General features: G+C 47.1%; 18 protein-coding genes across 18 annotated transcripts in view; 7 read left to right on the plus strand and 11 right to left on the minus strand.

Annotated features, from left to right (window-relative positions):
* F5Y00DRAFT_253893 (uncharacterized protein) overlaps positions 1 to 522 on the plus strand; it is a gene marked incomplete at both ends in the record, with an annotated part of 1,584 nt that extends 1,062 nt beyond the window's left edge. Inside the window, one exon of the mRNA XM_048010110.1 lies at positions 1 to 522. This exon is cut by the window's left edge and continues 402 nt beyond it. Coding sequence (XP_047863434.1) covers positions 1 to 522 — 522 coding nt within the window.
* An 846-nt stretch (positions 523 to 1,368) lies between these two features.
* Positions 1,369 to 6,088, minus strand: F5Y00DRAFT_271061 (uncharacterized protein; the record flags this gene model as incomplete). The annotated part of the gene is made up of 2 exons (XM_048012725.1): positions 1,369 to 4,274; positions 4,375 to 6,088. The coding sequence occupies 2 exons, from the start codon at positions 6,086 to 6,088 to the stop codon at positions 1,369 to 1,371; spliced, it is 4,620 nt and encodes a 1,539-aa protein (XP_047863435.1).
* A 1,014-nt stretch (positions 6,089 to 7,102) lies between these two features.
* On the minus strand, positions 7,103 to 8,412 carry F5Y00DRAFT_115362 (ras-domain-containing protein). Its single transcript, XM_048003953.1, has 4 exons — positions 8,160 to 8,412; positions 7,967 to 8,081; positions 7,607 to 7,891; positions 7,103 to 7,547 (listed from the first exon to the last, which is right to left on the minus strand). The coding sequence occupies exons 1-4, from the start codon at positions 8,169 to 8,171 to the stop codon at positions 7,306 to 7,308; spliced, it is 654 nt and encodes a 217-aa protein (XP_047863436.1). The 5' UTR covers positions 8,172 to 8,412; the 3' UTR covers positions 7,103 to 7,305.
* A 3,173-nt stretch (positions 8,413 to 11,585) lies between these two features.
* Positions 11,586 to 13,308, minus strand: F5Y00DRAFT_240999 (Molybdopterin binding protein). The gene is made up of 7 exons (XM_048008315.1): positions 12,898 to 13,308; positions 12,826 to 12,834; positions 12,725 to 12,769; positions 12,568 to 12,662; positions 12,487 to 12,504; positions 12,142 to 12,434; positions 11,586 to 12,088 (listed from the first exon to the last, which is right to left on the minus strand). The coding sequence occupies exons 1-7, from the start codon at positions 12,979 to 12,981 to the stop codon at positions 11,748 to 11,750; spliced, it is 885 nt and encodes a 294-aa protein (XP_047863437.1). The 5' UTR covers positions 12,982 to 13,308; the 3' UTR covers positions 11,586 to 11,747.
* Positions 13,309 to 13,698: 390 nt separating this feature from the next.
* Positions 13,699 to 15,559, minus strand: F5Y00DRAFT_263420 (uncharacterized protein; the record flags this gene model as incomplete). Its single annotated transcript, XM_048011510.1, has 6 exons — positions 13,699 to 14,043; positions 14,120 to 14,487; positions 14,626 to 14,945; positions 14,995 to 15,011; positions 15,089 to 15,297; positions 15,406 to 15,559. 6 exons carry the CDS (start codon positions 15,557 to 15,559, stop codon positions 13,699 to 13,701), a joined length of 1,413 nt encoding a protein of 470 aa, XP_047863438.1.
* Positions 15,560 to 16,354: 795 nt separating this feature from the next.
* On the minus strand, positions 16,355 to 19,086 carry F5Y00DRAFT_241009 (methylenetetrahydrofolate reduct). Its single transcript, XM_048008316.1, has 3 exons — positions 18,908 to 19,086; positions 17,007 to 18,782; positions 16,355 to 16,950 (listed from the first exon to the last, which is right to left on the minus strand). Exons 2-3 carry the CDS (start codon positions 18,703 to 18,705, stop codon positions 16,817 to 16,819), a joined length of 1,833 nt encoding a protein of 610 aa, XP_047863439.1. The 5' UTR covers positions 18,706 to 18,782; positions 18,908 to 19,086; the 3' UTR covers positions 16,355 to 16,816.
* A 2,554-nt stretch (positions 19,087 to 21,640) lies between these two features.
* On the plus strand, positions 21,641 to 23,327 carry F5Y00DRAFT_241012 (uncharacterized protein). Its single transcript, XM_048008317.1, has 3 exons — positions 21,641 to 22,050; positions 22,116 to 22,632; positions 22,695 to 23,327. The coding sequence occupies exons 1-3, from the start codon at positions 22,039 to 22,041 to the stop codon at positions 23,030 to 23,032; spliced, it is 867 nt and encodes a 288-aa protein (XP_047863440.1). The 5' UTR covers positions 21,641 to 22,038; the 3' UTR covers positions 23,033 to 23,327.
* An 865-nt stretch (positions 23,328 to 24,192) lies between these two features.
* Positions 24,193 to 26,448, minus strand: F5Y00DRAFT_271068 (uncharacterized protein; the record flags this gene model as incomplete). Its single annotated transcript, XM_048012726.1, has 6 exons — positions 26,198 to 26,448; positions 25,744 to 26,122; positions 25,460 to 25,680; positions 25,179 to 25,394; positions 24,828 to 25,096; positions 24,193 to 24,767 (listed from the first exon to the last, which is right to left on the minus strand). The coding sequence occupies exons 1-6, from the start codon at positions 26,332 to 26,334 to the stop codon at positions 24,193 to 24,195; spliced, it is 1,797 nt and encodes a 598-aa protein (XP_047863441.1). The 5' UTR covers positions 26,335 to 26,448.
* Positions 26,449 to 26,696: 248 nt separating this feature from the next.
* On the minus strand, positions 26,697 to 28,253 carry F5Y00DRAFT_241017 (GroES-like protein). The gene has a single exon (XM_048008318.1). The coding sequence runs from the start codon at positions 27,839 to 27,841 to the stop codon at positions 26,825 to 26,827; it is 1,017 nt and encodes a 338-aa protein (XP_047863442.1). The 5' UTR covers positions 27,842 to 28,253; the 3' UTR covers positions 26,697 to 26,824.
* Positions 28,254 to 29,457: 1,204 nt separating this feature from the next.
* F5Y00DRAFT_241018 (uncharacterized protein) lies at positions 29,458 to 34,034 on the plus strand. Its single transcript, XM_048008319.1, has 3 exons — positions 29,458 to 31,661; positions 31,715 to 32,903; positions 32,986 to 34,034. The coding sequence occupies exons 1-3, from the start codon at positions 29,897 to 29,899 to the stop codon at positions 33,764 to 33,766; spliced, it is 3,735 nt and encodes a 1,244-aa protein (XP_047863443.1). The 5' UTR covers positions 29,458 to 29,896; the 3' UTR covers positions 33,767 to 34,034.
* A 192-nt stretch (positions 34,035 to 34,226) lies between these two features.
* On the minus strand, positions 34,227 to 38,481 carry F5Y00DRAFT_241019 (Arginase/deacetylase). The gene is made up of 2 exons (XM_048008320.1): positions 35,901 to 38,481; positions 34,227 to 35,846 (listed from the first exon to the last, which is right to left on the minus strand). The coding sequence occupies exons 1-2, from the start codon at positions 38,334 to 38,336 to the stop codon at positions 34,743 to 34,745; spliced, it is 3,540 nt and encodes a 1,179-aa protein (XP_047863444.1). The 5' UTR covers positions 38,337 to 38,481; the 3' UTR covers positions 34,227 to 34,742.
* A 2,099-nt stretch (positions 38,482 to 40,580) lies between these two features.
* F5Y00DRAFT_115581 (nucleotide-binding protein) lies at positions 40,581 to 42,335 on the plus strand. Its single transcript, XM_048003954.1, has one exon. It carries the CDS (start codon positions 40,763 to 40,765, stop codon positions 41,789 to 41,791), a length of 1,029 nt encoding a protein of 342 aa, XP_047863445.1. The 5' UTR covers positions 40,581 to 40,762; the 3' UTR covers positions 41,792 to 42,335.
* Positions 41,846 to 42,844, minus strand: F5Y00DRAFT_115587 (glia maturation factor beta). The gene is made up of 4 exons (XM_048003955.1): positions 42,549 to 42,844; positions 42,382 to 42,484; positions 42,165 to 42,298; positions 41,846 to 42,089 (listed from the first exon to the last, which is right to left on the minus strand). The coding sequence occupies exons 1-4, from the start codon at positions 42,549 to 42,551 to the stop codon at positions 41,901 to 41,903; spliced, it is 429 nt and encodes a 142-aa protein (XP_047863446.1). The 5' UTR covers positions 42,552 to 42,844; the 3' UTR covers positions 41,846 to 41,900.
* A 419-nt stretch (positions 42,845 to 43,263) lies between these two features.
* F5Y00DRAFT_115601 (uncharacterized protein) lies at positions 43,264 to 44,735 on the minus strand. Its single transcript, XM_048003956.1, has 2 exons — positions 43,615 to 44,735; positions 43,264 to 43,559 (listed from the first exon to the last, which is right to left on the minus strand). The coding sequence occupies exons 1-2, from the start codon at positions 44,163 to 44,165 to the stop codon at positions 43,370 to 43,372; spliced, it is 741 nt and encodes a 246-aa protein (XP_047863447.1). The 5' UTR covers positions 44,166 to 44,735; the 3' UTR covers positions 43,264 to 43,369.
* F5Y00DRAFT_115610 (Argonaute siRNA chaperone complex subunit Arb1-domain-containing protein) lies at positions 44,736 to 47,514 on the minus strand. The gene is made up of 4 exons (XM_048003957.1): positions 46,610 to 47,514; positions 46,542 to 46,559; positions 46,203 to 46,484; positions 44,736 to 46,144 (listed from the first exon to the last, which is right to left on the minus strand). The coding sequence occupies exons 1-4, from the start codon at positions 47,077 to 47,079 to the stop codon at positions 45,307 to 45,309; spliced, it is 1,608 nt and encodes a 535-aa protein (XP_047863448.1). The 5' UTR covers positions 47,080 to 47,514; the 3' UTR covers positions 44,736 to 45,306.
* Positions 47,515 to 49,649: 2,135 nt separating this feature from the next.
* F5Y00DRAFT_241027 (inositol polyphosphate multikinase) lies at positions 49,650 to 52,021 on the plus strand. Its single transcript, XM_048008321.1, has 2 exons — positions 49,650 to 50,388; positions 50,453 to 52,021. Exons 1-2 carry the CDS (start codon positions 50,288 to 50,290, stop codon positions 51,579 to 51,581), a joined length of 1,230 nt encoding a protein of 409 aa, XP_047863449.1. The 5' UTR covers positions 49,650 to 50,287; the 3' UTR covers positions 51,582 to 52,021.
* Positions 52,022 to 52,342: 321 nt separating this feature from the next.
* On the plus strand, positions 52,343 to 54,175 carry F5Y00DRAFT_115643 (Clp1-domain-containing protein). The gene is made up of 3 exons (XM_048003958.1): positions 52,343 to 52,464; positions 52,525 to 53,599; positions 53,657 to 54,175. The coding sequence occupies exons 1-3, from the start codon at positions 52,429 to 52,431 to the stop codon at positions 53,941 to 53,943; spliced, it is 1,398 nt and encodes a 465-aa protein (XP_047863450.1). The 5' UTR covers positions 52,343 to 52,428; the 3' UTR covers positions 53,944 to 54,175.
* Positions 54,176 to 57,000: 2,825 nt separating this feature from the next.
* On the plus strand, positions 57,001 to 59,019 carry F5Y00DRAFT_115660 (putative isomerase YbhE). Its single transcript, XM_048003959.1, has 4 exons — positions 57,001 to 57,675; positions 57,831 to 58,296; positions 58,375 to 58,482; positions 58,643 to 59,019. Exons 1-4 carry the CDS (start codon positions 57,101 to 57,103, stop codon positions 58,889 to 58,891), a joined length of 1,398 nt encoding a protein of 465 aa, XP_047863451.1. The 5' UTR covers positions 57,001 to 57,100; the 3' UTR covers positions 58,892 to 59,019.
* The last annotated feature ends 3,297 nt before the right edge of the window (positions 59,020 to 62,316 follow it).

Raw genomic sequence — 62,316 nt, forward strand, 5'->3', positions numbered from 1 at the left:
TACGAGGCGGCCTGGAAATCCTGGGCTATTGCGAGCCAGCAGCAATACTCGTTATTGAAAAACCTGGAAGATAATGCTATCTCACGTTACTTCTTCGGATCGCCGATGGAGTTCCCTAACCTTACGAACATGACAAACTCATCCACACCGATACTGAAGTACCAGGCACAAAATAAGGGAGGTCCTGGAGCAGAACAGCTGTACAATACCCAATACAAGCGCTATAACCTCAACTTCGTGGCGTTATGGGGCCACGACATCAAGAACTCGCTTCCGATCGCGGAAGACGACGAGCAAGACATCACGGTTACGATCCCGAAGCGAACGCGCCGACCGTTCATCATCGATACACGCGCCGTAGTCGGGCACCTGAGTTTTTACCCGCAGCACGACGGAGTAAAAACTACCGATCTACTAGATCGATGGCGAAGTTTTGCCAACGAGATGATATGTACACCACATAATCAAAAGAAGCCGTTCGATGTTCGGTGTCCGGGGTTTGAGGATGAGGACCATAAATAGAAAGATGTACAATGGGAAACGTATAATGATGAAACTTTTCTAATTCGTGGCGTATGATTTGTCTGTCAGTGAGGAGTTCCCATAATGTAATGTGTAAAGGACTCGAGATGAATGAATGCGGATGATTGTAATATCATACCTACGTGGAAGCAAATAGTCAGCAGTCATTTTTTCGTCATTGCGTTTGACTACCCCTATTCGATCCTGGGTCCGAACTAAAACCGAGGCCGTAATTGATGTAGTTTGTCAGTTGTAAATCAAAGATACTTTGTGTGCGTCTTGTCTTACTTACCTAGTCACCTTTAATGAAGCGTGCTATATATAAAGTTTCCGGTATCCATCAGCACGTGGGATATATTTATAAAATGGCTCTCCTAGGGACAGCTTTGTTGCTATATTTATAATGCCCACGCCACGTAGTTGTAAGCGTACGTTTTCTTTTATACTGCTTAAGTTCTTTGTACTGAGGGTAGGTTCAATATGGCGTAGCACAGTCCAAGATATCGGTTAAGGATCACTTACATTTCTAGACGGACGAATACTCAGCGAAGGGTTAAAAACGCCTACATGCTCTTAATAAATGATACTAACTAACTAATCATAATTATTATCTAAGATTTAAATTATCAGGTGGTCATCGTGATGCTAGGCCTACCTTTATGTCAACTCTTATACTCGTTCAGGTGGTCGTATACTCAACGATTTGCACGCCATGTAATCTCTACCACTTACTTACTCTTAGAAGCACGGGAGAATACATACCTTGACTTCACCGACCGTATCGCACCTACCTACCAGCATACGCCGGAGAAAGCTACGAGAGAAAGCGCATTATCTACGACTTACTTACTGCGTTCCACTAGGTCCCGCCACCGGCGAGGAATTTGATGAGCTCGTACCAGGAGGAAACACGCCGCACATGTATTTCAACCCATCCCAGTTGCCCACAGACGCGGGCTCCCCGGCAGGGTAGTAAACTACATCGTGGCACGCCTTGCAGACCCAGACCTTATTCTTACCCTCGCCGCCCTTAGGGCCCGTGAAATCGTAGGCGTCGATGCCTGGCCGCACTCTGCAGAACGGACAGACCGAAGTTCGTCCGTACGTCTGCTGGAGATATTCCTCCATCGCGCGAATATTCCGTTCCATATGGATGTGGTACTCCAGCCTGTGAGGAGTGCAGCACACGCGGCCGAGCATCTTGGTTATGCAAAAACATCCGCTTAGGTAGCCGAGTCGACCGACGAACCCGCCGACGTTGGACAACCCGAGACTCGCCGAGGGACAGGCCGGGTCTATACCGTTCGCGTTGGGACCCCGGGCATACACACGTTGCCCGGTCCGGTTGTATGTCGCGGCGAGAACGGCGGGGCCGTCGAGACATTCGGCACACGCGAATGCGCGGAGCTGTTCTACTTGCACTGTTATGCCATATGCAAAACGCCTACGGGACTCCATCTCGCAATCGAGACATACCGGGAGAGGCGCCGAGTGCCGTGTATCCTCGCAGACGAGTCTCGTAGGCCTTCTGCACGGCGCTCCGTCCCTGTGCATCAGACACTCCATTGTCTTCTCAGCTGTTAGTGCTCCGCCTGGGAACATCCGGTCAAAAGGCATATAGGCAAGCACGGGGCGCGCCGTCGGATTCGGATGTGGTGGTCGCGGTCGTACGAGTAACTCCCGGTTGATGATGCCCGATTCCTTAGTGGGACGTGGCTCAGGCTCATCTATGAGCACCGGGTCTGTACCTAGGTCGTAGAAGACGGGACGATTGGGGCCCGGAGAGGCTGGACGGCGGTTGGGCTCAGGCGTGATATATATCAGGGGCCAATTTCCCGGGTTCATCTGAGACACATGTTGTATAAGTAGGTTTGGGTAATTGAGGTTTACCGGAACCTGCTCTATATGGGCCTGCATAGCAGCTGTGTGCCGCCCTTCGAGGAATTGTTTCAACAAAGTAACCACGAGCGACTGTTCTGCAGGGATCCTAGCAAGCATTTCCATCCTCAATCGTCTTCTTATAGTCTGTAGATCGATTATTTGATAATAGTCTCTCACCAGACGCTGTGCGGCACGCCAAACAACGCCATACCCGGCAACATGGGATGGCTGGCCGAGCGCCGCGTACTCCTCTGCCGAGTCAACTACGCCAAGTCGCTCGTCGATCAACTGACCATCGGTGATGGCGTTGTGTGCTGCCACATCCTGCTGATCGTTATCCGCTGCTATGAGTCGTGTCCACAACTCGACCTGTTGCTGTCTATCTATTCCCGGCAGCGGCGGCAGCGGTAGCGCAAGCTCTGCCTGGCCGGGTATAGTAGGCTGCGCGGTCGACTCAGGCGGGATTGTAAACCCCCCAAAAGAAGTATCCGATTCTCTCAGCGCAAAAAACCGAGTCGTCTGTTGTGTCCCCCCGGGTGACGGAGAAGAAGAAGCTTGGCTTTGTGGTGAACCCCATAAACTACCATCTGATTCGAAATTCGCCAACTCGCCTGGGAAACCATTTGTATTAACATCATCAGGACTACTAGGAGCCGGCAGTTGTAACGCAAGCGGCGAAGCAGGTTGCGGATCCCACGTGGGCAATGAAGCCGGCTGGTTCACTGGCGAACCGAATAAACTAAAATACTCAGTGTCCCCTGAAGATGACGCGGGTGACGGGGCAGAGTGGTCTCCTGTCTGCTGTTGAGGATTATCAGGTTGCGGTTGAGGATCGCCTCCAGTCTGGGGCGACGGCTCGTCTACCATCGCATTATAATTTGTCCAGGCAGACATCATAACCTGATACTCCTCTTCGCTCATTTCATGTCCAGCAACAGCAGATTGCACTGGACTTGGGGGCTGTAGGGGTGGTCCAGGCATAGGCGGTGCGGGGACAGGAGATGATTGAAATATATTAGATGGCGATTGATATTCCGGTAGGTTTTGCTGATCGCCAGGAGATTGTTGAAATATATTAGATGGCGATTGGTATTCCGGTAGGTTTTGCTGATCGCCAGAGGGTTCTGGTACTGGCGAACCCCAATTAGGCGGCGAAAATGGTAAGTCAAATACCGACTCGTCGAAAGGATTCGGCTGAGCTGGATCAAGAGGGGATGACGGATATGGTGAAGGGTCATTCGATGGTGAAGGGACTGGGTTAAAACCAGGACTTTCTTGTACCGGGTTTGCAACATTCAATGGCGAATAAATCGGTATGCCTCCCTGTTGGGCAATAGGTGTATGTGGTGCCGGTGCCGGTGCCGGTGCTGGGGCAGCAAAGGGCGAACCCTGCTGACCTGGAACATCTGGAGCAACTGGAGCAACTGGAACGTTCGGCGGTAATGCTTGAGGAACATAAGGTACAATTGGGTAGTCCACTTGCTGCCCAGGAGGTGGTTGTGGTATCGTGAGCGGCCGCCTGTTTTCATCCACATAACCGAGACCAACTCCTGAAAGGCCGTTTGACGGCCGGTATTGGAGATGGTAGTCCATAGGCAGCGCAGGACGATTACCTCTTGAAGGGGGCAGGGTATAGACACCACCGTCTCCGAACCCGGTTCTCAAGTAATATAGGGGCTGGTCATCCCCCGGGACTCCTCGATGGAATGTCCCCCTAGCAGATATGTCCCGACATGCTACTCCAAAAATTACACAGCAGTCACATGGTCGTTTCCGATCGCACGGTCTACCGTTTCGATTGCACGCTTCGCAGTGAGAATAATGGGCCTGGTCCCGTAAAGTACCAGCGGTAAGGTGTACTGTAGGTGGGACTATAAAAATAAGAGTCAGTATATAACGACTTCCAAAGGATTCAGATAGGAAAAGGAGGAGATGAAGGTGGAAAAGGGGGGAATTGGAAATATAACTTACGAGCTGCTCCGTCTACTACACACTGCACTCCCCAACTGCTACATTGGTCACACCCTCTAGGAATCGAGGGATCAGCGTTACATCTCCGGCTATTTGCACGCGTGTGGCCTTGCGAAACCCTACTAGCGCACAGCATACATTGCTGGCCTCCGTCGGTTCGCCGTCCGGAAAGGTTAAGCCGCCTAGTGGTATTGTCAAACGTGGGCGTGGTCGGCTGAGACCCGGCGGGTGGCACGGGCCTGGTACGAATCTGCCCGGGGCTACGAACTCTCGGGCCTTCAATATTAAACGATCTCGCCTGATTGCTCTGTCGCTCCCTACTTGCCGCTGGCCGTCTTGAAAAATTACCAGCTAGATAACAGGTGACTGTGAAGTGAGTATGGTCGCTACCAAGAAGTTGATCGGGTCTTAAGCCCGGCCTATCTCCTTGAGACCCGTGGGTACACGGCTCACCAGCAGCCACACAGGTTGTACAAGGCGCGTAGGGGGCACCAGTTGGTCTATTTCGCCAGGAACAGCCCAAGATGTCCGTTCTCACGCATCGATCACAACTTAACGGCTCCGTGATGCCGTCAGGTCGCGGAGCTAGGCGTACATCACCCCAACGACAGGATCGATCACCCTTCTTGCAGTAAGTGCAACCAACTCCCGGAGACACTCCTGACCAAGCATCGCAAGGGTAGCCGGGACGATCTAAGCGACAGGCGTCGCATTCGGTAATCGGATTCCCAGCACGATCCACTTGAGGTGGACGAATGCCTGGCGGCCAGCCATTTACCCAATCAGCTGGCAACCTAGCTCGTATTTCAGGGGTAATGAACTCATCGTCCCTATTGACGTTTGATGGGCCAGCAATAGGGGGAGGGGCAGGATTATGAGTGAATTGTGGGGGATGATAATGAGCAGGAGCAGGAGCAGGAGGAGGGGGAGGAAAATAACCTGGGTCCGCTGCTGGGTTATAACTAGGGATGAGATCAGGAAAGAAATTAGAATTAGGAGCAGGAGCAGGAGTATAACCAGGTGTAGGACCCGATACAGGAGCGAACGAAGGGCCCGGTACGGGATCAGGCATTTGGTTAAAGCCTCCTTGAAAGCCTCCTGCGGGTGGCAGAGTATAACTACTTGCATCTGGTCTGTTGCGGTCGAATACAGTGCCCACAAGACCACCGAGATACGACGATTGAGACCCTCCAGGGACTACGGGAAAAGAGGAACCCTGGCCCACGAACGTTTGAGTCCATGGTTGCGAGTACGGCTGCGGCTGCGGCTGCGGCGGCTGCGGCGGCTGCGGTCGTGGTGGCGGTTGATAATTAGGGTCGTCGAGTAGACGCGGGTCGATGGGAATATCGTCGAATATACCATGGTCGAGTTTCACAGGGTGACCGAATAGGTGGTGCTGCTTTGGTTGCGGGTGAGCCAACGCCGCAGGGGTGGGAGCGCCGGTACATGGACGATTGACGGCCAGGCATTGCGCACACCCCTGAGGGACATTGCAAAAGAGGTTGAAAATCATACAATAATCGCAACGAGGGTTGGTAGGATGATACCTCCTACGCCACTCCCCGAGCTCTGAAAGACGGTGCTCAAGGAAATAATACCTCCAAACTGCATTGGGGCTGTATTGACGTGCCCGAGGATTGAACTGGTCCATAAATAGGGGGTCATTGTCATCCTCATCGTCATCATCTCTTCGACGGATTATTCCGCGACCCATTTTGAATGAATACTAGGTTTGCTTAAGAATAAGTCAATAAAATAAGATAGATATATCCTGATATATCAAGCTGTGAGAGTTTCGAAATTCTGTATGTATGTCTATTCGTTCTATCGAATGATCATGCTGAGATTTCTTTCTCACGACAGAGAGTAGAGCATGCTATTATATTAATGATCCAACGCCGGCAACAATGCAATTGATCGTTCTCATGTGCTGGACAATTTCACTATTGCCAAATAACATCGTTGAGAGGAGAGGAGGATATTCCCTTGCTCTTTGTCTAGCAACGAGGCGAACTGATTGTGTTTCTTAACAACATTGTTTCTTTAACAACGTAAACTATCACCACACAACCCCATTCTTACCTAGGTAACCTACCTATTAAGTCAGCGAAAGTGAAGTTACTTTAGCAATGACTTAGAGGAATGAATGGATGGCTCATAGTTACGCTTTGATTTTGCTTATTTTTATGCGACCCTCTTCTCTTGTGCTCAATCCTGTATGCCCTTGAAATTCGTTAAACACGGGTTATAGGTAATGGACGTTAGTGGCTTAGGATGCTGTATAATTCATTAAGTCGCCATGTTGCTAAAGGCAATATATCACAGGTATGCTGCTGCTTTAGGCTGGACTTAGGAGTAGACATGCACGGAGACGGGGTTTCTGAGACCAGATTATTCGAACTGACGCCTGAACTTGAAATGGGGGAATCTATGATGAAACCACTAAAAAAAAACGAAGATGAAAATAAGCGAAGAACATTACAAGTAGTGAAATGACCAGCAGGAGAGATCATCTTCCACATCATCTGCGATGATCTGGACCCGAGAAGGTCCACGCGAAGTATTCTGTACTCCTAAACGCGTCGTCCACAAATCCGCATAGACAGTGTTGTCTTCTCGGGTAACAGTAGATTAACCACTCGATTTGTCCCTTTATTCCCCTTTTCAGATGCTGATGATTTTGCTTGGTCCCATAATAAGTTGCAAGACCCCGACTCCCATTACCATGCAACAATTTTGCATCGATCGAACCGACATCGACATATACGTCCCGAATCTGCTAAGATCGTTCATAGTGCTCATGTCGGATGCGCATAGACACAAACGCATACGCACCCTACACACGTCCAGGTAGGTAGGTAAGCACCCACATCTTCTCATATGCGTTGCTCAATCAATGAACCGATTACTTTCGCACCGTCTTCAACCACCTCATAGGACTATGCACTTAGAGCAGCAACCAGCTTCGGCTTCGCCCTCGCTCACTTCCATCTTAGTACCCGGGCCATTCAAACCACCGTTACCGGCATTGTTCGTCGACAAGCCTTGCATGTTACGGTTGTAGTTGCGGATTTCTCGAACGAGATCGAAAAATGCCTTGTCGACATTTGTTCGGGATTTGGCGGATGTTTCAACAAAAGGGCATCCGAATTGCTTCGCCAGAGCCTCGCCATCTATGACATTGGTTAGCAAGACTACAATAGAAAATAGAAAATACTGTAGAGTTAAATACCTTGTCGGGGGACCTCGCGTTCACTCTCCAGATCGCACTTGTTGCCCACCACAACCATCGGGAAATAGTCTGCAGGATCCTTATCTTTAACTCGTAGAATCTGTTGTTGGAAAGTGCGAATCTCCTCAAAACTTTGATCCGAGGTAATCGAGTAGACTAGAAGGAATCCTTCACCGGTGCGCATGTACTGCTCCCTCATGGCCGAGTATTCCTCCTGGCCGGCTGTGTCGAGCACATCAAGTAGGGCGACTTCGTCATCAATAACGCACTGCTTGCGGTAGGAATCTAGCGATAGAAAGCATGTCAGTTCTAGAACGGTTCACAAAGAGCTGAAATAATAGTGTTCGGATTCCGACGAACCTTCGATAGTAGGATCATATTCGTCGACGAAATGACTCTGTATCAATTGAATGGTTAGGCAAGATTTGCCTACACCTCCTCCGCCAACTACAACCAGCTTGTACTCTCGTAAGAACTACACAAAAACGAAGAAGTTAGTAACAGTGATGGATACTCCCGATTGGAGAAAGGCGCGCGAAACGGGAGGACAAACTTTGGATGCCATTGTGAATTCGCCAATTGGCAACGATGCGTCGTTCTACTGATAAATGTTCGAACTGAGTCGGGCAGTAGAGGGAACCGACAGAAATTTGAGTCAAGGGGGTGTGCGGTTTTGATGCAGCACCGTACCAGTTAAGATTGTCTCAAATGGCCGGACAAAGGATTTTGTCGTCACGGATTCGGCGGGAGTTCTAAGGGTCGGGAATCAGAGAAAAGGCGATATTTGTGGAGAGGTAGAGGTATTGTAAGATTCTAAGATGATGGCCGTCGGCGATGAAATTCTGGTTGCTGGTTGAAAAGAAGTAAGAAAAATAGAGGCGAGAAGAGAGGCGGTTGCCGGTTTACGGCAGTATCTCGCGGGAAGGAGGGGAAGCGAAAGAAAGGGATTACAAAAGTAAAAAAAGGATCGGGACGGATCTTGGTGGTACAGGTAGAAAAAAGAGAAGATATCTCGTCGCGTGCATGTGTATGTGTCCGTGGATCACTTTAGAATGCAGTGACGGCGAAGAAGGGGGGAGTTGATTTCACTACGCGGTCACTTTTTGGAGGTAAAGAGAAGGAACGCATGGGGGCGCTTGATTGCTTTGGTTGCTTGGCCATAGCACTTGCAAAGGGGGTGGGTATTTTAGCTAGGTACCTTAGGTACCTAACCTACCTGGCATAAGCAGACATGGAAGACATGAAAGACAAGGAGAGAGAGAGGTACTTGAATATACTTACAAATGCGTGTATGCTTAAGCGTATTAAGTGTATATAGATGTTGCACGTAGGTACCTCTCCGGCGCACATACGATATCAGTGGGGCAGAGGAGGATCACGGACCAAATGAGATTGATTGGCTGATTGGACATTGGCTGTTAAAGTTTCTCATATGATTTCCAGCGCTTTGATTAACAGGCGCGGATCACCAGACTGCTAGATCAGTCAATTGGCAGGTGGATAACCTCTTTTAATTCCAAAAGTGGACTGCGCTAAGCCAAAGCAGGGAATGACCGCTGACGATGTACTGTAAGAAATGTACATATATCTCTTTACATAAGCATGATATATTGCCCGATATAGAATTGCTTGAGTTAGTGTAAATACCTATTTAATGCACCTGTCCGTCCGCCTTGAGATTTTCTATTAAAAGCGGGATTAGGTGAAGAGGGAAGTATGTACATATCTAGTAGTGACATATCAATTTAAGTACATACATGAGATTTGGTTGGATATAAAATGACCGATACCTTAGGTGCCTACCTACCCCAGGCACTTAGCTAGCGTATGTACCCTGCCGGACTACGTAAGATATAGCTATGGTTAAGCGCTACACATACGGGCTAGGTAATAAGATGAGATAAGGTCTACGATTCTTATTGATAGCTGAAAAAAAAAACATATTATTGAAGAGGCTTATTACTACGCATAGGTCAGTACCTACTTACCTTTACATGTAGTTAGTTATCATAAAGCTAAATCACTTAATATATGACTAGAATGGATGTATTTATGTAAAAGTACCTATGTAAGATGATTAACTAGATAGTCTGCGCTATCTTCCGTATGTTTTGCGTCAGCTTTGCTTCAAGTCGAACGATGCCACCTCGGTATGTACAATACTATGTAAACGAAGAAACACAAGCGGTGCCTTGGAACCTTTATTAATTCGGTAATTGCATGCCTTTCTTCGTTAGCATTGTTTTATATATGGTAGCCTCTCGCTCCAGCAAATACTCTATACATACCTACCTATAGCTTAAATAGACATAACCGTATTTAGTATAGATGTACTAAAACTCCCATGAAGAAAGGAGAACTACCTAACCAGGTAACCGCCCCCTAGACCTCTCCAGCGCCTCGGCGACCACTTACACGGCTTTAACGAGCATCTGAATGCGATGCTCCACCAACCTTAAAATTCGAAGTCACATCTTACATGTCAGGGGCCATATCATACACTACTAACAACTACTACGAGCACCTAAAATCCAACCCGCTCGCTCCATTCTACTCGCTATAACCTTTCTATCCTCCATCCCACATATTGGTTTGGTCCCTTTTCTTCGCGCACCTATCATGGCTCATATCAATCAATAAACCCGCACAGCTAAGATCGTCCGAGTCTCGATTAGGATTGTCGACGAGCGCCAACTGGATGGCTTCCACCTATATATGTACCTATATATGTAGGTGATGTGTAACCTACATACAGCTCCCACTTTGTGCGTTTGCAAAGGCCGGAATATTCATTCTCTGGGTCGATGTCATCGACCACATCACCATCCGTCCGCACATACATATCTGCATATACACACATACGCGAACCACTGCCATCCCGTTCCCCCATCCTATGTAGGTATGTGTGTAAAGCAGCAGCCCTAATTGCTTCTTCCAAGGCGACCACACACCGTTCTTGTCGCTCAATGGCAGCTTCGCGTGAAAGGAAGCTAGCCAGCCATTGATAGCCTCCAAAAAAATAAAAAAATAAAAAATAAATCAACCAGCCACCATCTCTGTTGAACCCCACTGGTAATGCTGGTAATGTAACCCTGAGCGGTGAACTGGCTTAGAACGTCGACCGCTAGCCCATCATATTCTTCGACGACGCGAGCAAGGCGAGCGCCAGCGCCAACCAGCTTCCCCATCGATCAGCATCCTACATCCTATGTATTGTACAGGCATCATGGGTCCTTACGTGGGCAATCGTCCCGACTCGCCCAACATTAGTATTGCGATATTCAAACAGCGCTGATTACCCTTATACATATTATCCGTCTCAGCTCGGTTTCTATAAATTTGATTGATTATTTCAAACACGTACATAACGATGAACAATAATTCCTGATCGAAAGACTCAAACGTATAGCGAAATAAAGGTAGGTATTTTCATTGCCCAGAGAACAAAGACCCTCTAAAATTTAATCCACAAGGACAATACGACACGGGTCTAGAATTGGAAATGAGTTTCATTTCCTTTCTCCTAATGAACAATTACACTTATTAGCCTTGATCTTAATAATACCCTAATCGATCCATCAACGCGACGCGATGCGATCGTGACAAGGTTATTTAGCATTAACCCCATCGGTCTATTTACATACTAAGTAGTGATAACTGTATCTACCCTCAGACGCGTGATTTTCATGATCCTTTTTCTACTCCAGAAACCAGAACCATTTTTAACTTTTCTAGAAGCCCACTAGTTATGTATCTCTCATGCATGTGCTGTCATGGGTAAGATGTTCTAACCAGAATGGTCGCCTTCTGAGCAAGGATTGGCAAATCAACCCCGCGAAGACGGGCAACTGTCCGCGGCCACGCCGAGAAGGGTTCCGAAAATAATATTTTACAGCTGAGCAACGCTTTGCGTAGGTCAATTCCGGTTCTAGTCGAATTCCGGAAGGAATCATATTATTCATGCAAGAAAAGAGGAACCTTACGACAGAAGATAATAGCATTTACAGATCGGCCGAATTAGCTGTACAATCATCGAAGATCTCCTTCTCACCTTCTCCATTTATGAAAGGACATGGAAGAATAGCGCCGAGCTGTCGGTAGGCCTCTATCAAGAAGTCGGACGACCTAACAATATCTGCCCCTAGTTGATATATGTCGAGTCTGCGACCTCTGGCTCATCATCCTCTCCCTCATTTTGAACTCGCTTTCCCTGGACTGCCTGTACAACCTCCGGTATTAAACCCTCGATATACTCCTTGTCCCTTCCGACAAGAGTAACTGTATTGTTCTTCTTTCCCCATTGAGGATAGCTTCCGACTTTCACATTCTTACGCCCGACTCTGGCTGCCAAATCGGTGAGGTAACCAGCAATAGCGCTTTCGCCCATCGGCGTAGAGATAATAGCTCTAAACATGCCTTTACCGGCGGGGTCTACCAGCCGGTTGGCTATAAACGGCTCGAGACCTTGTAAAAGGCTTTCGACTAGTAGTCATTAGTATTATTGTGCAGAAGTTCAAACTAATTTAGCAACTTACACAATCTTGGTACACCTGGAAGAATATGAACATTCCCATTTACCACGGAAATGGGAACCCAGAGATCGTCACGCGGAAATAAGGCTTGTTTTGCCAGGTCGCGTGATTCATCAATGGGTAAATGGACCATCCTAAGCCGGGCGGTTTTAGCTGGGGATTCTACATCCCAACTAAAGTTCGGATGAGACTTGCTCGGCTTGGTGAGCTTCTTCATCCGTTCATATGCCTCTTCGTGCAATATGAGTTTCAGGTCGAAGGCCTTGGCGATGGATTGGTAGGTGATGTCATCGTGTCTATTCCAGGTGAGCTTTTTGTAAAAGATCACGATAAGCTTTTTATACTTACGTCGGTCCTATGCCACCACTAAACGGGAGTTAGTTTCACTGTCTATATGGTAAGAAGCCATTTCTTTTTTGGTATAGGTACCTTGTTACGACGAGATCATAGCGGTCACTCATTCTCCGTACCGCTTCTACGATTTCATCCTCGTCGTCTTCAATGACCTCGACTCTTTTTAAGTTCTATAACGACATATGAACTTTAGCATGCATTCATCATAGGAGTTAACCGCTGGGGCTCTTACTATGCCTAGAGAAAAACACCACCTCGCCATATAAGCGGAATTTGTCTGATATTAGAGATTAGTCTTGGGGATATTTAACCATGGTCCGTATAGAATCTCACATCAGTGGTCTAATAGAGTTAGCTGGAAGCACAGCATATAAGGTAACTAGCCAGATGGGACAAGACCCGTACCTTTCCCCCAAGGACTTCATCGCCGATGACCAAACAAGCCGCCGTATGTATGGTTCTCTCATTCCGCTCATCTGCTGAAGCCATGATTCTCGATGCCAGACCGCTGGAAGTGGATGCGGATAGACGACTAAATGCAGGGTGAGGTCTTTAAAGATGACGAGCAAGCTGGCGATAATCACGAGATTATAAGAGAAATGGTTCTCAAGGTATTGGGTAATTCACTTCCTGCTTCCCGCCCCTGACTGCAAAATAAATAAGAAATAAAACGCAATCAGATTCCTCTTTAAGAAGACGGTAGGATATAGTAGAATAAAGTAGAAACAGTTGGTGAAGTTGAAGTAGTTACGACTTAGAGAACAAACGGGGTAGCCGGAGGGACAATCAGCCTCCATAGTAATAGTAAGGCAACAGTAACGCACCTACCGAACTAAGCAGCTACTTACCTAAAGCAACTACCTTAGGTAATGTAGAGCGAACACCTTAAGTAAGCGAACACACCCACTAAATCCGGAATATTCTCGGCCGACATTCGCTCGCAGGCTGAGGTCCCGCGGCATCTTTTACTAAGGTCACTAAAACAAACGACGATGATAGTATTAAATTTATTACACGGTGTATAAAGTAACCTTGGTCTATTCGGAAGCCCTGGGTATATAAAATTTGAAAATACTCCTTCTCATTAAGGAGATGCCCGGTGATAAATATCTAACCTAGTCTATTCTTAGCTCATTCCGTCACCGGACGGGTTGCCGATTAAAGATTAAATTCGATTCCTACCCCAGCACTATCCATCACTATCCATCACTTAGTCTTAGAGGCCAACTTGACAGGCGCCCCAAACTTTTCCTTGATCTCCTCCTCGGTGAAGCGTCGCGTGCAGCGCTTGAGCAAGGCGGCACGCTGCTCGATACTCATGGCGATCTGCTTCTCCCCAATCGGTACCATGCACCGCGCCAGATGCTCGTAATCGTGGAGCAACAATCGCAACGTAATCTCCAGGTAGTCTATGTTGTGAAAGACGAGCGCGTGTTCCGCGCTGTAAGTCTGTTTGTTGGCCAGGAAGTGCACGGGGTGTTCGCGCCAGTGCCGTAGAGGGTTTAGATGATGCGACGTGTGATACCCGTCGTTGAAGCAATATCTATTGCTCTACAAGTTTGACATCGTTAGTGGTAAGCAGCAAAACGTAAGCGACAGGTTATAGCCTAGCTAAAAAGGAACTTACAGGAACATCTATCAAGGTAATACTGGATCGATAGTCGGAGTCAGGCTCGTCGGCGTCCACGAGGGCGTGCTGACCCCAGTTACCCACCATGAGTCCTAAGCGAAGCAACAAGAATGGGAGCAAGAATACGAAGAACGCCGGACGACTATTCAGCCGGAATAGAGTTAGTAGCATAGAATAGCTAAATAACTCCCAAAACGCTGCCTTCAGTGCGAACGTAGGACGATCTTTCCGGAGGAAGTACAAGGGTAAGTCCAACCAGACCAAGAAATAGAAACGTCCAACGTAGTGGAGAAAATGCCAGATGTTGTCGCGCTGGTACCGGACAGTCGAGGAGAGGTCGTCAGGGCCGTTACCTTCAACGTGATCTAACAGCCAAGATATATAGAGTTAGCATTTGAACTCTGCCTTTATAAAAAGTTCGCTGTACATCCACCTAGCAGGTGCCGAGGATATGAGAAAATAGTAGAGCTCTTTGCTTACTATGAAAGTGTTAGCTGTTATACACGAAGGAACCTCGAGGATGACTTGGAAAACTGACCGGTGTTTAACATGATGGTAATAATAACTATTAAATGTGTGGCCCATCAAAGGGTCGGTAATATACGGGAATGTTATGTCGAACAGATGGACCCAAGACTGTTTACGTAGCACGCCTCCTGCGTGAATATGCTGGTGCATCATCAACGTATATGTGCCTACGTAGTAAAACTGCATAGCAGCGTGGATAATCCCATGCAGATAGGTAAAATGGTAGAAGAGCCATATTGCGCTAGGGACTGAAGTGGTGAAGTAGATGATTAGGTGAGTAACCATAATCACATCGCTATATTCTCGTTAGTAAACTCTTTACGAGGAGACTTTAGACTTATAACCAAACTATGACCACGCACTGCAAAAAATATGTTAGTATGTGTCGGGGATAATGATGGAAGGAACATAAGATGCGATATTGTTAACTATACATACCCTGGGATGTCTCGCAATGCCCTGAGCCCATTTGATATATGGTTTCAATATGTACTGGTATACCACGGGGTGCAGTCGTGATGATAAATCTCGAAAGTCCACGGAAGAGAATATGGTTGGCTCGAACTCTTTGTGTGCCGGATCGTTAAGCGCTCTCATGCGAGCTAGGTCGTGCTCATCCCTAGACGACGGGGCGCCATGTCCAAGGGCTATAATAAAAATCCCAGTCAACACGGAACCCGGATCCGGAGTAGCTTCTTGGGTAAGGTTCTACCCCAACTCCCTTACTCTGATTAACGGGATGGGACGGGACCTACCTCCATCAACGGCCTCTTGGCCGGGTGTCGAGACGGCGTCTTTGTTAGACGGGCCGGACCGATTTTCTTGGTATTGTTTGATGTCCTCGGCAAGGTTCCGCAAGAGTAAGACATCGTTCGGAGGCAGCTCCGGGCTGATAATAATCGTATCCATGATTAAACCTGCCCAAACAAAACGAATTATTAGGGGGAAATGTTTTCCGTCGTGAAAAACAATGAAAAAGGTAATTCTGAAGAGGAAAAGAAAAAAACTAGTAAGGAACAGCGTAGGACAGGGGGTGCATCATAAATGTACCTCGTACGTTTGCGGTCAAGGGCAATAGGGGGAAAAAAGAAAAGGAAGTGCAGAAATCCACACTTAGGCAATCAACATTATGTAGATTGATAGGTTAGAAAAAATAATGTCAGCTTTTACGTTATGTTTATTTACTTCCTTCCTTCTATAATTCAAAACATGATTCCATTATTGACATATACGGTATATACAGTTTGAATTGAGCTGCTTTCTTATTTTATTTTTTATTTAAGAGAGAACCCTTAACAGTTTGCTACTATGTAGTTAAGGAGTACCTAAGTTAAGTTATTTCATTTTAAACTAGTGCGAAATCCGCAGCGGAACTGGCATCCCACAAAATCCAGGTCCTAAGACGCTTTGAGCGTTGTACACAGGCACCTTGTTCAATGATAGTCGGCATTTGGTTCGCTTATAAAAGAACCTAAACTTATATGGGAGTAGCGCAGGGATAAGAGTTGAGAATCTAGATTCGGTATGTATCATCTAGGTAATACGACGTTGATTTGTTGAGCCGCACACCTTAACGCTTTGTTTTTCCATAACCGGACCCCTTATATGAGCGGGATAAATCGGAGATATCGGCAATAATCACTAGAGATAAACATCTTCATATAAGAGTTCCCCTGGATTTTAATTATCGAGCTTGGTAATAAATGCGTTTGAAAATTATTTAATTTATCGGCTTTATCTCGTCATCTCTAGTGGCAAATGCGCCTTGTCTTGTTACCGATGACATGCCTCTTTTCAGGCGTACGTACTACCTCAACTCGCTAGATGCCGCCCTAATAATTTCTCGGCTTACAGAAAATAAAAATAAATAATCGTACTCGAAATCATCACCTTCGTTGCTGGGGTATCGTTGAGATATGATGCAGCACAACCCGCGTTCAGCCTACCCCTTTTTCCCAGGTTGCCGTTAAGCCCCAAAACCTGTGCTCCGATTTTTTGTTGAAAAATCTGGACCCCGTTTCCAAACGCCTGGATATATGCTTGTTGAAATGGTAACTCCCTTTGCCCGCCTGCCGAATGCTTGTTGAAAAGTGCAATGACGCCGTTCCCTACCTAATATCAATGCTATGTTTATACCACAGCAATTGCTCCGTTTTCCTCAACAGCTTATACGCCGTTCGCCTCCTTATGAACCCCGTTATGTTCTCCGTTGACAGGTGCCACAGGCACATCGATATCTTTGACAGCCAACCCATCGAAAAGCTCGAATATGGTTCGTGACTGATGAAAGTCGTTGTTGACTGCGATGTGATCTGCATTAGTATTGCTCTCTTCCAAGGGTGACGGGGTAACTTACCGATATTAATCAAATACCACTCGTTCATAATCTTTTCGATCAAGATGCGACTAGGTGAGTTGGCCTCATGGCAATGGGCCCAATCTATGCCAAGTCTAAAGGCTTCATCTTTCCAAGCTAAGAAACTAGTACTCTCGACAATTGTGGGTTGGACGATTTCTTTCCCCGGGAAAACTCCCCATGTGACCGCATTGGGTCCTTCAGAGGGGGTATTTGTCGTGAGCTTCCCAGACTGAGTAACAGCGTAGTACGACAAATCTGGGTCGGCGTCAATCCTTCGAATAATCTCGGGAAATAAATCAGGAGAGACCAGCAACTCTAGATACGCCTTTTGGTAGACATATCCGTTCGGGGGGCCCCATCCGTATACCGGATGGGTAGACTTGACGCCGTCTACTGCCGGCTGGGAGTTGATAGTTAATAGGCCGCGCTGATTGAGCTTGATGAGATCATCTTTAATAGAGTTCGACTCGTCGGTTAGAGGTGCCTCGCTCCAAGGTAAAGAAGGGAGATCTCTTTCTATGTACCGCACGAAGAGGGAAGCAATATCTTTGACGGACTTGGGTTCACCCCATCTCTTACGGTTAGACTCGTTCGTGCCGGTCAGACCAATTCCATATGCATCCAATTCACCGAAAGCAGGAGAACGCGAGTCTCCCCATCTGCCGTTGGGGAATTCGTCCCAGTCCTGAGTTCTTGATACGTATGACTTATTGCGGTTACGCCAGAAAATAGGACGGACGTCTTCTTCGCGCCGCCCAAGTGCAAGGGACTGTCTCCATGGCAGAGCCTGTTTTCGAGGACGGGTTGTGCTTGGCATCCAATCCAGCTCTTCCAAGACCATACGGGTTGCCTGGGCCAGGTTCATAGTATAGAAATGGAGGTGAACAATGCCAGCGGACATGATCTTTCGGCAAAGCTCGGCAACTAACGTTTTCCCAACCTCCCTCACGGCAGAGTCGTCATTCTTGATCGGTTCGAGAGCTGTCATCCATTCTTCGGGTATCTTGCAATTCATATGGTTTGCCCGTCGAAGGAAGCTGGCGTAAGTTGCAATAGGCATAATACCAGGAATGATCGGAATGGTAATACCCCTTTCTCGTACTTTCTTTACCCATCGTATGAAATTTTCGGCGTCGTAGAACATCTGCGTGACAATGAAGGTAGCACCCGTGTCAACCTTCTCTTTTAGGTGGTCTAACAGCTGATCCTCATCTTTATTGTCGTCACAGCCCTCAGGATAGCCGGCAACACCAATGTCGAAGTGATTTCCGTACGTCTTTCGTATGTGAGCGACAAGATCCCTTGCATATCTAAACCCGCTATCAGTAGCTACCCACTGCTCCTTTTCGCGAGGAGGGTCGCCCCGTAGTGCCAGTATGTTAGTACAACCCGCCTTGTACGCCTTCCTTAACGCGTCGTTTATCTTGTCCTCGCCCATATCTGTGCAGGTCAGATGCATGCAGGTTTCGAGACCAAAGTAGGCCTGCGCCTGAACGACCATATCGCAGGTCAACTCAGCAATCCGCCCTCCTGCTCCCCATGTGATATCGATGAACTTGGGTCCAAAATCGTACATACGTTCCATACGATCGTATAGGTTCTGCACACCTTGGGCTGTCTTCGGGGGAAAGTATTCGAAAGAGAAGGACGGCTGGCCGGTCCTCTCGGCGTCTGCGAGCATCTCGTTGATATGCATTTTGGGCGGTAAGGTACAGGACGAATACTACTAATAAGGACGCGTAGAAATAAAAGTACAAATGTCACAAATGAAATCTACACGATAAAGTCAGAAAAGAACATGGTAGGTAGAGAGGAAGGGAGGAAAAAGGCTTAAAGAGTAAGGTTTTAGGTATGGCTATGCAGATCTGAGAGAAAATCTAGCTTGCCAGCTTGCTCACCTAGCAATCTTGCGTTGATAAACACATAGGAATGGCTCTCTAATTGAGAATTGAGAAGCCTATTCACTTATTTTTTAGGAAAAGAGAATAACTCCCTCCGATCAAACTTGAATATAACAAGTTCAATGCTTGTATTTGTATAGTTACTTGTATATAAGAGAGGAGGGAAAGAAGAGCCCAGAAATTCTACAAGAAATTAACGGATCGAATCCCTTAAACTTCGACGTAAGTCCAATTGGAAAGTCCCACCCACGCTCTCTCCCGCTATTCCGAGTCAGGAGCACAAATGATTGGCCCATCTGCTGGAGTCTAGTATATTTCAGCCACACTTGAATGCTTGTAGCGGTAAGCTACCTGGCTATCTACGTACTACTCCGTCCGATGTACTGTACTGCACCTAAATGCTCACCATGCATATGCGGCTTACCTTGGGTAGGAACAGCTCCTACACGTACTAACGTATTTACCTAGGTACCTACCAATTGTATCCGTGGTTATGGGAATAGGTACATAGCGTTAACGTGGGATGGTAGTATATAGAATAAGGTACCGTGCCTTACCCCAAGTAGCCTAGCGAAGAGGTATAGCTACGCGCATGTAATAAAGGATTAATTTATTCATTGTTGGACCCTGATGTCTGAGATACCTACCTAGGTACAGTAGACCTAATCCGCATAATCCGTCACCCTCCACAAAAATTGGAGCATGTCATCACGTCTTGCTGGGAAAGGCGTTGATAAAAATTAATCTATCTTCCCGCTATAAAAGAGGCTTTTGGGTTACAAGTACCTAGGTACTTTTAATTACCCCTCATGGCTGCCCCTCCACGTTGGAGTACCTGTCCTACTGTAACTTAACGGTTCAACTACATATGTATGCAACTCACCTCCGATCGGCAAGGCATGACCCCGCTTCACCGCCAGGCAATCAGGCTAGCTTACCTAAGGTATGTAGACTTTTCCGGTGGCTTAGTAGGAGCATCAGCTGACGGTAACGGGCATTATCAGGGGCTTTAGCACTAACGACTAACAGGGAATCATTCCTACAATAAGTCAATCCGGGGTATGCTTTTTAGAAGACATCACATATTTCATCTGCGTAACCCGAAATCTTTCGGTCGTAAGTATCAAGTTTTTCACATTCTCCATACGCAAGCCATACGCAAGCCAAAGACAACATGGGAAGCATAACGACCCAATGCCCAATACCAAACCCGAGCACCCTAGATAAGAAACTGTATGGCTCAGGTAGTAACGCATTAGAATCGGTAATATCGGATGGCCTCAAGTAAGGAAATTGTAAGCCTAGGACATCAAGGTCGCTTCGTTTAGATAAGTTCAACCTAGGAGGTAGGTACCCAGTTTCTATATACACGCTCTAACCCCCAGCCAGTATTATGAACTGTGAAAAGATAAAACACTAACATCCTAAAATACTTTATCTTCCTCAAATGTTTCTTAGTTTCAAGTCTTCAGTTGTTCTAGGGATTGTTGTCAGCCTCTTATAACAAGTGCGCAGCATAGAAACTAAGACTGTTACTCTCTTAAAAGGGTAGAAAGAGCAGTTAATATCTGGCCGAGAGATGGCTGTAACTAATACTAATATGAGGCTTTGAATAGACTCGAATGTAACTTGATTCGACCTAGTTTACGTCGATTGAAGTTGGCAAACAGTTGAGTTATAGTTTAGATATAGGGTAATTAGGCCATATTGAACGAATTACCTTAGGTATGATAACGGGTAGATACATGTAACTAAGGCGGGGTTAAATGGGGATCGGGTGGGCTAAAAAATATAGTAAATACTTAGAAAACCCCCGCGAGTTGATTATTTTAACTAAAGGAACTACGGAATTGATTCAAACTTGGTTATTATACTAGGTTAAGTTAATAAAATCACACTCGTGCTATCAGTGTAACCTTGGACTTAAGTTGTTAAGTCCATTAATTTAACAATGCTTAATAAGTACCTGACATCGCGAACCGGGAAGGTAATCTTAGTGCTCAGCCTTATGGGACCTTCTTACCATTCAGCCCATTTCTTCCCATGGCTGGCGTCAGCGTTCCGTATCTTCACGACATGTCACCCCATTAATGGAATGTAAATTCGCCCCCATGATAATAGGTAGCAAGGTGATCTCCCTCATATTCTGTTCGTTAACAGGACAAGATAATATATAACTAAGTTTGTGTACTTCGTATAACAGGTAGCTACGCAAAATATGAAGACAATAGTAGTTCTCAATTCTTTCAGAAGTGTTCGTGTTGATAACGTAGTAAATAGGTATTTTACCTAAAGAGGGATTCAACTAACCCATATAGCTATTTCAGTGCTTTTCAGCTAGTTAGTAGGTAAGTGGCTTGCCATTTCTCATATATTACGTGGTGCAATACCTATAAGCCATTAAGCCTTAAAACTGAGTCTATGAGCGGGATGGAATCGTAGTTCCTACTTTAACTGATTAGTGGGTAAGAGCTAGTAACGGAATGATGAATTTCTTAGACAGAGTAAGACGTATGAAGAGGAAGTATTGGATTATAATCGATGTAGTTAAATGACCCAATCTAACTTGTCTTACCCCGTTGCTCGTATATAGTATCAACTTGGACTAAGCATATAACGGGTAGTCAACCATAATAAAAAGTGACTGGTAAACTTATCTAGTTCTATAGACATGAGTAGAGTCGTAGGAAAGCATGTGTCTACTCATCTTTTAGAATTGGATTCCATATTCTAGAATCTATGTAATGTATTGCAGTTTTCCTCCGCTGAGTTGCATTCGGTCACGGAGACCCCGGTCTATTTTCATGCAACCCTCTGTCAGTCTCGGGTACAGCCCAAGCTTTTAAGGGGAGCTTATCCAATCTCGTTTTACGATTGGCTACGCTGTATGAACCAAAGATACTTATTACCTGGAAACGGGCAGGGATTAGTCCTATCCTTGATCCGTTTGTGATTCTGCAACTCATTCATATCTGACCTGTGTTCCCGTTGTTCCTGATATTGCTCTTCTGTCAGCACCGGCCATGATCTTCTTTCTTGATCGTGGTACTTAGAGATCGTGGCGCTCCGAGAGCTTGAGTTAACCTTGAATTTATTAATACGCATTGTTTGAACCTCCTTCGCTAAATATGCCTCCAAGAGTGAGTTACCTATCTCATTATATTAGCACCCTAACTCTCTTAACTAATATTTAACGGCATCGCAGTACGACGAGGCGCCCGAGCTGATACCTCAGAATTTTCCAGAGGTTCATCTCCCACCTGCGGCACCAGAAGTGGCCAGTACGTATGGACAACATACGCCAGCAACTCCAGTAAAGCCTGAAGAGTCAACCAACCTGTCGGCAGGATATACAGGTTTTGCGCCAGTTGAGCACCCGCCACCTTCGTCGTATACGTATGACTATCAAACTGGGTATGGTCCTACACTACCATCAGAGCACGGCAGAGCGCCGCAACGAATACTGGGATGCTCAGTGCTAGTGTTTATTCTATCTATTATCATTGCCCTTCTATCGACGGCCGTTATTGGGTTGGCGGCCGGAACTGGAGTCGAAGCGAGCCGAGCGAACGACGCAGAGGCGCGTTTGGCCGCGCTTAGTGCTTCGCCGGCGACCGTCACCGTAACAGCACCAGGGCCAACAGCGACTGACTCCAGCGCGATTGATAAAGGATGCTCTACAAATTCAGCGGGGGTGACGGGAACTACATACGAATCTCAATGTGAGTATAGTATTGACACGGGAACACCAATTCAGAACAACTACTAACTATCTGAACTCAAGTTTTTAATAATCCTACTTTTAAGATATACTGCAACAGCGACGCTCCAAATAATCCGCTCTCCTCTCTCTTCGTGGGTAATTTTGACGACTGCATTGACGCTTGCGCTTCTTACTCCTTCTACATACCTTCCGACTTCGCCAGCAATTCTACGTCTGGAAATGCTACCTGCGCCGGGGTCAGCTTTATTCCTGCCTGGACTAACCGTACAGTCGCATTCGACGGAGACGCGCCGGGCAATTGCTATCTTAAACCTGGGCCGCAAAATCAAACAGCGTTGAATAACCCCAACATAGGGGGCTCTGCTGTACATGCAGCGATTCTGGATACGCAATCCTAGTGACGATATATCAGCCTATCGATTTACAATTTACTATTATGCATTGGGTTTAGCATGAGGGAACAAGGCATGCATTTAACATGATACCATAGCGCAGGAGTTGGGTGTTCACATGGAAGTTTTCTGGTCTGAGGAATATATTTTGGCGTACTACCCTACGTGGCTTTGGGGGTGGAGTTCTACAGTTCTTGAGCTCAGGAGTTATTAGGGGTTTTGAATTATAATAGGTCCATAAGGTTTGATAGTAAAATTCGCCTCAGGTATAGAAGAAAAATCCTCTAAAATTTCGAAACGTCCCTGAACTTCTTCTGCAAGCTATCCTCCGTCACTGTAACCGTCTGATCAATTCTTCTGGGGTGGTGCTGACTGACGTCGAGCTGTAAGCTGATTCAGCGAGTAGGCTTGTTCTGTGCCGCTGAGCGACAGCTCAGGCGGCTACGTAGATAGATCAGCTACTGTCTCAGAACACTGTGCCTGAATACGCGGATTTGTTACATACGGTCCCGAAAAATATTAACTGAAGACTACCAATGACATTCCATACGTAACGAGTATCTAACAATGGGTAGGAGGAGGTAGTGAGGTATCACATATTCTATCTGGTACTACTTTTAAGATGGAGGCACGTTCGCCAGGGCCAGGAACCGCGCCACCATCTTGTCTTCAGAATTGCTAGGGCGCTGCCATGCGGATACAAGGGTAAGCCCCGCGACAAGGCCACCGGAAATCCAGCGGTTGATTCCCTACCAATCATGCGGTATTCTACACGTACAACATCTTTCGATTTCAAGAATAGCCTGCGTACCTCATAGGTGTGTTTTCCGAGAGAGAGTTCGTATTATCATCCGTATATGGCTCTAAGGTCCTGCGTTTCTAAATGTAGACATCATAGGGAAGCGAGATGGCCATGAACAACAACGTTGGGTACGAGAAAATGTATGCGATGACCCTATTAGTTAGGTACCTAGGTAATTTAGGTAAATATATTCTCTGGTTGTGCTTCCAGCTAAAGTTCTAAATGCCTTATCTGGAACCCCAACACTCAATCGCGATCCATTATAGTGTTTTTAGAATCGTTATATCGCTAGTTATGAGGGCAATGAATACAATGCAGGTACCTAACCGGATCAATTCATTTGTACAATCTCACGATCTCATTCCTAAAGATCGTCGAACACATTAAAGAACCATGAATCACTAGCATTGTCTATAGGCGTTGTAGGCCCACCACCCCGAACTCCATCAAACATATTATTTTCCTGGTTTGAAATGTTCGCTGCGTCCGCATTTTCCAGGTCATACTGCCAGACTTCTCTCAACTTCCGGAAAACCCCAAGGCCCCAGTTATACGATTCATCATCGCCGCCGTCGAGTGAAACCAAGGTGGAGGCGGCCTTCAAATACTCGAACAGCCCGATGATTTTATCACAAGTCGGAATGAGGTCAACAGTTCTCCGAACCGCCACCCGATCCCAGCTTGGATCTTGTAAAATGGTTAATGTATGTAAGCCTTTCATAACCGTGACAAGTCGAGGATAACTGGCGAATGACATGTTACCTAGGAGAGGTATAGGGGTAGAGAAGAACGTATCAAGGTACGCTTTAATTGACACAAGGCAGCGCTGGTAGATCTCAAATCGTCGCAAGTCCGGCTCGTTCCATGGTGTGGTCGGCTTGCTTATTTCGGATTCATTTATCAAAAGCTCCGTGAAGTGATAGAGCTCTAAGATCATATCTAAATAGCACATATTAGTGAGGAAATGGGTTAACATTGGTGACCATAAGTTTAACTTACGATCATTTCTGACCTCCGCGCTAAGGTTTTCCTGTTTGGTTATCTCGTGTAGCTGTGATCGAAGAGCAGACAAATAAAGTGGCGGAGGCCGGCGACCGTTGGCGTATAGAGAATCATCATATATCTGGTTTGCGATTAGTTGCATTTTTACCATTGCTGTGAGGCTTTCGTCTAGAGATGCTTTGCTGCTTTGAGCAAGGTTTGAAAGGTAGACGTCAAGGTAAGGGGACCAACGGAGCCCAGGTGCATGTTTGAAGATATTCGATATCCTAAGCAACTTGTTAGATAGGTATTGAATGGGCTAGATTGACGGTGGGGAGAAAAGAAAAGTTCGCGGGCTGATAAACTGACATAGAGGTAACAACAAAAGCACCTAACACTGCGCGTTGCTCCTCGTGGGGGCGCCTCTTAAGCAGAGTTGACACCCGCTGCTCACCAATATCACCAGCAGCACAGAACACAGTCGGGTCGGACGGTGGCCTATGGAGACCCAAGTCACAAACTAGAGTAACAATCAGTTGAGAGAATAATGTCCAGAAAGGTTTATCTCGTTTATGCAGATGTGACCTAGGTAACAGTAGCAAGTCAGATAGAAGGTTCGATATTTCAAAGTGTTGAATGGGGGTATTGACCATCCTACAAATATGAGGAGTCCCAGAAGAAGATCTATGCTCTTCTCCCTGTGCATAACCACCTTCAGAACTACAATGTTCTTTGCCTGCTCACTTAAGGCGGTTCGTTTCCTTGGTGACGTTGACGCCGTGCACATTATAGTTAGCCATAGAAATGGGTACATTTCCCGAAGCTGTTGGGCTCTCGCATATGGAGGAATATAGACCAATGGCAGAAAACCCTGTGTCCGGCGGTTAGTAATATAAGTAAATATTGTGGGTTGGGAACCAGGACCTTAACTCACTGCAGTTTCATCTCGGAATTTTCTTAGTAAATCTTCTGCCTCCGACGGGGACGTTTCGTCAAAATAAGAAATACTTGAACTTGAAGTTTTCGTAATGTCAAATGCGGTTATCCCTCCAAGAGATTGAGTAGCCGGCACTGAAGGCGCGATGGTGACCGATGGCACCTCTGTATTGGACTCAAGAGCTCCTTGCTGCCCATCGTGATTATCTACTTCATCTTCCGTGTGGGTTCCTCTGGTCTCTTTCTGTGATTTTAAACTTGACATAAGTTTATCAAGTTTTTCTTCGAGTCGGGCAGTTCTAGAAACGCCACGACGTTTTCCCACGCGACGCCCAGCCGATTCTGTTGGCGTGCAACTTTTCTTCAAGCGGTAGCACCTAGACAGTCTTAGTATTTAATGTTGAGGGCATAATTGGTCTTGAGAGGAACGGCAATAATATGTCTAGACCTACCGTTCACAGATGGTGCTGTCAGCCCGATATATACACTTGCATTTAACTCGAGAGCAGTTCGTGCAAGCTCTAATACCCGATGTAGAAGTTGACGTAGGCCGAGACCTGGGAACATTCGTGGATAATGCCGTCTCCATATTCTTAGACTCCGATATCTGTGAGTTTGTGTATGCGCAGGACAAACCATATGTGTGAAAGATGCCGTTTACGAACGGACCCGGGAAGAATTCGAAGTGTTGTCTTTAAGTTGCGGCTGACTGCGTGAGTAAGGAGATAAAAAGAAACTGTGCTCCGGCCGCCGGCTACGGGAGTAAAATTATCACCCGGTTCCGGTTACTCTTACGCTATGGGATGAATTTGATTGGGTCTGCTTAGTCTTCCATCGAACGCCTATCTGAGGACCCCAGTAGGTAGAAATGCTTACATCGAGACATTGTCTTTCTAATAAGACCCCCCCTTTAAAATCAGCACCACTATATATTCTTGGGACATAGAGATATGAAATAAATGCATATATTATACTGTCAGCTCTATACGATGACCACTGCTATGTAAGCAAAGCCTCTTATCTGTCATATCTCGCTTCATAAGTCGATTCTTCCTCCAATAGCTTGCATATTCTTGCCCTCATAATGTGATAACTATCTTCTTGGCCGAGACGCTACCGGACTTCCCCAGATCAATCGCAGCCTGAATATTTTCCAGACCATGGCCAAATACCAACGGCTTAGGTAGGCACCGAAACTTCTTCTGAACTAAAGCGACCGGGAGGTACTGGTCGTAGATGATAGATGCGACCTCGTTCTCCTTGAGTGTGCTGGCGAAGACCATCTTGGCCTGAACTCCCTCGGGGACATTAGTGGGCTCCATAGCACAAGCTACGAACTTGGCACCCCGAACCCTGCTGATTACTTCGAATACAATTTTCTCTGAGCCGAATTGTATGGCAAATGCACCCGCGCTCGTCTTGCCTTTGAATGCTTCAACCAAATCCTGTGTGCCGGTCGGGCTGTTGTAATCGAAGACACGTGCAGCACCAAGCCCTTTGCAGTAATCGAAGTTCTTAGGTGACGAAGTTGTGTACACCTCATAACCAGAAGCCACGGCGAGTTGGATGGCGTTTGTGCCAACGCTTGAGGCACCGGCCCAGATCAGTAATGTTTTGCCGTTTGGTTTCGGGTTAATGCTTGGGTAGTCTAGTGCGAGAAAGTCCTTCTGGTAAAGGCCACATGCCGCTGTAGACAGCCCTAGGGGAAGCACGGAAGCATCGGCGAAGTCCAAGTCAGCCGGGATAGGGGCTGCAATGTTTGCTTCGAGGGCGACGTAATTCTGGAAGCCGCCGGATCGAGCATCGAAACCGGCTGCAAAACCAAGAACGCGATCGCCGACCTTGAACTTGCTGACGTTCGGGCCGACTTCGACTACTGTTCCAGCGACGTCACTCCCTCCAATGTAGGGATATTGAAGCCAAGAGAATAGTTGCTCTCCCATAATCTGGATGTACCAATCCATAGGGTTGATAGCAGTAGCGGCCACTTTAACGATGATCTCTCCATCCCCAGCAGTTGGGTATGGTGTGGATTCGACCTTGAGGGGATGAGCCTTGGGCTCACTGAGTATAGCGGCTTTGTTAATAGGGGCCATCTTAAAGAAGTATGCTGTAATTGTGTAAGAATACCTGTAAGCCGATGATTTGGAATGTCCAAGTCACAATATTGGTTGCATCGATGCTCGAAATGAAGGGCATAGAGTCCTCATTAGAGACCTTTTATATAATCGGAATCTGCTTGATATCATCACAGCTTACACGGATGCGCGTACCCTTCGAACCGGCAAAAGAGACAGCCCGACGGGATATTATGGTGGCCGCCGGGACCGTTGGAGGTACTGCTACAAAGAGTCTTGATATGGAATACGTGCAAAGCCATACTGAGTTCCACCGGCCGTATATGTGTAACTCCGGCCGGCCCCTCATTTCCGGTCGACCTAATTATGTAGCTCCGGTACTTCCTAATTCAGCACTTACAAACTCCGACGTCATTAAATCCTAACTACTCGTATAATATACAAATAAATACCATAATATCTTATAAATAGGAGAATTATTTTAAGAATCAAGTATAGGACTGGGGGTTTCAACTGTATCTACCGTGTTATTCGCGGTCGGCCTCCGGATATCAATTCGGATACCGGCCCCACTCTTATATTCCCCGGACCTCTTAAGCTGTCCAGATTCTTATCACGGGTCTTGATATCATGATATTATTCGACAGTTATGGATGACAAAAGATGCCTCTACTCGTAAATTGAGCACTGAAGACTTAAGCTATAGTGCGTTGGAAAATGATTAAGTTACATAGGTAGTGGGTTAGGTAGATATTCATATTTGGAATGAGGTTCTTTTTTCGTAAAGCATCAATCTATGCGTCCCACAGTAACGGTCTCGACCTACTCCCATCACCTCTCGGATAACATGCATAAATCATGGGATCCTGACTGGTAAAAAATAATGAATCAATACGCATATTACTGGGGCTTCTAACTGCTTTGAACTCTAGTGATACTTTTCCATAGGAGCTGGCCAGACATTACCTACTTGCTGGCATACTAATTCGCCAGGGCCCAGGGATACCTTAAGGCTGAACTGATATTGTGTTTATATTAGTTGTTAGTTTCCCCAAACTAATGAAGACGATAAGAGTTGGTTACGTCCAATGACTTGTTGTATTACGCGATGTCTTTCTTAGCATTCTGCAGCTTGCTTCCTATTGGCCAATTACAATTAAATGCTGTGCAATATCCAGCTATGTAACATGTAACAATACCTGAACCTATTGACCAATTTGTTCCTGGTCTTAAATTCCCGCGTTCTACGGCATATTTTAAGCCTCAGTCATCTCTGCCATTTGTGATTTGACTGCTTATTTCCCTTCATGGCCTCTAGAAAAATCTCTGAGGTAGCTCTGATATGTGGTAGGTAATACGGAATACACTCCATCCATTTGGATCCTTTATCAGCTTACCTACCTCCTAGGCATATCTTGGCGGTGTGGACTGCGCTATTCGGTCATGACTGCACAGTGAAGGGGCTGGAATATACACAGTCGCAGTAATATGCGAATGGGTTAGTGCTAATAGCCAATAGTAACCCCTTTCCCCCCGCCTTTTTGGACCGGATTTCGACGGACGCCCTGCTCGTCAACCCAAGGGCGCGTACTCCACCCTCAATTACATGGCTGCATGGATTAGTTCGGCGCTGTCAGCAGAGTTCGGAAGCGGTTTTTGCAGTGGTTACGATATAGCGAGCCAGCAAGATGGGACGATGACTCTTGTTCAACTTGGGATCTTCGTCTTTCCCGCGTTTGGCTTTAGCGACAAACGGAGCAGCGTATGCAAATCATATCGGAATGGTTAGTTATGCATTGTTGTAGTTTCTAAGGATCTAACTTACGAGGAGATACATCTGTCGCGTGCCTTAAACTTCTTTTCCCCATCTCCTCTTCAAAACTTAGTCGAGGTTGTCCGTATTCTTCCCCAGATTCCTACCCTCTCTTAACAGGGACGTGTCCTCCTTTTAACTCATCTGTTTGGCTTCTCTTGTAACTACAAGTTTACAACTACTACTACACTGGCGCCCTTCTCATTTTGCCAATTCTTACGCCCTAGGTGTAAATCTCTTGGCCGGTGGCCGCGCCCTAAATGACGACAATCGACGAGTTAGAAGAGATGGAATTTGTTAATTGGGATGCTGCCGTAGTCGGCACCAGCTCCGAGCCCGTAGTCACCTCGGAGGGCGTAGCTGGTCCTATCGATGCTCCGGCTGCATCGATGGACCAACCCAATATGGACCTCGTCTTTGGGGACGTCGACGGGGATGACTGGTCGTACTGGGCTCTTGAACACTTCGAGTCCACCCAGATACCTCAGGAGGCCGACCCGGTGGCGTTGCCGGAGCCGGAAACGGAATCTGCAACTAACTCACAGCTTTATTGGGAAATACCTACGGTGCCTTGTACGCACTGCGCAATGGGTGGCTACCAATGCAAGCAAATCAGAGAAGGTAAATACAAGGGTTATTGCACGAGCTGTGTTGCTCTACGTTGTGAGTGCAGCTTCGGGCCTCTAGAACATAATTTGACTGCCGAAGCGGGCGCGACTTTTCCTGCGAACCCTTGGCCAATAATGGGCGATAGACCAGAGACGTCCATCTTGCACGAGGATGAATTAACTGCTATGATTACTTCAGCGCCGCCTGCACCAGGCTTGGTTGCAATCGCCGAGGACAGACAATCACTATTAAAGGCTCAGACTACGACTACGACTAAGAGCGGTACACGGTTTTCCCGCGAGTCAGTGAAAATCCTGAAAAATTGGGTATCGACGCATAGTAGACACCCATATCCTACGGAAGAGGAGAAAGAGGGTCTACAGAAGATAACTGGCCTTAGCAAGACGCAGATTACGAACTGGCTAGCAAATGCCCGCCGTCGTGGAAAGATCCAGCCGACCCGAGCGACGTCACCTCATGTTGGCCGAGGATATGTCCAAGCCATCGATATTCCACAGCGGAGAGGCACGCCGGCGTTGTTTGAGAACATGAACCCCTTGCAGAGATGGGCGAATTCTCCTCCGGAAAATGAACCTGCATCCGTGGCAGCTATTGCTAAAGCCGTGTCGGACTCTTCCAATTCATATTCGCAAACATCCGGATCGGGTCGGAACAGTCCTTACGTTTCTAACTATTCAGATGACGGATCAAGTAGGTCGCTATGCAATCAATCGTCTGCCAGCAGTTTGGGTACCTCTCATTCTAGCGGAAACTCCTTCGCCTCGGCATATTCTAGTAAATCGCGTGGTTCCTTCGGTTCGCTATCATCATTCGTCCGAACTCGAGGCCGTCGTCGCCGCCGTCGAGCTCCGCCCGCACGAGCCGATGAAAGTCTCAACCAACCGCTCAAAACTTACCAGTGCACGTTCTGTACAGAGACTTTTAGGACTAAACATGACTGGCAACGGCACGAGAAATCCTTACATTTGTCTCTCGAGCGATGGATATGTTCTCCTGATGGCCCGAGGACTCTAAACCCGGAAAACGGCATGATGAGTTGTGTCTTTTGCGGCGAGGCGAATCCGGACGATGGCCACATGGAGTCTCATAATTTCTCCGGGTGTACCGAGCGGACGTTGGGAGAGAGGACGTTTTATAGGAAGGATCATCTCCGACAACATCTTAAGCTCGTGCACAATGTCAAGTTTCTTCCGTGGGCAATGGACAAGTGGCGAGTGTCCTCTCCTGAGATTAGGTCACGATGTGGTTTCTGTGGTGTCGTGTTAGATAGCTGGACAATCCGAGTGGACCATCTGGCTGAACACTTTAAGACCGGTAACACTATGGCTGACTGGAAGGGCGACTGGGGTTTCGAAGCCCCTGTGCTTGAGATGGTTGAAAACTCTATCCCACCTTGTGAGAGACTATCGTGCTTCTCTCCTATACAAATATCTAATTGACGAGAACAGATTTAATTCACGACGAGAGGAATACCCCTCTACCTTATAGGGCTAGCAGCAGCCCCCCGACGACACCGATTAACGCTTATGAGTTACTGAAATCGGAGCTTCAGCACTGGGCTACTATGTTCACCGCAGATAACGGAAGAGCGCCAAATGATGCCGAGATGCAATTAGAAGCTTGTTCCATTCTCTACGGATCGGAGATCCAAACGAAGAGTTTCCAGCGTCCCCGTTGGGAAGCATCATCTTGGTTACGTGACCTTGTGATGTCTTCGGAGGAGATATCTCGAAGCGCTGCCTTACGGCCGATTCGAGGACAGTCAGATAACCGATTATCCTCGTTACGTATTAATGGCAAGGACAATATTTTCGAAAACTGCGAGTTCGAGAGGCAGATGCAAGATTTCGTCAAGGCCAAGCAGCTACTGGGCCTAACAGCTATGGACCACGAACTTCAAGTCGAAGCTTGTCGCATCATCGGTAGAATGGAAGAGAAGTCTAATCACCCCGCGGAAGATATAGCGAACTGGCTGTTGCGCATGATATATGGTTCTACGACTTGGCTTCAGAACTTTAGGCAGCGGGCACATCTTCCGCGCAGTGAGGACGTCGGGGACGTTAATCTAAGGTCGAAAGATCCTAAGACTATAGACTCTACTATTCACAATTACAGTAGATTGGAACGGGAGCTCGGCGAATACCTCGAGGGACAGAGGTCAGCAGGCATCGAACCTCAAGACGCCGACCTCCAGCGAGAGGCCCGCGTAATTATCTATGACAGCGACGATGAATGGAACCAGACGGCAGCCGATGATAAAGAATGGCTTCAACGCTTCCGAAAGCGACATCCACGCGATCGTGCTGCTAATACATCTACATCCAGCGTGTCTCCTATCAACCAGAGGCCATTACCATCTCAGGACCAAGCTGCTACAACTGTTACAAGAGATTCACAGTACCTTGGGCCTCTACTTGACGAACTACCTTCCTGTCACAACCCCCATGCAACCAATAACGCCCTCAACAGCTCCATCAAGACTGGTCCCTATTTCCTTAACGACACAAACTGCTACCGCCGCTTGGCCCGGGGTCTCAGTCGCTTCGTAGCGTCGACCATGTCTCCCAATAACCCCAACCGACACGTGCCAACCGACGAAGAGATCCGGTACCAAGCCCGGTGGCTAATATACGACGAGTAAGTTTCCCAAATCTCCCCACCAGCCCCCCTTTCTCAAAAGGCTAGGTAGTTATCAGCTAGCTAACCTGTCTCCCACCAGCGACGACCCGTGGAACCAAACCGCGGCCGACAACTTCGAGTGGCTGCAGCGCTTCAAGCGGGACGTCGGGATCCTACCCGCAGACAGCGGGCCGGGTCTCGGCAGCCCCAAGGACACGGCGTGGGCGCCCATCTCAGGGGGCACCGGGTTCGCGCCGCCGTACGTAGCGCCGAACCCAGCAGCCACGATCGAGCCGCTAGATTCGAACCCGACGATCCTCCTCCGCGACGCGCGGCCGTTCGAACCCGCCGCCAGCACCGCGAACCGCTTCCTCAAGTCCTTTACGCGCCGGTACCCCGCGCCGGCCAAGGTATTCTGCAGCCGGGAGCTGGAGAGCGGGCTGACGGAGTACGTGCGCCGCGAGGTTGGGCGGACGGGAGTGTTCCCCTCCGACGACCATCTCCGCGAGCGCGCGCGCCAGATCATGGCCATGCAGAAGACCAGTTGCGACGACCCGGTACTTCTCGAGCGCTTCAAGGCTTCTGTGATGCAAAGTAGTAGTGCCGGTCTCTCAAATGCCTCCGCGAGCGCGAGCGTGCAGGACGTTGGACCGCTTACCCCCGGCGTGGCCGCTGATATCGCAACCGTCACCGTCACCGCCGGCGATGCGGCGCTCGCGATGCTGCCGGAGGATATGGAGATGGATTTCCAGTTCACGGAGCAGGAGATGAACGACATACTACAGGACGTAAGTCCTGATTTTGAGGGAGGGGCACCGCTCAACCAGAGCCCCTTGGATAGCATTGACACTGGCGTTGCCGGTCCGGGCTTCAACCTATAATCTAAAAACCATGTTACGAAACGCCGTCATTTTTCTTCGACTTCTTTCCTTAGTATATTAGATACCATTTGGGAAGAGTAGCATTTTCCCCCTTCTTATAGGCATATACGGCTGGGGTTGGTATTTTGGATTCACCTCTACTCATAGCGTCTATACCATCTAATAATAAAAAACTAGAGGTTACCCTCCGGGCAACACAAAAGCCTAAGGTTTACACCGCACCATGTTTCTATGCTATTTTTATTATTATTACATATTAGCGACCTGCCCCCATTAAACTGGAGGGTACCCCTACGATAGCCCGGATTTACTGCTATTACACGGCTGGATACTACTTTCAGTACCTTCGAGACCTGAGTAATAAAGAAGTCTTAAATATGCATATGCAAACCTGTTTATCTTTTACTGTTTTCTATAAGGCAAGAAAATCATCTGTAAGGTAGCAAGGCATGTGTCCCAAATAGGAAATTTTTACTCGCATTCAACACAACATCCTAAGGTAAACCTTAGGCATAGTAAACCCAGAAATTATCGTATTAGTTACATATTTTTATTCTCATTAGGATATTATATAGGTAACTAGCAGGGACGTTATTGCCACAGATATTAACTACCGAAAACCAGGCCAACTATACGAGAATTTTATTACAGCACTTGAAATTATATTTACCATCCCTACAGCAGAATTTGTAGGGCATATTATAAGCATAGTATTTGCAACGAGCCAAACCGGCGGGATTGGAAAAAGGGTATCGTAAAATAATGGTAGAACAACAAAAACAATGATAATGAAACTTCCCCGGAATTAATAGCTTGACGGTAGAGCCTATAAGCCAATTCCTGTAAACGCCGTTATCTCACCGCACGTGAGAATCTCCTCGGAGTACTCCCACACTATACTTATTTCCCGCTAAACTGACAAGCGCGTATAATACTTATACTAGCTCAACTATTTATATAGTTCCTATAACGAGAACTAGTAGCGTTGCGGTGTTTCGGGTATCTCCCAAATACCTCCATCTTTTGCTTCACCTTTGCTTTGAGGCCGTGCTCGAACAGGAACATGGTTTCTCGGCTTTGACCAAGACTCTTGGATTGATCGAGGAGCAAAGGGTATGTTTGACTTGGAAGTAAACCCGTGTCCACCATTTTGGGCCGGGCTCGAAGGGACTGATGATGCGCTGAACGTAGGAATCCGAGTTCCATTTTGTCGAGCCGGTGAACTAGTAATAGGTTCAGGCATACGGACCGGGCTGGAAAACGGAACGGTGGCTGGAACTTGTCCACTGTGTTTAGACTGCATAAAAGTCTCCTTGCTTTCACGCGCCTCCGGTGTGAGTTGTTCCGGAGGACTCGAGGGGAACTCTGATTGGTCGGGCTCAGCTGGTGTTAAGATAGTCGGTACATTTGCTGGACTGAATCGCTCAGTCTCGGATTTAATTGGTAAGATATTGAGTAATCCGCTTCCCAACTTTGAAGCTCTCTCATCGCCATGCACGGCATTAGGCGGTGAGGGTAGTATACTTGTATGTTCACCTCCGCCCGCAACTGGCAGCGAAGGGTATATTCCAATTGCGGAATCGGAAGAATTAGGGCTCTCGATCGGCTTCGATTCCTGGCTGGCTTGGTTATCCCTTTTTGCCTTTTCTTCGGCTTCAGCTTTTTGCCTAGCTTCTTTCTTCTCCTTGGTGAGCACATTGATCTTAATCTTCTTCATCCCACCAGTGATCTTTTCTATGTCGGCTGTAGAATCCTTCACAGTTGCGGTCGAATCTCCGGATGAATCAACTGGAAGTTCTTTTCTCGCAGGCTGTGAAGCGCCCTCAGTTTTGACAACTGGGGCTTTAGTCTTTCTTGGTGCCCGAATACTCTCCTTTTTGGCGGGCACCGCTGGCCTAGTCTTCCTCACATTCAATGCGGTGGATGCCTGAGTTCGCACACTCATGGATGATTCGGGGCGAATGGTTTGTGAGGTACTAGGCCTTTGTAGTGCACCGGGTGCATCATTAATTCCGACTACCGCACCAAGGTTTCGAGGTTGTCCAGAGCCATTTTGTGTAGGAATCCCTCGAGCGAGAGCCTATAGGTCTATTGTTAGATACCTACTCAGGACGTATTTTAAGCGGGAGCTTACCTTCTCTGTGGCGAGGACGGACGAGCCCGAAACCGTTTTCCTACGCGTTTTGGGCTCTTCGCTTTCAGCATACTTAACCGGCTTTCTCTCCCGTTGAGATTTCCTTACAGGGGCAGCAGCTATGGCTACAGTTGGAGCTGCATCACCACTAGTTGAGCCGCTCGGAGGAAGAGACTGACGTTCATTTTTAGCTTTAGTTGCACCGGCATTCAGCTCCTCAAACTTGAAGCTGTTGACCTGGCGGTCTTTCGGAATAAGCAGCTTGCTTAACTCATGAGCAGCAGCTGTCCAAGGTACATCAGGTAGAGGTGGAGTTGGGGGCCTGGAAACGGATAATTGAGAGAATCCCGACACACTTCGTCGGACTTTAGTGGGATCGACTGCCTTAGCGCTTGATGCCTGCGTCGGGGAGGAATAGTTCCCAGGTACGAAAGCCCGCAGCTTTTTAGGTTGCTCTATAGGTGGTGCATTCACGAAGGCATCAAATTGGTCAAGTTCAGAACCAGACCACCAGTTTGGGTCATAAGGGAATCCTGCGATGCCCTGCCCGGTCAAAGTATTTCGTCTGCCGAGCGAGCCAACCCTATTGCCCATCTCATAGCCGAGTCCGTTGGGAATCTCTTCCTTTACCGGAGTAGAGTCATCACCGGCCAAACCACTCAGATGACTGAAAACACCTGAATATAGGGCCCTGTCGCTATAACCGCCTTCGAGAACGCTGATAACCCGGCCATCAACACTGAGTCCTTCTTCAGATGCAAGCTTGACTACATCTCGAGTAAGACGAGCATAGAATTCGGTTGGAACATTGACTTTATGCCGTTGCATCCCCGCGCTTTCCCATTCACTCGCGTCGAAGCCAGCAGACAAAAAGATGACGGCTTTAGGCACCTGACCAGAAGCGCGATATCGTTCCGTCTGCGTTCGGAGATAACTTCGAGCTTTGTCTAAGAGGATCGAATATTTGGACTGATATAGCTTCCAGAACTCTACGTCTGACTTCCACTCTTGTAGATGAACGTTCCATATAGATTGTCCATGTGCATTTTCCACGCAGACACTAGCATTCCTAACCTTCTCATCGTCGCCGTACTCACAAGGATAGGAGTTAATATCGTGAAGGCTGAAATATCCAATGGATGTTCTTTTCCATGCAGACATATTCTTTGTTGCCGTAAAGCTACGCTTGTTGTGGTCCCAAGCGATGGCCTGAGAACCGTCTCCGTGGTGTAAATCAAAGTCGATTATTGCCGCATGTGTCAATCCATGATTCAAGAACCCATGCATAATACCCACATGTGCGTTGTTGACCCAGCAGAAACCCGACGGGTGGGACGCAGAGCAATGATGACCGGGAGGACGCACAGCGACAAAGGCACGCTTGTACGGGGAGTCATTGAAAACTCCATCTACGGCGTCGCAAACGGCCCCGAGGGCACCTTCGAATGCATTTAAGGACTCCGGACATAGGTAGAGGTCTCCCTTGTGAAGCTCCTGGGGAGGACTTGCATGTGATCCCCTATTCATTTCGGGTCTACGTAACTCGTTCGTGTTTAGGGCGAGTTTCGTTTCGGCCGATTCGCACATAATCTTCAGTTCTTCCATCCACTTCGTGCCATGAACATTGGTCACTGCTGCTGAATCTAGTGGAAGAGTGCGGTTGGTCTTACGGATATGAAAAGGGACAGTGGGAATCGAGGTGGGATCAAGTTCGGGGTAGATAGGGTATTTTCCATCACAATGCCGCTCTCCGAGTCGAACATATGCCATTGATACACCAAGTACACTCGCTTGGATTCTCTCGGGTCGTTCGACAATGCTATTCAAGTCGCCCTTGGTGGCACGAGGTCTCGAATACCGATGTCCATAGCATGCATCGTTCAGAATGACTATAGTCTCTGGACGGTAGCTTGCTGATTCGCCGTGAAGCAATTCCAACTCTTTCTTCATGTACGACCCTGCCACAGAGGAGGCACTAAGTGCCGGCTTCTCCCTGAATTCCGCTATGTTCAATGGTGATCTGGGGCCATTTGGTGAAAGGCGATTAGAGCTACCTCGACGTGAGGGCGCGCGGCTCGGGGCAATCCCGTTCGAGGAGTGTAGAGAATTCATTGAAGTCTTCCGTAACAAGGTCGGAGTTGATGATCGGGACAGAGAGGTGAGTCCGTTCGAATTAACCCGGTTTACAGGACTTCGAGAGGGCGCCCTAGCGCTAGGGGAAATAGAAGTCAATCTTGAATCTGTATGATTTGATTGCGCATTCGATGTTGGAGAGGAAGATATGCGCAAGGCCGAGGGTCTCGTCGTAGAATTCGAGTTCGAAGATGAAGTGGAAAGGGACAGCTTATTTAATGAGCGTAAAAGTTCACGATCGTCGAAGGGGTTTGCTGTTTCTTCGAGCTTCGGCTGAGCTCGACCACGCTCGGGGAAAGCCATGGTTTCAATCTTGTGTTCATTGGAGGAATTATGGTAGCCAGGCTGCCAGGCCGATTAAATGCGGATACTATAGATGTGGACGGCGATGTTTGGACAGAGGCTGATGGATACCTACATGGAAAGGAGGGGGTGTTCGACGATGTTGATGTTAAATTGTTTGATTTAAACCGGACCCTGTCGATTATGTTTTCCATCTTCACGTCGCGCAGACCCGCGCAGACCGTATCAGGTTTAGTTCGGGTGCTACTTTATGCAGTCTCGGTTTAATGTGGGTCATTACGCATGGATCCAGCTGCGTATCTGCATGTTAGCGATTCCGGAGACTCACTTGTATTATTCTACGTATTTACCCCACCAAGTGACATAGAAACCGAGGGCCCCCCCCTGAGGGGGACCGCAAGATCCCGACTTTTAGCCAGGCTCAAGGTAAGGCTTATGTCATCATCTTACGTCATCCCTGTCCCCGTCCCCGTCCCCGTCCCCTCCGAAATTTAGCCGCTTATTCATCTTCCCCTCCCCCTCCCCTTTCCAGGGTCACGTGCCGCCACTGCCAGGCCGCGCGAGGGGGGGCGCTCGGCCCGCTAACGCGGGCCTCGCACCCCCCCTCGCGCGGCCCGGCAGCGGCGACACAATGCTCCGGCTATCCTAGGCTCTCTTAAGCTCCCCTTTGTTGACTGCTTCTTTTAAAAAATTAAAAAGGGGGATGTGTGGGATTCGAACCTAGCCTCTTGTAAAGCCCTGGTCGTGTCATGTGGTGTGGTTATGTGATGTGGTCCCCTTATTGCTTAACCTTTTATTCAGGCTTGGCTGTCTCTTATCTTCACCTGGGCTAACCTCACTTGGCCATCTTTAGCTCAGTACCCAAGTATTTTCCCTTTCTCAGCCAATCAAGGAGCTTGCAGCTTTAGCTTAGCCAATCAAATGCCTTTAGGTTATGTTTTTTTTAATTAAAATGACTTCATAGAAGTGCCTGTAAAGGGTGTCACGTGCTTCCCTCTCCAGACAAGGGCTATTTGATACTACTATACATTAGCGTCAGGATATAAGTCCTAGGTACCGTACTTTTACAGTAAATAAGGACCAGACCGTAGATCTACCGTTTGAGGCTCTAATACTATTTGAATGCCTAGATGTTTTGATATTTCAACCGGTATTGGCTTAAATGGTATATCTTTGGTTGGCTATCCGAACGGTTTATATCTATACGAATGGTTTTTCTTGACGAATGGTTTTTTTACGGTCCGGGAAGGTGTAATAATCAAGTAAGGAAGTTGCGAATGCCACCTTTATATACCTAAGTAGTTACAGGTTATACGCGCCTGTAATATGTAATAGTCTATTTGAATAGTAACCTCGTAGCCGTAGCCGTAAAGCGTTCGAAAGTAATATAATGTCTGCCTACCTACCTACTTTAATGACTACTGCTGTATAGTATACTTGTATTGAGGCAAGTACGTATAGTAGTATATGTAAGTAAGTTTTTTTTTTACTTACCTACCTACCTACCTAATGTACTGCACCTTCCCCCAACCGTACTAGGACCGCAAAAAGACCGTTGGTTCCCAAAAAAAACCGTTGGTCAAAAAAAAACCATTCGTAAGGGAAAAACCATTCGCAAGGGAAAAACCATTCGATCCACCAACCGTTCAATCGCGAAAATACCATTTGATACCAATACTGTTGGTAGATGTGGCTACCGTGCTTCTTTCGTACTGAGATGCGCAACTATTCAGACAATTATACCGTGAATATACGGTATCAATACGGTCATAAGATCTTATATACTGACGCTAATGTATGATTCTACTATAACACAACAACGAAGAGGCCTGTTTATATGCAACTTGTATCATTGTTTTCGCATCAATTAGGGCTATTGAATGATACCAATTTTAATGTTTGAATTGCTATTATTGTAAAGTTATTTAAATGTGTATAAGAGAGAGTATGTTATACGCTGTCCTGGCTTTAAGATCATGTGATTTAGTTCACTCCCTTATCTTATCTTTCGCACTAAAACACTAGCTGCATAATCTTAACCTACTAAATCCTTAGTCTCCTACTAGTGCCAATCCTCCAGCCAATGAGAAGCCTGGGTTCAAGTGTGCACAGACGAATTGCCTAATTAGGAAGGAGGTCTCAGCCCAACACAATATCCCTCCTAAAAGTCGGGCAAAGAGCGATACGTAGTAGTATCGATAACACTTTTGATCTTACATTTGCATGTGCCTATCTGCCTATTATTTCTCCTAGATTTCTAAGCATAGCCTCATACTAATTGGCCACTTACCTAATTTAATACACCAGACTTCCTTCCGAATAGATTCCTTCCGAATAGAAATAACTACCACTGATATTCTCCAGATATATATATGGTTGTCTCTATTCCAACCCGTTAACATTTAACATTGCCTTTTACCGTAACAATGGCGCCTTCTTTTGAAGAGCCCGAAGCCGTTCAGGACGTCCTCGACAACCCGCTTAAGGCACGTCCCCAACTTGTCGCCCCCGAGCCCGAGCACTGCCCAGGTCCTGAATCCGAACAAGCCGGCAAGGCCGACTCGTGTGCTGGCTGCCCGAACCAGGCGATATGCGCATCGGCACCCAAGGGTCCAGATCCGGACATACCGTTGATTTCAGAACGGTTATCGGGAGTCAAGCACAAGATCCTCGTCCTATCCGGCAAGGGTGGCGTGGGCAAAAGCACATTCACAAGTCTCCTCGCTCACGCATTCGCAACGAACGAAGACATGACTATTGGTATCATGGATACCGATATCTGTGGACCCAGCATACCCAAAATGATGGGCGTGGAGTCTGAGACAATACATATTAGTAACACGGGCTGGTCGCCCGTCTGGGTTGGCGACAATCTTGGCGTCATGAGCATCCAGTTTATGTTACCAAATCGCGACGACGCAATAATCTGGCGTGGCCCAAAGAAGAATGGTTTAATCAAGCAATTCTTAAAAGAAGTAGAATGGGGAAACATGGACTTTTTACTAGTCGATACACCTCCGGGGACAAGCGATGAGCATCTCAGCGTAAACAGCTTTTTGAAAGAGAGCGGGATTGACGGTGCCGTTATGGTTACAACGCCGCAAGAAGTAGCACTTCTCGATGTAAGAAAAGAAATCGACTTCTGCAGGAAAGCAGGAATAAGAGTGCTAGGTCTAGTAGAGAACATGAGCGGTTTTGTGTGTCCAAATTGCACACACGAGAGCCAAATCTTTAAGGCTACTACTGGGGGTGGTGCGGCTTTAGCAAAGGAAATGGATATCCCGTTCTTAGGCGAGGTACCACTTGACCCAAGGATAGGGATGGCATGCGACTACGGGGAGAGCTTCTTCGACCATTACCCTGATAGTCCAGCATGTAAAGCACTTAAGGGTGTCGTTAAAGGCGTTGCCCGCGAGATAGGCCTCGACGCACAACATATATTACCCGACGACTGAAAAGAATTCAAGTACCAGACAAAGATACCCTCTCGCTGTAATTGGTATAGAGAAATCTCTAGGTTAAATACCTGTCTGAATAGTTCTCGCTCGCTAGGCTAGAGATAGCTTATTCAGTGTTCAACTTATCAGGGATATCTTGTAAATCCTCTGGGCTCTCCACATCAAACACTTTGCCGACCTCGGCCGTATTCCTCATCAACTCCTTCGCGCCGGCATACATCATACGACTTTCGGCATTACACGTATTCGGTAGGTAATACAAGAGGGCGTAGGGCACAGACAGGCGGCCGGATGGCTGCAGCAGTAGTTAGCAAATCTTGAGCCATGCAATTGCTCGCAACAAGGGATGGCAAGGGATGGGCGGGTATACCAGAGTCAAAGGGTAGCTTAGAAGAATATAGCGCGGCGAATTATCAGGCAGGTCGTCGGCAATTTCGTCGAGAGACTTGTATACTACCTTGTCTTCATCTTGCTTAATCTCATACGTCTTCTTGTCGATATAATCTGTTTAGATGCGCATTATATTAGCTATACTCGAAATACGAAATACGCTAGAGCGAGATGGATATAGAGATAGACATACATACAGATGACAGCTTGCGGCCCGCTGGCTCTTGACGTAGTTAAGCGAAACTTGCGTAGGTGGTCTTTGGTCTCCTGGGAGAAGGTGTAGAGTCTTGCCTCGGAGCTCTGTTTAGTATTTAGTATTTAGTATATCAAAACTTTGAGAGTAATTCGGTTCGTAGGGCATTACCATCTTGACGGGGGTCCGTAGTTCCAAAGAATCAAGATACCTGGATATAATCGATCCTACGGAGTTGTAATATGTAATAGGTATGTAATATGTTAAAATATTGAGGAACTACTAATTAGACTAGTACATTATCAGCAGATGCCGTATGCTGTGTAAAGCAAAAGCCGTATATGTAGTGTTACGAGACTTGTGGCAGCGATGCGGCTGGCGCAAGTCGGTCGACACTCTCAGCCCCGCCCCCGCCATGACGAAAAGCAGCTGATTCTCTATCAGATGTCTTAGCTTACTTAAGCTAATATCTATGAGTTAGTTACATTATGTAAGACAGAACAAGTCAGGTACCTATTGCTACCAAAATGCATACCTATGATAAAAGACTAGGTTAAATACTTTAATATTCAAAAGCAATATTAAGGTCTTAACTCTATCAATAACACTTAATTCACCGTGTATTGATATTAGTGAAATCAGTAATCAACTGGAGGGATTCACTTGGTGCAGTTAATTAAATCATATTAAACTTGTGATACCGCCAGTATCAAATACCTAACACTACTGTGCTATCATGGGTATGTCTTTATCGTGAAGAATTTGATAGCATCATGTCACTCCCCCAAACTCCGAAGACAGATATCGAGTACCTACCTACCTACCTACTTAGATCATAACAGCATAAACCCCCAAGGTATTAAAAACCATAGCCACTTGCTCACAGCTCCGTTTTAAACTTAGACTTTAGTAACATCCTTATCATTCCGCATTACTATGGTCTCAATAAGAAGATAATTTAATGCTTAAAGCATCCAATTATATAAGCGACTTTATCTATAATATGAAGACTTCATCGGCGCCGGCCCCGGTCCTCTTTGGGGGTAGCTGTCAGGGGGGTAGTTAACACCGTACTGCATTGGCGGCCATACCGGCTGCGGGTATACCACTGCAGCAGGACGGATCCTATTTCGTCGTTGCGTTTCGACGCATGCCCGAACGAAAAGACTGAAGTGTATAGCCCTGCTCATTCGTTAGGCATCTCACACTAAAAACACCGTGTGATAGAAAAACTTACCATAATAGAACACAGAACGCGATAAGAGCCTGTACGGCTGACTGGAACGACTTGTCATTCACGAGAATGCGGTTCCTCTCCGGGCAGTAAAACGACGTTATGTAGACAGAATTGGCACGCCAGCCGATTTCAGAGTACCTATTTTCGATGACCCAGTCCGGATCGTTAGGATCACGTTCCCATTCGTTGCACCGTATAATGCTGTTCTGGACACTCCTCCACAGCACACACGAATAGAACAGCACGTAGATCATCGCTAGGAATATGATAAGCTGCACGCCGACGTGGGCGCCGGGGTGAATTCCACGACCTGGCGAGCCCCTCCGCTGCCGGATAAAAAGAGTCACCAACTCGGCGATCGTCCAGGCCGCCGTCGCAGCGGTGACAGGTACCGTCAGTATTCCCACGCCGTAATCGCCTTCCCACGTCTTTCCAACACTGATCCCAATCACTACAACGCAAAATACGAGCGAAGTAGACTGCAGCACAATTTTGGCAATCTGCCACTGCCGACTGCTTACTGGCTGGACAATTCGTCGTTGGGTCCCCATCGCGAATACCGGGTAAGCCCCCTCTGAGCAGCAGGGCCTTCGCAGTATAAGCGCGCTTTTAAGAATAGCGGAACTCGAAGCAGCGCCAGCAAAGCAGCTGCCGGTTATTAATAGTTAATTAAGAGCTCGGATAGAGAAAAAGAGAAACGTATTGATAAACGAGGGCGGGAAGATGATCGTAAAGGGAATTAAAGAGAGAAAAGATCGACAGGAAGAAATCGTGGGGAGAAGATGCTTCTCGACTTCTGAAGCAAAAACGACTCGCTCCATTCTTTCGGTCCATGCCGAGAAACTCGCCAGACCAATACCAGGCGGATATGCTTTTCGAAATGACCTCTGCCAAATCTGCCAAGGTCTTGGGTGGGTTGCTGCCTCTAGATCTCGTCCCCTAAATTGCTCCGTCCGGGGTCGATATTTCTCCTATGTAACTACGGAATACCCTGATTCGTAGCCCTACCAGCCTACTTATAAGATAGGCCACTCGCCAGTAAATGAGTCGGCAGGGTAGTCCTGTTGAACACTTATTATTAATATAGGCAAGCTACGAAGACCCCACGGTAGAGTAGGAAAGAGGCTACCACACAGCAGAGCGCGCATATATTAGGGCGACGCGGAGGATAATACGCCCAGCCGGCGAAGAAAGGGCCAAGAAATACATCCCGGTCTTTTCAGGCAAGCTGTGCGGCGCGGACTCGCGCCAAGAGACACGGCGGCCTAAATTTCCAATGCCACGATACGCCGTTGTGCGTTAGAAGCAACGGCGCCAAGAGCTTGTGCACCATCGAGATCTAGGACTTTTGAATACCTCCACGTTTGCTTTCGGGGCAAAAGTCTATCAAAGCAATATGCGGGCCTTGCGGGCTAACAATTTCAAGTCAAGGCTGAGATCTCAGTTCATAAATTCATTGCAATTCGTTCGCCTTGCGGCTGTCAGTCTAAGGGGTATCCCTAGCAAATAGTACATCAGAAACAGCCTTCATAGTCTAGGCTTTCAGTCCGCCCTATGTACCACGATGAAAAACGTCTCCAAATAGCTCCTTAATCCGAGCCCACATAAGACTCTCTTCAAGCCTTTGTCCGGTTTCTTATGCGCACTTGGCTTCTTCGACTATTTCATTGAGCCCGGTATCACGATCTCGTATCAATAGTCATCATCAACTACGGCTTTTTCCTCAGCATTTGGGTTAGAGGCTGAGGGAGGTGGGCGCGTGCTAGGAGCAGGGTCCTTCCAGTTCTCCATCAAGATCTGAGGTAAGAACAGGTCAAAAGAGACGAGGACGTCCTTGACCGCCTTGATGAAGCGAACACCAATGTTGAGCTCGCATACAATAGCCTTGATCTTCATTCCCTTGTCAAACTTGTCAAGTAAATCGTCTTCAAGCAAGTAGTCTTCTGACTCTGCGCTACTAAAGTCGACTTGATCCGGACGAGGTAAGTTATTGAAGCCGAAGTCGATGACAGAAGGCTTTAGAACAAGAATGCCAGCTGGCTTTCCCTTGCCGGAGTGGCCCGCTTCCTCTAGCTGTTCCTTTACCATCACGATGTCTCGCTGGCGCGGCAGGATTATATCCACTACTTCGTAAGTCTCCTCCTTTGTGTTAACAACACGAATAGTAGTAGGGTCGGAGTCGATAAGTCGTTTCTTGATTTTCTGGTCAAGTGCTGACGAGAAGACTGTAACGCGGAATGCAATCAACTTATCGTAGTGATCAGGCACATCATACTTATCTACCTGTCGGTCGCAAAAAAGCGAGTGCGCGGCAGTATTGAAGGCACCCGGGAGTGAAAGAATAAGCTCGTGCACCATGCGTAATTCATAAGGGCCAGCGTCACAAATTCTTCTAGCGGCCATGATATCGAATGTGTATTCGGGGCAAACGTCGTGCATTAGAACATAGTTGAGGAAATTCTTGATGATGCTCGCAGCTTGGAGATTAGCTGCCTCATCGTACATGTAGATGGTTGGGACGATTCTGGATCTGATACTGCTGTTAGCTACATGGTTGTTTCGAATCTAATTTCACCCATATAACTCACAGGAAACATTTCACGATGCCCTCGAAGTCAACGAACCAATGCTCAGGCTCCAGGGGATCGTAGAAACGGGTACCACTACCGCCGATAAAGTCAGTTGCCGTCATCTGGCGAATCTCATCGGCGTCTGCCTCGGCAAGAGCATCGCGGTCCTCGGCAAAGCCAGTGAACTGGCGTGGAGATGAGTCGATGCCCCCGAGCCACAAATACTTGTTGAAGAGCATAAGACGTTCGCTATCCATTCGGCGGCTAGCTCGGTACCTCTGGATGCATTCTTCGATACGGCTGTTATTGGTTAATCATTAACGTTCCATGTGGCTAAGTAACATTCGTGAATCATACTCAGAGAAGGAACGCGATCTACGGTAACGTTAGCATTATCCGTTTCGAGGCAGGATATGGACACTTACGCGTTATAGATTTCTTTCTTCTCCTTGGCAGCTTCGGCCGGGGTTATGGGAGTATCGGCATAGAATTCTAGACCAAATGTTAGACGAGACTTCGCCCTGCATGACCACGCATAGAACCAACCTTCGAAGCCTGTAACATTTTTTCGAGCGGCAGCACCTTTCTTCTTAGGCCTCTTCTTCTTCTTCTTTTTCTTTTCCTCGGATTCAATACCAAGCTGAACCCCTCCATCAATAACATCGGAAGCCTCTTCTACGTTGGTGGAGTCTGCATCACCTTCGGTAGTGGGAGTGTCATTGGTAGCTTTTTGGTCACTGCCCGGCTCACTGGGCTCAGAGTTAGGCGATGAGCTTGCGATATCCACCGCAGAGGTTGTTTCCTTGTCACTGTGCGCGTCAGACTGACCGCTAGTTGGTTCGCATAGGGACGTGGCCATGTTGGTATCGTTAGTATGCGGGGGTAGGTCGCACATCGTTACGACTCCTTCAGCTGATTCGATAGGCGAATGACTAGGCAGATCTGTCGTATTATGTCGTCAATAGCGATGAGCCGTAGCCGAATTCGTGTTGGTACTCGAAGTTAAATCCGATGTTCTGGAAAAGTACGAGAAACGGGGCAGTGACAATGCAGTGACATGAGGCTGAGATGCATAAGATGCAGGGCTAGTGTAAGGCAAGTGCAGCAGGTGTAATAGAAGAGAGTACCTAGCGTGCCTGCCAACGAAGCTGAATTATGAGAATTGCTCTTTCCTACCCTGAGGGTTACAAGAGATGATACTTCTAAGCAAGAACCTAATAATTTAGTTGCTGGCGTCTTAGGCAGGACCCTTATGAGGAAAATAGTTCAGCACAGGGCTGAGGTTTGACCTGCTGACCTAGGGTAACGATGACTTCAGCAGATTTCTTACATATCACCTCGATTTAGATAAGAATACCTAAGAACAGCTAAAAATTACCATATCTGATCACAATGACTGGCAGGTAGTCTTTAAAGGAGATGCGAGATGCGAGATGCGATCAGTCATGCTTGAAGTAACACCTACACCGGCTTCAGCGCCTTACAACAGCAACAAACAAACAACTTATGGAGTAATATATTGGCAGTATGAGCAAACGCATATTGTTTGTCAGTTCAATAATATCTACCTACCTAAGTACCGTCTATCCGAGACAGATATATTCAATCGGCCTTGAGGCACTTATACAAAAAAGATGCATCGTCCCGAAATACCTCAGAAGCCCCTCCCATTTATAGCTAAAAGGCCTGAAGGTACGAATCTCTATAATGCAGATTTCCTGCAGGAGGCCGTCTTACATGTAGGATGCAAGGGGAGAATAGGTACTGGAAGTTGACAGATCTATTCGGCGATTTTGGAATAAACTACCCCTATTAAATTAGATCAACACTGCCCAATCCTACTCTATGATGTCTCCGACGACGAAGATATAGGGCATGGGATACACCAACCACCAACAACGACGCAAGTGATCTACTACCTGCAGCTACCTGTATAGAGGTTGGTCAAAACTGTCCTGCCGCTTGGAATGAGTCAAATGATGCAGCAAATAAACTTTCAAGGCAGATTTGTCGATATAATTCATGCGATATGTGGCTGAGCCCGTATGATTCTACAAATTTACGGCCAGTAGGTAAACGTAGTAAATTTGCATACCCTGCTGCAGTCCGCCACCAAAAAAAAAGGGCGGGAATGCCGTGCCATCCGTCTTCTATGTACATATCTCATAGTCGGGCAAAGCTGAGCATTAGCGCTATTACTGGTTGGAACTGGTTGGGATTTAGCTCATTGCCATCACCTAAACCTGTACAGCTTGCATATACCTTGTTTGTTATCCTGCATCTGCATGCTGCGGTTAAAGGGGCGTTTTGCTATGGGGGTTAAGGTAAGCCTTGTTTCGCGATGGTGCAACACAATTCCCATCCATGGATGTCCATATGCCCTATTAACAATTCCCTCTTGTTGCGGCGGCAGGGCGGTCCAGCTTAAAGTTGAGCACTGCATACCTTAGCGGGAATTATAGGGAACTTATAAGCCTTGCGCATGCCTTGTACAGGCCTAACTACAGTGACAAGCCTTGTGCAAGGGTTAGCAATCCTGCAAGGGTTAGTTTTCCTGCAAGGCTTATAAGTGGATGTATAGTCCCATACAAATTTAGTGGAGGGATACATCGGACTGGAATACAGGGCATTCCAGCATTATTTTCCCCTGTAACCACTGTTATTTCATTACAGCAGGTTTTAGTGATATTAATGCCTGAGGCCACTATAACCACCTAAGGCCATTAAATCCAAGGCCCCAAGGCACCTAAGGCCACCAAAGCCACCTAAAATCGCTATATCACCACCCTCACTGGCGAACAACGCCTGTAATCCCCTGATCTCCCCTGAGTCCATACAATTCAATTGAATACCCTGCACGGCAAGCACGATATATACCCCAATAGCAAGCATACAATCTATCGCGTAATACGTAATCCCGTAGACTTGTAATCAATTGCCTTCGTAGTCAAGTGGTATAGTACCCACGTAATAGTAGTAATTCGTAATCTCACATTCAACCCAGTAAACTGACATGTCTTTCGCATTAGATAGATACCTGTAAATAGCCTCAAATAGTAAGAGGAACAAGGTATCAGTATAATAGCCAGCCCTGTATTTTTTATCCTTTTGCGACCGTACGTATTGTTGCGGCTATACTCGTATGCGTACATCCGCAATTGAATTACAGGCTATACAGGCGGTTCAGGCATCTATTTCTAGTTGATCTAGTGGATTATTTACAGTGGCTCTAGGGGATAATTTACAGGGCACTTATAGTGGACTGCTTACAAGGCTTATTTGATCTGCAAGGCTTAGATGCCTCGCACCAGGCTTATAGCCTATCACAGGGTTTTAAACCCAGCAGGGGTTGCCTGAAATATAAGGCCTGCGCAAGCCTTATAAGGTCCCTATATTTCCCGCTAAGGTACCTACATTAGGTGCGTGTACCTATGCACGTACGTACATTAAGTGCTGGGGTGGATACCTGCACACCTATAATTGATATCGTAGAAGGTACTAATCGAGATTTACCTATTAATTCTGGTTCGATACGCGGTAGATTCAATACTACATGTAGCTGACGTACGCGGGCGGCGGGCGTGGACTTGATATTTCAGCAGACCCGTGGCTGCCGTGTCGGCTTTTCGACCTCGGCGGGACCCTTAAATTTTCCAATTATGGCAACTCTCGCGCTCAGATCATCCCTTCTGGCTCCTTTGTATCGCCTTGTCCCACATTGATATTAACCTTCCCGAATCTCTTACTTTTAGCAACCCCGTGAATCACTACATTTCTAGCAACATACCTACTTTTGAAACTCATGAGACCATGTAACATTCACCCAATTACTACCCAGACCTTCATGCAAGAACATTCAAAAATTTCAGAACATCCACTCCCCCTTTTCCATTAGAATTTATCAGTCAGGTGTTCGTTGAACCTGATCAATTCAACTGCAGCCTGCCAACCAATCAAACCCACTTCCAGCTTCATTACTGGTTCTTTCACTACCTAACCTCTAGCCCTACCAAACATCCTGATCCGTCGCAAACTAGAGTATGCGGGACGAATAGACCGGCCATTGACCATCATCAACGCCGCGACCGCTATATCTTAGGAAGATGCAAATTGTGCGAGACAACGGCAAGAGTGCCGGAAGTAGAGAGCGGGAAATTCCAAAGAGACACGACTTGAAAGATTATAATTACGCTGTCGCTGGACAGTCAGTATTGCACTAGTTTCTCATCTAGCTATTCTTTTTTTTGCTAATCTAGTTGTGCTGGCAGTGCTGGAACCATGTGCGACGCAGACGGCGAACTATTCATCAAGCCATGTACAAAGTCCGAAGTCGAATTCTACGAATCGGCACACGCCCTCCATCCAGATTTCGCAGAGTTTATGCCTATGTACATAGGCACTCTATCACTAAATGAAGGAACTGACGAGGCTTCCATACATGCGCAAATACCAAACCTTGTTGAGCATGCCGACATCCCTTTCTCTGTCAAGGAAGAAATCCAGTCACATTTACACCTTGATGATCGAACACCTATACTCGAAGCGCCTGTACAAAATCAAATTATGCCTGAGAATATTAAATGGGTTCCTAACAAGACGAGGAAGATTACGACGGACCGGGCGGTGGTATTAGAAAATGCTTCCTACGGGTATAAAAAGCCAAATATAATGGACGCCAAGTTAGGAATTCGGCTATGGGCTGACGACGCACCTTTAGAAAAGAAGGAGAGATTTAATAAGATCGCTGAGGAAACCACTCACAAGAGATTCGGCTTTCGCGTTGCGGGAATGAGAGTTTATAAGGGATCTACGGACGAATCGGAGTTGGATGAGGAAGGATTCAAGATTTATGACAAAGACTGGGGGAGACTTACGGTGAACGATGGCAACATAGTAGACTCGTTCAAGAAGTACATATTCAATGAGGCCGCCGGCATTGACCAAGATCTCGGCAAGATCATTGCCGGCCTATTCGCCCAGGACCTTCGAAGAGTGCAAGAAGTGCTCGAGAAAGAGGAGACTCGAATGTACTCTTCTAGTCTGCTCTTCGTATTTGAAGGCGACGGTGCAGCTCTACGAGAGGCCATCGAAGAGGCAAAAACTACTGCCGCTATACCAGAACACAAAAGAGGCACCTCACGAGTTCCAGTCGCTAACCTTAGGGTGGATAGTGGTATCGGTATAACGGAGGAGGACCTATTATGCGAACCCGATATAGCGGAAGACTTTGATGAGCTAGAGGACGATTCGGACGAGGAGTCAAGCTTTCCGCGCATATATACCTTAAAGTTGATTGACTTTGCGCATGCAACATGGAAGCCTGGTCAGGGGCCGGACGAAAATGTGCTACTTGGAGTCAGGAGTCTCGCAGATATCTTCGAGGAGATGTCGGAGTGACACTTAGATGAGTTGTGAATTTGGAGGAAGAATAGAGAGGATTGCATAGATGACCCAAAAGCATCATTCAGCATTAGCATATTTCATTCAGGCATTGTATGGACGAATGAATGAAATAGAAAGGGTCCACCTGGCGTCTCGAGGGGGGATATCTGGAGTTTTGCCTCAAGATACCCATTACAATACTCCAGTTATTTGTAGATAGAGTGCCACTACTAGGGATTCACTCACGATTTGCGATGAAATTCAAGTCTTTCTTATTGATAGTAGAGTCAGATGTTGCCTTTTATAAGGTACTTAAAGAGGCGAGAAGACAGAACTACATATACTTATACCGCTCCAGGTACCTTATCCTCACCTACATAACCTTAGTACTTACCTAAGTACATGTTATATTGTGAATTCCATTTGTTCCCTCCATTCAATATTCATATAGGCACCTACCTAATCTAATTAAAAAGGAACAGCTGAATGGGAATTTGGGAATGTTGGAGGTTTGAATTAGATAATAGGTGGTAGTGTTAATTCATTGGTCTAAGTGATTTACCCCACTCCGACTTTATCTGTTAGTCTGTCAAGTACCTGCATAGGAGGTAGGTAACGTGCAGATGCCCCTCTTAAGGAAACTGCAAGGAAGAAAGAAGCTAGAAGGCCCACTATATTTTAAAGTTCGGCACAGTAGGTACCTATGGTTAAGTACCTATTCCGTACTTTGTAGCTCGGTACGTAATACCTATTAGCTTTTAGCTTTGAGCTTTTGATGTTGTGCTTCCAACCCTCGACCTTCCATCTAATACCGATTTCTCTTCCTTAAGCTATCTCAGTTTACCAATAAGCCAACGCAAGCATGTCAATACCAGGACTAGGAGAGATACCGTCAGCCGTAAGCCGTTCCAATCCAGGTCATTTCGAACAATTAGCTAATATTCAAAATATTCAACAGGCAGCACCGGTTATAACATCTTCCTCCGCCACAGCACCGACTACAACAGAGATTCTCGAACCTTTCTGGGAGTATCGCTTCGAGGTTCCCCACGGCTCGACTCTAGACATAAAGTTAATCTCTGGTACTGCAGAGAAAGATGGCACCGAACTTGCCCCAAATACAACCTATACTTTCACCGCGATGAAGTCCAAAATAAATACTTGGCATGGATGTACACTCGAAATTTCCTCTCCCACTGGTAACTATGACGCCTACACTTCAGAGCCGACAGCAGAAGAGACCCCCATGGTTAGCTACCTAAATCTGCACTTCAAACTTGAGGCGCTTCGCACAGCTGCAGATAAGACAAGACAAATGGGGCCGCGAATACTTGTTATGGGACCGCCAAATTCGGGCAAGACAAGTTTAGTGAAGATGCTTACGGGATGGGCAACGCGCATGGGCCGCCAGCCCCTCGTGGTGAATACAGATTGTCGCGAGGGCATGCTTGCTCTGCCGGGATCGCTGAGCGCAGCTGTATTTTCGACTATTATTGACATCACAACGGACTGGGGAAACACACCGAGTAGCGGGCCAAGTGCTGTACCGGTGAAATTGCCGTTGGTATACAATTACGGATTAGGACAACCTGAGGAAAACATGCGGCTTTATAAGAGGTTATTGAGTAGACTAGCTGTAACAGCGACCTCGCGACTTACTGAGGATCCCGATGTAAAAACAGCAGGACTACTGATTGACACCGGTGGGGTCAATGTTTCTAAGGGAGGCTATGATCATATAGCACATATAGTCGCTGAGTTCTCTGTCAATATTGTGCTCGTGATAGGTTCAGAACGTATCAGCAGCGAGATGCAGAAGAAATTTGCTGGCCAGAAGACCAGTCTAGATGAACCAATCACCGTTGTTAGCCTAGATAAATCTGGTGGCGTTGTGGAAAGAGATGCCGGATTCCTACAACAAGTTCACGAAGCAGCTATTAAGGAGTACTTCTTTGGTGATACGAATATCACGCTAAGTCCATTTACGCAGCAAGTTGACTTCTCGGCCTTGTCGATCTGGAAAGTTAATCAAGGTATATATTCATTCCCCATGGTTTACCTTAAGGGTGATTATACTGATAGAGAAATAGCATCTGCCTCGGCGACATTGGAAGACGACATATATAGCGACACGATGCTTGAGAAGATCGAGCCGTCACTTATGATACAAAACTGCGTCCTATCAGTTATCTGCGCATCAGTCCACGACTCAGCAGACACTATCCGCGATTCCAACGTTATGGGTTACGTGTATGTGGCTGAGGTCGATGAAAAGCGACGGAAGCTCAAGATTTTGGCTCCTGTCAGCGCTCGCCTAGGGGACAGGCCCCTTCTCTGGGGAAGTTGGCCTGAACCGACGGTCAGCTTACTGGGTTAGAGCTAAGGCTAAAACTTCCCGTTCCGTGGAGATTGCAAATTATCATATCTCCATTACGTCTTCTTAATCTAGACACTCGACTGCTCAGCTTGAGGCCCCTCGATTTACATACGGAACACAGGATAGAAAGGCAATAGGATAATATGAGAACAAGTGGTGATAAAGCGCACAAGCTACAGCCTAGCTAGCAGGAGATCAAAGATGAGATGAGACGAAGTCATACTCAACGATCAAAGAATCAGTGCGAGTTTTCACATGATGCTAAAGAGCATCTAAACGAAGGGCAACACAATGCTTCGGGAAGTGCGCCAGCAAATCAAGGCCAACAAGGATCCTAAAGAGATGGTGGACAAAAACGAGGACAGTGCTAGGACTGGGATCGACGTCTATGCTGTTAAAGATCTTCTGGGTTCCGTTTCGGCACTATGGAAAGAAATTACTACGGATTTTCTACTACAGGTTGAATGGGCACTGATTTAGTATCTAGATTCGGGGATAGTTTGGAAAAGAAAAGTTTTGGTTCAATGGGGGCTAACGTGTCTTCGAGCCTACATCGATATCATTCTATTCCGACTGGTGCTTGTCTCGTTCAAAGGAAAGTGTTCGGTATTAAACATCACATCAATAAGGGATGCATCAAGGGGATCCTGGGGAATCCGCGGTTGTCTTGTCTCGTTATTATACCAGGTATAGAGATTTATCCATTACCGTTAGTTCTACCTAGTAGGCACCTGTTATATCTTTTACACACTACGCTTAATAAGTTCATGGATAAATATTCACGAGAATGAATAGTGTGATTTAACTGGATGATGGTTTTAAGAGTTGATGGTATGTACAGTCCTTTTAATACAATGATTACAAGATATCTTATGCTCAGCGTTGCTTTCAATTATTGATAGTTATAGTATATCGGCTACAGAGCTTAGGTAGGTTCGGTGTTAGATCAATATCCGAATTATCATCGCTTGAACAGCTTTCATAGTCCAGTTCATGGTAGCGAGACGACACGGTATTATTAAGCTGCTAGCGCTGGAAGCAAAGCATTCCGGGTGAGGCTCTTTTAACCGCGTTTAGCCCCCTTTTCCTCTATCCTTCTTCTTTTGGCCACGAGGTGAGGTAACACTGTCAATCTCTCTCGTTTGGGAAGTGATATATTGCGGGTTCCACGTCGGTGGTATCCGTTCATACGTCGGCATAAATGACATGCTGTATGTAGGTCGGGCATAATAATAATCGTTTCGTGATAAGAACTCGGCGTGGGAGACGGTTCTCGCGGCTGCATATAGTGTCCCTGAAACGTAAATGTTACGCAGTGAGATTGGGTTATGTGACAGTAGAAGGAGATTTACGCTGAGGATGGCTACCAGCCATGTGCGCTGGTTCTTGGCAACGTCCCTTTGGACTTCTGATGCTGCCGTATTGGGCTTAATGGACGTAGCTAAGAGAGGGTTCTTGGTCTAAATAGGCATTCCAGCATTTCTGTTGTAGCTGTTTGGCGGCATTATATAGCTTAGTTTTGGATATAATCACACCGGTGGACTAGTCGGCCCCATGGTAGTTGATCAGATGAAAGCCAAGGGTTTTCCCTCTCCTCGTACTAGCATCGTTATCCATGTTGTCAACCGAGTTTCTAAAGTTAGCTGTCCAAGTGAATGAGAGTAGGTAGTACTTAGGTGATATGAATTTCGGGGACCGGATCGATTCAGCCATCAGACAGGTAGCTAGCAGTGGATACGGCGTAAGGCGCTGAAGCATTACGGAGAATAACGTAAATCTGGCATATACAGGGTGAGTGACATGCCTTGGTTGATTGGTCTTCCAGTACCCATATCTGCAAGTAGTAAATGATTCCTATCCTATTATGTCGTGGGAGTAGCCCTTCTTGTCCATAGATTTCCAGGTCGGGGCATTGAAAAATAGCAAGCACTATTCCCGTCTCTTAGTGCTACGCTCGAGGTTACAGTTGTGACTACGTCGACTTGCTTGCAGTAGCCTCTCCCTGTGAATGTCTTCAAGAGCAACACAGGGGTAGTGTGCAGAGTGGTAGTCCATTCGACTTAGACACGCTTGACACGGCATACATAGCAAGCTACCTACCTACCTACTAAGATGGCATTGAATATCCAATTGCGGGATACCTAACATGGTACAAACGCCAGTTGGACCTAGCAGGCAGGGCACAACCTGATTTGAAGCCTAATGTCGCATCAGAACAGCTCAAGTGATCTCCGCGTTCGGGACTTAGCGATGCGACACGATTAATTGACTTTCAGGGCGATGGCACCCTCCTAAGCTATGAGTTCCCCTCTACTCCGAGCGTAATAATATATCAATTGCCATAAAATTAAAATAATTTACTTGCTGCGAGAGGGAGAGGAGGTTCCTGTCCGCCAACGATGAGACCATTGTAATCAAGTGTCTATATACCTAGGTAACCATTGCAATTAAGTGTTTATATATATTGGTTTAAAGTCAAGTCTGCGGCTTTAAACCATCCTGCTGATCCTCCACATTGCCCCGGAAAGAATGAAAGCTGAGACGACGGAGCATGATAGACATCAATGGGGAAGCCCTGGATCGACCCCGGCATGAAAAAGCCCTACCCCTGTCCGTCTCTACCGGAAAGCTTCAAAGTCCAGTTCATCTCACAAATAAACCGTCCCGTCTTTTCTCCACCCTTTTTTCTCCGCATTGCAACGCCATCTCCCGTGTGTCTTGGTGTCACCAGCCTAGATTCTTTACTCCAACTTCTTCGCGTTCCTTCATTGGATTTGGGCATGAAAGGAAGGCTCGCTATGCTGTTTTCATAGGCCTCCTCCAATTTCTCTCCCTCTACCCCTGCAGCAGACTAAAAAACTTGTCATCCTACAACCAGAGGACCATAATTCCATAACAAAAGGTCCTATACTACCTATTAGGTATGCTCTTCTACGCCAGCGGCTTGGCCCTTGCGCCTATGTATTAATAATTATACATAGGTATATACATAAATAATACGTACATAATAGTCTCGGCCGGCTAGCCATTTTTTCCCGGATTTCATGCAGTACCGGACCAGGGTAGACCGCAGGGTCCCTCCGGATAAACCCAACTTAGCTAGGGAGGCAGGGATACTGGCGATGAGCGATTACCACTTGAGGCCGATAGATCTTGAATGCCTCCGAGGGAGGAGAGAATACAAGCTATGATGACAAACGGTGGGCAGATTGCGAGAGCCCGTGGCGTTGGCTTAATAGCCACCGCTGGCGTGACTTTTCTGCTCGCTTTCTTCATCCTCGCCCATCAGTTGATTCGGTCCAGTCAGTCGATCGACGAGTTGAAGCGTCCAACCATGTGGAAAGATATCTCCCCCGCAGGGCTTCTGTCCCTAGGATTAGCTGGCCAGGCATCCGCTACCCTCCTTTATGTGTCCTCCTATGCTGGTACCGTCACGACTTTACGTCTAACCCTGCCCGACGACAACTCCGCCACCGCTGCTGCTGCTACCCTTGAGAGTATCTCCAACTCGACGGGCTGTGGCCCGAATCCGTCATGGCTCTCACTCGACTATGCCAAAAAATTCCTCTTCTGTCTGGATGAGGGTTTCAACGGTCCCTACGGAGGCGTGACCACCTTCTTTACTGATGATGACGGAACGCTGACCACGCTGGACAAGCTTGATGTGATACAAGGGCCAGTCAGCATCGCTGAGTTCGGTGTTGGCGGGAGCGGGCTTGCCATAGCACACTAGTAAGCCAACCTTCACCCGACTTCTCCGCATGCGGCGCGGCGAACTTGCTCGGTGGTTCGCAGTCCACTCCTTTTTCTTGGCTCTCTTTACAATATCAAATCACGAGCATCGTCTAGATAAAATCTTCTCATAATCTCTTACTAATTCTATCTAGTTCTGGTTCTAGCGTCAGCGTCGTTGGCTTCAATGCCGAGGGCAATCTCACTCTGGTGCACAATGAGACTTATACGCTTGAAGGACCTGGTCCCAACCCCGAGCGACAGGAGGCGCCTCATCCACACGAGTCGATACTAGACCCTACCGCGTCGTACGTTCTGGTGCCGGATCTAGGTGCTGACCTCGTCCGTATCTACCAAGCCGACGCTAGTACCCTCGGTTTGACACCCATCACCCCTCTCGCCGTTCGGCCCGGGTCTGGGCCAAGGCACGGTGCGTTCACAGTCACGTCGGAGAAGACATACTTCTACCTGGTCTCTGAACTCGGTAACACCATCACGGGATATGAGGTCATATACAATGAAAATAAGACGCTTAGCTTTGACGAGTTATTCTTCATCCCTACACACGGCGAAGAGAGGGCGTTACCAGAAAAGACAGGTGCGGCTGAGATTCTAGTGTCGGTAAGTATAACGACGAAGTCCTTGGCGTTGAATGCTAGGTACGGCCGTGATTTAAGACAACACTAACACGATATAAAGCCTGATGGAAAGTTCTTGATCGTATCATCTCGCTGGGAGGATTCGTTTAATATCACAAACTTCGATCCTAGTAACAGCACTGAGATCCCTTCAGACCCACTCATAACCGTGAGTATTTCAAAGTCACCTGCTGTCCCCCCCTTTTTAATTTTAATTTTTTATATTTAAGGGAAGTGCTTCCCAGGAATTTACCAGGAGCTTCCTAGGATCTCCTAGTGATCAAGGCACATAGCTATATCTTTATGTTGAATGCTGCTGACCCCTATAGTATTCGATTGACCGCTCAACCGGAAACTTGACGAAAGTGCAGGAATTCGCAGCTGGTGGTAGGGTACCCCGGCACTTCTCGATCAACGCGGACGGCAACTTGGCGGCTGTGTCACTACAGGGGGATGGCCGCGTCGTTGTGATCGATCGTGATGTCGAAACAGGGTTATTCAAGGATTACGTCGCGTATGCGGATATTGAAGGCGAAGTGACAGCGGCCATCTTCCGCGAAGATTATCATACAATCTAGGAGTGTCACGGAAAGAGTCCAGACCCCACAATCGGATAGAGTAGACGTATAGATCCCGTACGACTTATAGAACAAGTGACTCTTTTCGTATACCGATCTCGCGTAGCAAGACACAGGGGCCAATATACAGTGGTACGAATAATAACAATATCCGAGAGAAAGCGGGTCAATTATAGTTATTAGGTCATGTGGCCACTGTACCGAATAATATTTCAGCTGGATCTCTTCAGATCCTCTAGAGCCTCATCCGCAAGTTCACAAGATTTTGGGCATGTGGTGCGGGGTTCTCAATGGCTTATACGATATAAATTGAGAGGAGTCAATACCTAGTAGAGTGCGGGGGTAGGTGGATTTTAATATAGACACGTAAGTAAGCTCTCTGAAGTTTGGTAAGCTAGGATGGGGAGAGCCTAGGTGTACGTAGGTCAATATATCAAGTTGCCACCGGTGAGATTGCTTTTTAGTGACAAAAATAGCAACCTTGTGAACATGTCTTTTAGGATACATGGTTGGTCCAGCTGGGAATGGGGTAGATAATACGGAAAAGGATCACCCCGAGGTTAACAACAGGGTGGACGTTCTATATATTTGGTAGAAATATTAATATATATAATACCATGTATGGAGATTTGTTGATCAGGGGCGAAACTGTTGACGTGGACTCGTAAGTCATGTCGTCGACCTCGCCGCAGCCTCTTTAGGCCTCTTTAGGGCGGGAAGGCGACGACGACGGGGATGCTTGGCAGACCATTTTGGAGTAGGATACGGATTACGGGAGATCGACAAGAATGGAAAAGGTATGACAGATTGTTCGAATATTGTAGGTACACATTAGGGCTATGAGTAGGTACGTAGCATACGCTAACATGGAGCAAATTATTCTCTAGATAGCAGAACCAGGAAAACTTGGAACCGCTTATTAAATTAACATGGTATACGTGCATCCTCGATGACTTACAGCTTGTTTCACGCCCGATTAGTGACCTGGTCACACATTAGGATGGCAGATTGCTGCGCTTGACAGGCACTGGTACCAAGAAGCGAGATATGTAGGGCCATAGCGGCAGCCGCTGCTACGTAGGTGAATTCGACAGGGCCGTACCACAAACAATAGTAGATGAGATTACCAGATACGGTTGGTGCGCGGAATACCATTTCGGGTCAGGTGAGTAAAGGTCTCGATGGGATTCACCTGGCTAGACTCTCCCGTCTAGACTTCGATCGTGTGTTTGCCGGAGGAGAAATTTTGTTGAACGTCAAACATGATACCGACGTTACACTCGTTTAGTAGTCTGCCCCAAAGCGCAGGGCCTTTCGTAAATTTCTTGCGATCCTTCTTTGCAAATGCCGGGGGCGGTAACTGTCACGATCATTCCTTTTTGTTTTTCTTTCTTCGCGCCAGCGACGCAGGAATCCGTTCGCCAAGCTGGTTGGCCGAGCCGAGACAACCGTACTCGTGGTACGTAGCCTCATAGGTAAGCTGGCCCTGGAAAGAGGGTCTATCCGTAGGTACCTACTCCATGTTTGAAGAATACCACTTTTAAGTTAATTTGCCCTGGCGGGATCTGGGGAGCAGCAAGCAAGGCAGGCATGGGCTAGCGAGAGTCTGAGCGCGCCTAGCAGATGCACAGGAGATCATGTCACTCGATCTTCGAAGGTTGCCTTAGAGGTATGTATGTAGCCCTTCTGCGGTGCCATGGCGGCACTGTAAAGCAATGCGGTCGTTTCTTGACACTAAAGAGGATATGCTTATCTATTTTGGAATTACCTGGTACGGAACAACTCCGACCGGTTGAGCTTGTTTAGTAAACCCACGATGGTGAAGAGCACTGAGGTATTGGCGAACATTTGGGGTAGTTCGTAAACGAAATCTCGCCATAGGCTGGCGATGATATGAGTGTAACCAAATTCCCACTCCGCTAGATTAGGGCATATCTTGGCGTTGAATACATCGAATACAAGATATAATACCTAATGGAAGTAATGCAGTGTACAGATATACATACAAGCATAGTAACTCTGGTTATTCGCGGGCCAGGGCTATGGAAGCAATAGCGGAGCTTCAAATAAACGGTTTCTTATTAAATTCTTCAAAGTGTCGAAGCTGGATTGTTCCAGCCTCATGACTCTAATTGACCGTCATGAGTGAGGTGAGCTGTTAGTTTTAATACGACTCTACCCTGATCCAGACGTCACTCTAGCAGCGTTCCGTATTAGTTAATACAGGATACTGCTATTTTTCAAGCGTTAAGCACGTCAGCCCTTCTGGAAAGCCATGAAGGCTTAACTTGGAAGAAAGAGGATAAGTGCCGGGAGGATGAAACCATATAATAGCATTATTAAAGCTAGCAATTTTAATTTTCAAGCTACATTTCTCCGCGCTGTCCGTCTTCTCAGCCTGCGGGACAAGCCGTTTGCGTTTGAGAACCCCTTCCCCCGCAGAAATGATCTACAGATTAGGACGATGCTAAGCCCGGTCCGAGCTTATAAGTAAAAGATTAAGTGTAAGGATATTTTTCTATGTGGCGTGCGGTTGGCGCAAGGCCGTCCGCGTTTTCAGCACATTCACCACTATCACTTAGTATTCGGCCCGTTGGACGGATATGATCATGCAAGCCGCTGGCTGTCGACGCCAACAGCCGACGAGGCAGTATGTATGTAGTTATTAGTCCTCCCACGCACGTACTAAGGCTTGGTAAGGGTAGCTGAATGAGCAGAGATGTTGTGGAATAGGTTAGGTAGGTAGGCACACGGATATCCAAATACCATATATGATAAGTTTCAGTTTGATCAATCTGGTTGACTTGGGAAAAACCGGGCTCATTTCACGAGTCTTCCAGAATATTGCTAGATCTTCACGTCTGCTGTAGTAATTCCGCAGTCTGCCTGAAGGGACCGGTCCACAGTTTAAATGAACTCGTCCTGTTATAAACCCAAAGAGGCAAACCCTGAATGATTTCTCGGTCAGCCTCGCAGTTATCCGTATGTACCATAGTAGAGGGTGAAGCATTGCCCGGTAGCGAGAATGGATCGTCTCGTTCCTCCTACGCCAGCGGAGCGACGATGAGGAAGTACAGTACAGTACCTAGGTCGGTCGTAAAAGAACAGAACAGGATTCCAGAAAGGAAGGTCAGCCACCTTCGTAAATAGAGGTAGTCATCCGCTTTTATATTGATGTAGCAGAAGAACTGCACCAAACTGGCTCTCGTGACTCAAGCGAGACGCCGTAAGCAAATCGGTTCTGCCCGCTAAATGACAACCAAGACCCTTAGTCAACTTTGATATATGGGATTTGGAGTATTCTTCACGTGTGCGTAGGCAAGTTATTAAGCTAGCGCACCGAGGAGTTGACGGGGTGGTTTGGCTATAGCAACAGTATCCAATGACAGGTCGCGTATAGCATGAAGAGGTATGTATGATCATTT

The sequence above is a fragment of the Daldinia vernicosa genome (assembly GCF_022497035.1).
Source record: "Daldinia vernicosa strain CBS 139.73 unplaced genomic scaffold F5Y00scaffold_33, whole genome shotgun sequence".
Lineage (NCBI taxonomy): Eukaryota > Fungi > Ascomycota > Sordariomycetes > Xylariales > Hypoxylaceae > Daldinia > Daldinia vernicosa.

Excerpts from the sequence above, each read along its gene's own strand:
- F5Y00DRAFT_115362 (XM_048003953.1), bottom strand. Across the intron at positions 7,892-7,966 it reads ATATGATCCTACTATCGAAG|ATTCCTACCGCAAGCAGTGC; the intron begins GTTCGTCGGAAT and ends TTCTATCGCTAG. Across the intron at positions 7,548-7,606 it reads ACGCGAGGTCCCCCGACAAG|ATGGCGAGGCTCTGGCGAAG; the intron begins GTATTTAACTCT and ends CCAATGTCATAG.
- F5Y00DRAFT_240999 (XM_048008315.1), bottom strand. The coding sequence starts at position 12,981 with ATGGCTTCAGCAGATGAGCGGAATGAGAGAACCATACATACGGCGGCT. Across the intron at positions 12,663-12,724 it reads GGTGTTTTTCTCTAGGCATA|AACTTAAAAAGAGTCGAGGT; the intron begins GTAAGAGCCCCA and ends ATGTCGTTATAG. Across the intron at positions 12,089-12,141 it reads TCCAGGTGTACCAAGATTGT|TCGAAAGCCTTTTACAAGGT; the intron begins GTAAGTTGCTAA and ends AATGACTACTAG.
- F5Y00DRAFT_241009 (XM_048008316.1), bottom strand. The coding sequence starts at position 18,705 with ATGCATATCAACGAGATGCTCGCAGACGCCGAGAGGACCGGCCAGCCG. Across the intron at positions 16,951-17,006 it reads GTGGTATTTGATTAATATCG|TCAACAACGACTTTCATCAG; the intron begins GTAAGTTACCCC and ends ATCACATCGCAG.
- F5Y00DRAFT_241012 (XM_048008317.1), top strand. Across the intron at positions 22,633-22,694 it reads AACTACATACGAATCTCAAT|TTTTTAATAATCCTACTTTT; the intron begins GTGAGTATAGTA and ends TCTGAACTCAAG.
- F5Y00DRAFT_241017 (XM_048008318.1), bottom strand. The coding sequence starts at position 27,841 with ATGGCCCCTATTAACAAAGCCGCTATACTCAGTGAGCCCAAGGCTCAT.
- F5Y00DRAFT_241018 (XM_048008319.1), top strand. The coding sequence starts at position 29,897 with ATGACGACAATCGACGAGTTAGAAGAGATGGAATTTGTTAATTGGGAT. Across the intron at positions 31,662-31,714 it reads TGAAAACTCTATCCCACCTT|ATTTAATTCACGACGAGAGG; the intron begins GTGAGAGACTAT and ends TGACGAGAACAG. Across the intron at positions 32,904-32,985 it reads CGGTGGCTAATATACGACGA|CGACGACCCGTGGAACCAAA; the intron begins GTAAGTTTCCCA and ends GTCTCCCACCAG.
- F5Y00DRAFT_241019 (XM_048008320.1), bottom strand. The coding sequence starts at position 38,336 with ATGGCTTTCCCCGAGCGTGGTCGAGCTCAGCCGAAGCTCGAAGAAACA. Across the intron at positions 35,847-35,900 it reads CCGTCCTCGCCACAGAGAAG|GCTCTCGCTCGAGGGATTCC; the intron begins GTAAGCTCCCGC and ends ATAGACCTATAG.
- F5Y00DRAFT_115581 (XM_048003954.1), top strand. The coding sequence starts at position 40,763 with ATGGCGCCTTCTTTTGAAGAGCCCGAAGCCGTTCAGGACGTCCTCGAC.
- F5Y00DRAFT_115587 (XM_048003955.1), bottom strand. Across the intron at positions 42,299-42,381 it reads CGGGCCGCAAGCTGTCATCT|ATTATATCGACAAGAAGACG; the intron begins GTATGTATGTCT and ends GCATCTAAACAG. Across the intron at positions 42,090-42,164 it reads TAAGCTACCCTTTGACTCTG|CCATCCGGCCGCCTGTCTGT; the intron begins GTATACCCGCCC and ends CTACTGCTGCAG.
- F5Y00DRAFT_115601 (XM_048003956.1), bottom strand. The coding sequence starts at position 44,165 with ATGGGGACCCAACGACGAATTGTCCAGCCAGTAAGCAGTCGGCAGTGG. Across the intron at positions 43,560-43,614 it reads GCGTTCTGTGTTCTATTATG|GGCTATACACTTCAGTCTTT; the intron begins GTAAGTTTTTCT and ends ACGAATGAGCAG.
- F5Y00DRAFT_115610 (XM_048003957.1), bottom strand. The coding sequence starts at position 47,079 with ATGTGCGACCTACCCCCGCATACTAACGATACCAACATGGCCACGTCC. Across the intron at positions 46,145-46,202 it reads GGCATCGTGAAATGTTTCCT|ATCCAGAATCGTCCCAACCA; the intron begins GTGAGTTATATG and ends CAGCAGTATCAG.
- F5Y00DRAFT_241027 (XM_048008321.1), top strand. The coding sequence starts at position 50,288 with ATGCAAATTGTGCGAGACAACGGCAAGAGTGCCGGAAGTAGAGAGCGG. Across the intron at positions 50,389-50,452 it reads AATTACGCTGTCGCTGGACA|TGCTGGAACCATGTGCGACG; the intron begins GTCAGTATTGCA and ends TTGTGCTGGCAG.
- F5Y00DRAFT_115643 (XM_048003958.1), top strand. The coding sequence starts at position 52,429 with ATGTCAATACCAGGACTAGGAGAGATACCGTCAGCC. Across the intron at positions 52,465-52,524 it reads TAGGAGAGATACCGTCAGCC|GCAGCACCGGTTATAACATC; the intron begins GTAAGCCGTTCC and ends AATATTCAACAG. Across the intron at positions 53,600-53,656 it reads GATCTGGAAAGTTAATCAAG|CATCTGCCTCGGCGACATTG; the intron begins GTATATATTCAT and ends ATAGAGAAATAG.
- F5Y00DRAFT_115660 (XM_048003959.1), top strand. The coding sequence starts at position 57,101 with ATGCCTCCGAGGGAGGAGAGAATACAAGCTATGATGACAAACGGTGGG. Across the intron at positions 58,297-58,374 it reads CGGCTGAGATTCTAGTGTCG|CCTGATGGAAAGTTCTTGAT; the intron begins GTAAGTATAACG and ends CACGATATAAAG. Across the intron at positions 58,483-58,642 it reads CTTCAGACCCACTCATAACC|TATTCGATTGACCGCTCAAC; the intron begins GTGAGTATTTCA and ends TGACCCCTATAG.